Genomic DNA, 72,089 nt, shown 5'->3' with positions numbered 1-72,089 from the left:
CTCTAGGAATGCTCTAGGTCTGTGTCTTTTAAGCCCTTCGGTGTCTCGAGAACACGTCACGTTCGGCCAATGGGAGAGCTCGTTCAGGTGACGCCATTTTCGGCCAATCGGCGAGCCCGCTCAGGTGTCGTCATTTTCGGCCAATGGTAGACGTCCGTGTGATGATGTCACACCCGGCGGAGAGAGTCGCTGCTTGGTCCCCAATTGTCCGAGGGTTTACTTCTCCCAGCGGTCTTGCCTTGCTGACTTGCAATGCGCCGTCGCAATAGGCGGATGGGGGCGACGCTGCCAGGGTTTCACGGTGCATCACACCCGTCTTGCCTCTTGAACCCAAGTTACCTGGAACAGTGCCAGGCTCTCGCTTCACTTTCGGGAAGAGTCAAGCAGTGAATAACTCCACCTGCGGCACACGAGGTGGGGGTCGCCAACTTGTTTGCACGTGCCGTGCCTCGGGAATGTGGTATCCGTGCTTCTGCGCTCCTTAATTAGCTATGGTGCGATTCGATGTGGTCTGGTGAACTCAAGTAGGCTCAGGAAACGGTCCCGTATCTAACAGCGCTGAGTAGGCATTACAGCGACAACTGTGACCCGCCCACAAGCGACTTACGTTTCCACGGGCAAGAATACTGCTTGGTATTTCAAGGTGTAAAATGTATGTATGTATGTATGTATGTATGTATGTATGTATGTATGTATGTATGTATGTATGTATGTATGTATGTATGTATGTATGTATGTATGTATGTATGTATGTATGTATGTATGTATGTATGTAGTGAGACTAAGTTAATTAAAGTAGGTAAGGCCGTTTTACAGAAAGCGTTGCGCCTGAATAACTGATGATGAATACTGATGAAGAACTAGCCTTGCCGAAACGGTGCATGACGCAGAGGTAGGTGCTTTGCATAAGCATGGTAATTACTAATAATCGCGATTTTATCAAATCAGCCAGACACCTCAGCATATCTCTACGCGCCGCTTCGGACGCTTACTTCCGCCATCGAAAGCACTTCGCTAAACTGCATGGTACAATGAGCTACGAAACATTTCCGGTGATCGCTTTGGCAAACGTGGGCTTAAGGCGTGCACGTGCGTAAGTAGTGTACAAATCGGCAAGGGATTCTTAAATTAGCGACTTCCTTAAGTACACCGCACGGAAGCCTGAAAAATGAGCGCGTCTCTTGTCTGAAGCCAAACTCGCATCTGTTCTAACCGACATTCTCGATTCCTAAGTGCGTCCTCAAAGGCGGCCGCGTTCCTAACGGAGCGAGAGTGACTAATTACACGGGATTATGGATCAATGAAGACTTCCCGAGCTGGAAACCTCTTTCACAAAATACTTTGTTAATTTCTGAGGTGCGCCGAGACAAAGCGATGCCATTAATTTGTTCAGAGAAAACGGCCACGGAACAATACAGTGGCAGGAACAACGGGTGCCTGCGATTCGCCAGAGTTATAAACTTACTCTACTAAGGGTATCATTATTCTAAGTAACGTGAGCCTGAAACTTCGTGAAACATGTTGAATTAGAATCTTCAAATGTAAAAGTACTAACGAAGGAACATTCTCATTGTATGCAGGATAAAAATTCACCAACGATTACGACACTCCCTAATGCGAAATTTGAGCACAGCTCTATACGTGTTTTCATTTCGCGATATATTGGCTGGCGCGGACAATCTGTCTCGTGCGGCACGTTGCAAATGGAGCGAAGCGTGGCGCGACTGCCTCCCTAATCTGGAGATCGCTAGAGGCAGCGCGTGGGTGACGCGTGCGCGCGATTCACAGCAGCCGCCGCAGTCAGACCTCCCGCACGGCGCCTGCTACTCTGGCGCCATCTCGTAGCCATCGTCGCCGCACTACGCTTTCCTTCTCACGTTTTCGTCATGCCCTCCACCGCTTACCGCGTCATGATTTCGCAGCACCCTCCTTACTCCTCCGCTTTCCTCCTCGCGCCTTCCATCCTCCACTGCGCTCGCGTTCGCTCTTTCATCCTTCGCTGTGTTGGTTTGCTTGGTTAAGAACGAGCATTAAGAGCTGCGCTATAAAAAAATTGTTGCAGTGCAATAAAGAAATGCATCGAACATCGAATTCAAGTTATCATAAAGCAAGAGAGCCCAGGAAGAAAGCACACTATGAAACAAAAATAGCTCCCTTTTTTGTATTCCCAGGCGGAAAACGGGGACACATGAAAATATCAGAACGAATAAAACTCTATGGGCATTGTTAGGCATCGATTTATAATCAATCGACGCCATTCGCCTCGTCTTTCTTCAGTGCTTACCAACGCCAGTATTTTTCCCGAGGCCGAACAGCTGCTAGAAAGACAAAAAAAGAAGCCTTAGCGCACATCGCTGGCGCGTCCTGTGTTTGCGCGCTTGTTTTGTCTGTTTTTTCGCGATTGTTTAGGCTCGAGCTCTTTCGCACCAAACTGGCCCAAACAAAGTTAAGTTCTGGTGTTTTCGGTGCCAGAACCCCGATCTGACTATAAGGCACGCCGTAGTGGTGGACTCCGGAATAATTTTGGCCCCCTGGAGTTCTTTAATGTGCATCATAATGTAAATACAAGAGAGTTTCTTTTTTTTTTTTGCATTCCGCCCCCGTCTAAATGCGGCAGTCGTGGTTGGGGTCGAACCTGAAACCTCTTGCTCAGCAGGGCAATATCATAAAGAGGGTTAGTCATAACAACTATAGAAAGACTATTCGGCTGGCATCTCTTTCCAGACAGGGCCAAATGTCGTTACCAATTCCATCTGATTTTTGGCCAATCCTCCCCCCCCCCCCCCCCATAGCAGGCGTGCGCCATATTCAGAGGGAAACCAAACCAAGAGCAGTGCCCGCGCTATGCCGGAAACGTTAGCGCGGCCGGAAATCGATAGAGTCCTGTCGTGATTGATTTCATGGCACGTCGTGGCCAATCCTCCCTCAGGAGTACGGGCCGTTTCAATCATGCGCTAAGAACGGCGAAGACCGGCGTGACAGTAATATTTGTCTGTGTATCGCGTTGTTCAACTTGCAGATGTACTCTTGTTGCACATTCTCTTCATTATTTTCGCGTCCATGTCAATATTTTCATTATCAGTTACAGTATAGGGAAAACATCAACTACTATATAGCGTGTTTTAATACGGTCTTCCTATACCCCTTCCATTAACGCACCGACTCGATGAGCGTTTGAGAATGCGGGGGCCGCTTCAGTAGTGACTGCTAGATGCCAGAACTTCGAGTGCATTGAGTGTGCGATTGTAATCGAAACAGTGCGTCGCCTTTAGACTAAAAGTGGGGCTCACCTTCCATTACCATACGACAGCTAATTTTAGTACCCATGGATCGATCTGCGAAATTTCGACTCAGAAAAGACATGTAAAAAAAGACATGTTCAAAAAAAGACATGTTAAATAAAGAACATGTCTAAATCCTAAACATAACTACCTTGAAACCTGAATTCTTCGCTGAATGGTCACTTGACAGGTGTTTGCATCATACGTGTAACACTCACCTCCGAGTGCGACCCATTCGCAAAAATACCAAGTGCGGTACTGTGCTGGTCTTGGGGAACATTTAAGTAACCGAAATAAATGAGACGCTCTGCGTGATTTATTCTGCGCCTCTGTACGGGCGTTAGGTTACAACGCCTACTTGTCAGGCTTACCGAACTGCAGCCACCTCGTTTCCTGGAACCCTCCACGGTGTGTGGTGCCAGTAATAACGCTGAAACATTTCGGCGACACATACTCAGATATGCTATACCTCACATCTCATCCCCACGAAGTGCTCGGCCTTTGAAAGAGCGGAAGTACAAATCACTGACTTCGTGCCTCCTGCCTACGTACATTTTACGCTTCTCGCAATGCAGCAGAAACTTGCGCAAGGCAGTGGAGCCAACAATGTTTGCGTTAAAGCGGTTTCCCTCGGCTTTCATGCGTTGGGAGATTTCAAGATTGCATTTTTTTCATCCTCAATACATCTGCAATGTTATAAAAAAGAAAGAAAAAACGCTGCGCAATACTTTTGCACGCTGCTATAATGAGATTCCCATAAGAATATGTCCTACAATATGAAAGGGGAAGAAAGCTATTCGTCCTTCCAAGAGGATAAAGAGACTGTTTTTGATGCTCTTTTTCGCCTTCTTAGACAGCTAGTTTTATCTTGAAGTAACTTCTCGGAGACGTCCAACGCCAAAATGGATTATTCGTGTTCCTGCGTAACTTCGGCACATGCGCTTTACTATATTTCACGTATGATTCACTACACAGTCACAGAGATACCACTAACGTGCGTTCTTGCTCGTCTTAAAGGCCATATATTTCCGCACTGAGCCGAAATGGGAACGCACTAGGGCGGACACGACCTCTGCATTAAGCTGCTGCAACGTTTGCCACGCCTGCGAGCTTAATGTTTCGTAACCGGTGCGAAGGCGCGGATCTTCGGACACCGCGGAGCAGTGAGTGGCGCAATGAACGCCTGCTTGGTATGCAATGCTGCCTACGTAAGCCTCGGCACTCGAGACTTACCACCGACGCCGGCTTCTAAAATAGGTAAGGCAAAGCGCTAGGCTGGGAAGTAGGGGTCGGGGGCGAAATGCCATCGTGTACGCGTGAGGAGGTAGGATGACAAGGCGCCGAATATCCTTAATGATGTACTGCGCACCGACTGTCCGCTTCGTCTTAATTTATATCGAATAACGCGTGTGTCCTCTGAAATACGCGGAGAAACAACTTCGCTGCGCCGTGGATTTGGCACATGATACGCATTATACTAAGGATTTCTTCGGTACTGAAATACGTTTGAACAGCACCTTCTTGCTACATATTTCGAAACAGTTATAAACATTTTATTGATTATTCACAATCTCCTTGCCTTCAGCATATTGTTGTCGTTTTGCCTTAGCTGGAAGCAGATTTATCTGGAAGTACTGAAAGAGTGCACGTAGGAGTGCATCAACCTATACTTGAGCCGTTACTGGACACCGAACCGCAAGAGGCATGTTTGCAAATAAATAAATAGGGGTTGGAGAGCCCTTGAAAGACATTTCTAATTCATGACGGGAGCTTATTAGTACCCATGAAAGGAGAAGTGTATGACTACTGATTACGCCAATTCTAATATACGGGGATAAAATCTGAAAGCTGTCGCAGAAACTTCGAAAGAAGCCGAAGAGCGTGCAACAAAAGATGACAAGCTGTAACGCTTAGAGGTATACGGCGATAGAGACAGCTTTATCACCCGCCAAGTGCGTGTATGATTAGTAAAATATACTCTTACCAGACACTTATCAATGAGTGCTGTCTTCAGAAAGGCCGGTTCCATAAGTGAAATAAACGATTTCGAACGAATTATATACAAAGTTATTAAACCAATCTCATACTGACTCATCTTATTCACGGCAAGACTCACGCAAGTTTTTCCGCATAACTTTAGTACCGCCTTCGTCTCACGCGTAAAGGAGATATTCGGTATCCATTCTAGCGGCAGATTGCGCAATGTCACTAGCTTCCTAGTGAAAACCTCCGATATTCTTCAATGCGATACTGTGACGAAGGCTGCAGCTACAGCCCTAAATGTTGTGAACAATTTGTACATGACGTGCAGTATAGATATGTGGTTGTCTGTACACTTTCAGAGAACCCCCCCCCCCTCCCCCCCAAGGACGCCGCCCTCGATTATAACTGACATGAAAATCTGCTGAACGTACTTATATGTGTACACGTCTGTCTAACGCCTTCATCAACATTTTTTTCTTTCTGTTGAAGCTGAAGATGGGTTGAAGAAGGGCTAAATAAGGGTTAAAGAAGGGTTGAAGAAATGTGGTTTTTATTGCTTGTTAGTGGTTTCGTTTCTGAGTGTAGCATAATTCGTGGTATCACCAGAGGGCATTTTGCCGTCATGGCTGGCAGGCAGCTAATTGCTATGCTGCAAAACGCTGTGCAGAATATAATCAGTTGCTTGGCATTTCTTTAGGAACTTCACGAAAGTTTAGTTTCTTAGATACCAACGTTTTTTTTTTCAGAAAAATTTTTTTTAATTCAGAAGTTTACCTTGCGGCACAAAACGTGTGAAGCACCTTACATGTGCAATATCTTGTTACATGTGCAATAACTTGTTCTGTTTGATGAAGTCCAGCAGGGATCTGTGTTATGAAACTATAGAAACGCCATCCACAGATGGCATTTCCTCAACCTTGAATATAATAGTGGATGAGACCGCAACATGAGAGCCTAAATTTCTTACTGACGACACGGTATATAGGCTCAGTGATGTAGAACAAGTTTTATTCATTGATTGGTTGATATTGCGTGAAAATTCAAACGCTCGAGCACTGGACATATGAAACATGCTGAAAACGCTAATGCGCTATAGATGCTAAAGAACACGCCTATTTTGTCGGCCCAGCACTTGGCCCGAAAAGTTAAAAGTGCTTTTTTAAGCCGCCGATTTAGACTGAATCGCCTGAAAGTGTTTCTTGAGACAGCCCTACTTTTTCTTTAAATTCATTTACTCACTCAGGAAGTTCATCATTCTCTGTTTCATTTCAGCTACTGGCAATTTGTCGACACAACGAAAGATGATTTGCAAAATGCAAAAGAGTGGCAAGCGAAAACGCTAGTCGCACACGGCGACATCACGCATACGCCCTGGTGCGAAGGGAGCGCCGAAAAACCAAACAGAAATGCCATGCGGGAAATTAACATCCCACTAAAGAGTAGTATTATAGTAGTATAGTAGTAGTATAGTAGTAGTATAGTAGCAGTACTAGTAGTATAGTATAGTAGTAGTATAGTAATATAGTAGTAGTAGTATAAAAAATAAATGTTTACGAAGAGGCGCCCGTCGGAGAAATGCAAACTGGCAACCAACACTGAAAGGGCACAACGAAAGCGTTGCTGCGATGTCGTGATGTCGCGATGGACGCTCGCAGCCGAAATAAGGCTCTTCTTTCTTTTCGGAACGGCTAGCGTAATAAAATTGAACTATAGTCCGTCTAGCTACTCGTTCCCCGCAGGGCTGTGTAGGTTACTGACGCTCTTAGACACGTAAAACTATTCTCGCAGTTTTTTTTTTTTTCACTTTAGCACGCAAGAGAAATAACTCTTTAAAACGAATTGCGAGAAACATTGTCTATTTAGCCTGCAAAAGCGCATTACTTCATCACTGCATGTATCAACACGTTTAGTATAAGCGTTCCTGTGAAAAGTAAGCGTTTGTTGAGAGTTCTGTATGGCGCCAAGTGGCGACACAGCCCTAGAACGCCTCGTAGCCTCCGCTGTGGTGCGGGGAAGTACACATATAGGGTATATATATATATATATATATATATATATATATATATATATATATATATATATATATATATATATATATATATATTCTTTTTTTTGACGCAACCAAGTACAACAAAAGAACTAAACGCACAAAGGGCTTTCGAACGTCAGCACGTCTCGGGAACCAGTCAGGAAGTTGAAAGCGGGGTCTATTTCTTTTTCTTTTCTTTTTTTCGCGTCACCGAGTACTTTGTGTGCTCGGACTAGTGACGTAAAGAAATTGGACAGAAGGTCACACGAAATCGATGTGCGGCCATAAATAAAGCCAGCTGAACGTAAGTCTGAAGTACATAAAAGAAAGAAACAAACAAAAGCAATAAAGAGCACTCAACAGCACAAACATAGATCAGCTAGTAAATCTGTTGCGTACTGTTTTCTGAATTGCGCTTTTTAGCGACGAGAGTTCGTCGGCTTCTTTTACGTGTTCTTTTTTTTCTCTTTGTCGAAGGAAACCTGCGGAAAAGAGAAAGCTCACATTTTCAGTTTCTTGCACTTCTTTCTTCCTTTCTGTAAACAGTTCAATGCCACGATTCGATGCCACAGCTCCAATTGTGCCCGTCTGCAGCGCACAATGTGTGTGCGAGAGATTGCATTGTTGACGCTCACAAGTTACTGTGAGGCAAACGCGCACACACACATACACACACGCACTTTTCTAAGCTCTCCCATCCCCTCTCTACCTCTACCACGTGACCGGCTTCTTGCACAAAAAATTTTTTTCGTCTGTGAAAATTCTAATGCTAAGGCGTTAAAAACGTGTTTCACATTTACAGGCGTACTAGAACGTGACGTTCAAAAGAACGAGTAATGAAAGTCTTTATTTTTCTAATTCGTCTGCAATTCTATCGAAGCTCAAGCGTGCATTGGGGGAGGTTAAAGATCCCCTGGAGGTCAAAATTATTCCGGAGTCCCCCACTACGGTGTGCCTCTTTATCAGATCGTGTTTTTGGTACATGAAACACCAGAATTCATCCTGTTTGCGAATACTGGTACTGGCTGCTACGAACGCTTGGTATTGTTAGCGAACTCTTGCGGGTGTGTTCACATTGACTGCATTTTTATTTTTACTTTTTCCCGTCCATCTTTTCCCCTTTCCCCAGTGTAGAATAGCCAACAAGGTACGTCCTTAGTTAACCTCCTTCCCTTCTTCAGAGCTCTTTTCTCACGTGGGGCAGCTAACCACCATGCAAAGTGCAAAAAGTACAGTGCATCAAAGTCATCATTTCCTACCCGACGACGAAAAGATAGAGATGATGATTTATTGTTGCCATTCCCAAAGCGAGGGAACGCCAAGGCTCAATTTTTCTTTCGTGCAGTCCTCGAGGCCCAGCAGTCCATTCCCGCGACGCACACACGTGCGTGTATACATAACTTCGAGTGTCTGCTTCCTTGCACGCAACTTTCCCCAGGTGGAAGAAGCGTGTCTTCAAAAGTTTCTGGCTGGCCTGGCCCCGACAGCTGCTGTCACCTGGTTCTGGGAATCTACAACTGAAAAGTCTGGAACGCGTACTAAGTGCCCGGCTCCTGTGTCTACCGCGGACATTCATCACCTTTTGTGTGAAGTACGCTGGTAATCAGTATGTTAGGTACAAGGTGCCCAGGAAGGCAAAACCCAAGCCCGTAATGTTCCACAGGATTGTATATCAGACAACGAATGTGCCTGCTTAATGCTGCAGTACCAGTGTCACAGAGTGCTATTGATGCCCCTTTTTTTCCCAAGTAAACGAAATCGCCGACGATTACGACACACTCTAATGCGGAAATTGAGCGCAGCTCTATACGTGTTTTATTTCGTGATATATTGGCTGGCGCGAACAATCTGTCTCAAGCGGCACGTTGCAAACGGAGCGAAGTGTGGCGCGATTGCCTCGCCAATCGGGAGATCGCGAGTGCGTGGGCGACGCGTGGGCGCAATTCACAGCAGCCGCCGCAGACAAAAACCTACTCATGCAGCGCTTTGTTTCCATATATGGTATCGGTGGACGCGCTCGTCGCATGCCATCGGTGAACAGACGACGGCGCTAAAGCCCATTGATAATTTCCTCCTCGTGGCGCTTTCCTCCTCAATTCTCCTCGTGCGCCAGCTGCGCGCGCTGCGCACGGCACGCTCTTTCTCCTTGGCTCCCGCGGACGACCGCAGTATTCGATGGAGGCGCACGATTTTGGATCAGTTGCGCGTCCCATTGGTGTAGAAAATTTTAAAAAATGGTAAGAACAGCATGGATAATGCTGAAGTATAACGTCTATGAGGAGGTTGGTTTCTTCTTAAAGCTGTGATGATTGGGGCATATTGATGTAACAGGAGCTTTGAGGCGAGTTCCATACTCCAGACATTTTTTGTTTCTGTCGAATGAAAAGATGCTTTACTTTGTACATCTGATCTAGTATTGCTTGTTGCACATCCCTCTGTGTTTGGCTTTTTTTCTTGCTTGTGCGCGCATGTGCCCCACATGTATTATATTCAGCGTGCCTTCCTATCATGAATGAGTCGCGAGTGCATCGTCCGTCCATTTCTTTGCCTTATCAATGTGAAAGTAGTTTTTGCGCTGTGGTCTCTAAACTGAAAAGGACAGTTACGTGAGGATAGGCGGGATACGTGAGAAAGCCAAATAGTAATCGTTACCCACTCATGCAAGCGTGGCAGCCCAATTCAATGCAAATTCAAGAACTTAAAAATAATGCAGAAACTCCACTGGAGTTGTCTAGGTATGCGTAAGCATATCCCCAATTTTCAATTGGCCCACCCCAAATTTCAAGTTGTCCTACCTCCAAATTTAGGTTGGACAACTCCAAATTTCAAGTTGGCCCACCCCCAGATTTCAACTTCGCCTACGCCCAGATTTAAGTTGGCCCACCCCGAAATCTCATGGTGACCAACTCCCAAATATAGGTTGGCCCACCACGAAATTTAAGTTGCCCCAACCCCAAATTTCAAGTTGGCACACCCCCAGATTTCAAATTGGCTTATCCCCAGGTTTAAGTTAGCCCACCCCCAAATTTCAATTGGCCGGCGTCCAAATTTCAAGTTGACTCAACCCCAAATTTCAAGTTGGCCCACTCCTGCTATAAGCTTCCCCATGCATATCCTAAGGAGCCCTATGTATTTTTATGGGTATTCTCTTATGTTTTTCTTGGGGCGGGGGGAGTAAAATGGTTCCTTATCGCTTATAAAGCTAACAATAACCTACATTTACACTATTATAATGACTAAATATCTTAACTTTGCAAATTACGCATTTTTTTTGCAGATACAAGGCAATACACTTTTCGCGTGAAGGGGCTGGGGTACTCGCCAAAGAAAGCTTACGCTTTAAAAAAACGTAATTATTAAATTATGGGGTTTCACTAAAAGGCACCATCTCCTTATGAGGCACGCCGTAGTGGAGGAATCCGTAAATTTTGACCACATGAGGTTTTTTTTAAGGGGCATAAGTACACGTGTGGGTGTTATCGCATTTCTCCCCATGGAAATGCAGCCGCCATGGCCGGGATTCGATTCCGCGACCTCGTGCTTAGCAGCGCAACACCATAGCCACTAAGCAACCGCAGGCGTTTAAAAAGGCAATGTAGACTAGCTAGCGCTCATCACCCGGTATGCCACCGGTATACTTGCCCTTAATTTTTTTCGGGCTTTTTCTGGCTTGCTCGAGCGACTTTTACTCAAGTGCCCTCCGTACACGTATCTACACCTTCTCTCTCCCTTCTTTCTCTTCCCCTTCTCCCATCCCCCAGTGTAGGGTAGCCAACCAGACTATTGACTGGTTAAACATCCCTGCCTTCCTGTATTCTTCTCTCTCTCTCTTTCTCTCTCTCTCTCTATCTATCTATCTTTCTTTCTCTGTCTCTATATCTCTCTCCATCTATCTCTATCTCTCTTTCGGGCCTGAATTTATTGTATCTAAGTGGCTGACGCACACATCGAAGTAAGCTGGAAAGAAAGTTCCTCTACGAGCCGCTATTTAGATTTTCAGTAAAACAGGAAACGCATCTTAACAATCACGATGAGCGCAATCGAGAGGCTGTATCTCCGCACATAATTGTTTACAGCGGAAAGCAGAATATATAGTGTTGCACTTCCGACTGAACAACAGTTGACGTGCGAAATGACGAGTCCCAGCAGAATGTTCAACAAATTGAGGACACCCCCATTTTTATGCAATGTACAAATTGTCGCAGCACAAACGCTGATGAGCCGCAAGAATTTGATGAGTAGCAAGAATTTAAAAAAAAAATGAAGCGGATGCTTTGCGGATACCCTCCTCCTCCGCTTTCCGCATCGCGCTCTCTTCGCTATCGCCGTCTTTCATCCCCCGCTGCGCTTCGCGTTCGCCCTTTCATCCATCTATGTGCCCGTACGCTCAGTTACGCCGACACACAACGCAGCAACGGGCGCCTAAGAGGTGCGCTCTAAAAATAAGTGTTCTTATATATCGTCCTTTAGCACCCACTCCCTCAAAACAGGTAACGATTATTCACGCATTGTTTCAGTCTTCATATCAGCGTTAGATTCATGGGTGTCGTGTGGTGGACAGTATATGACATCGCTCTCTTTAGTCCACATGCCGCTAAGAAGCTTTTCTTTGTGTTCCCTTACTATTGTAGCTAATATTTATTTATTTATTTATTTATTTATTTATTTATTTATTTATTTATTTATTTATTTATTTATTTATTTATTTATCGTTCCTACAATGGGTGCCCGGAATATCACTCCAGATGGAGCTTTATATTTTTAACTGGAACTGCATTCTAAGCGCGCGCCCACGAACAACGACAAGATCAGAGGCAACAAGAGCATATAACGAACATTGGATTATAAACTTGAAGTCCTATTCATGTTTCGTGCAGTTCATTCCTCAATTGAGAAATGAAGAGGTATGAACATCAACAAACCGAAATTGTTCTAATACAGAAGAACGTACGGCATGTGAAGAAAGCAAAGGCAATGATGTTAACCGTGTAGAAGTGCTTCCGGTTTGCAGCGTTGAACTAAAGGGGAAACAGGGGGAGGGGAAACAAAGATATTAATGGAAAGAAGGGCCGAGAATGAGCACTAGGCGCGCGCACACGAGCATACATAGTCGCAGAGACCCGTAGAGTTGAGGAAAAGCGGTGACGCATTTGTTTCTTTCTGCTGCAGCGACGTGCACGGCCATGTTCCCTGTATCTGCGCTTCTCATCTGGTTTAATGTTGTCCTGAGAGTTCCACGCTAGACGTCGGTGAGTGCATTGCGAGTGCGCGCGCGCGTGTGTGTGTGTGTGTGTGTGTGTGTGTGTGTGTGTGTGTGTGTGTGTGTGTGTGTGTGTGTGTGTGTGTGTGTGTGTGCGCGTGCGTGTGTGTGCGTGTGCGTGTGCGTGCGTGCGTGTGCGTGTGTGTGTGTGTGTGTGTGTGTGTGTGTGTGTGTGTGTGTGTGTGTGTGTGTGTGTGTGTGTGTGTGTGTGTGTGTGTGTGTGTGTGTGTGTGTGTGTGTGTGTGTGTGTGTGTGTGTGTGTGTGTGTGTGGTTTGGAAGACAAATAAGCTAAGCGCGAGGCCACGGGATGAAACCACGACCGCGGCGGCTGCATGTTAATGGAGGTGAAACGCAAGAACGCCCTTGTACCGTGCACAGCGTGCGCGCTAAAAACCCCTTAGGTAGTCAAAACTAATCCGGAGTCCCCCCTTACGCGTTCCTCATAACCATTTCTTGTTTTTGGCACGCAAAACCAAAGAATTATAGTTAAATAACAGGGCCTACAACAGAGACCCATAAGTTGAGAAACTGAGGACAATCCACAACTGAGCGCGTGTTTTAGAAGATTATGGTGGCGTTGCCAGTGTCGCTGGAACCTGACCTGTGCCGTGTAGTCGCGACTAAACGCATTTGGAGCAACATCGATCGCTTCCGTGCAATGAGCAGCACCGCGCGTTCTTCAAAGTGCCGCAGCAGAAGAAAAAAAACAGCAAACCGAGACCACTACAGTATCCTGTACGTACGACTCCCCCTCTTTCTTTGGCCTATTATAAACTCAATTAGCCGTAGAAGGAGGCGTCTGGAAGCAGCTATCGATTTACCTTTTTCCCATTACAGACTTTGAATGCAATAGCGTTGTGGAGGCCATGCTGCTGGCACAATGCTGGCATGGACGATCATACGCTTCATGTGGCCTCGTGAATGTACAATCTCATGTCCCAGCCACTAATCTGAGGCTAATTAGCAGGCTATTCTTTTGTTACTTCTTTTTCGGTTCTCAACTAATTAGAAAAGGTTTTCATTAATTTGTTTTTTGTGCGCATGGGTTCTTACCGCGCCTGCATACGCAGTCCAAGGGCCGTATTTTATAACCATAGAGTTGATGTCCCGTTATCTTCATCCTTCGTCATTAGCTAGGTCGTGGGTCGGACGCTGCCGCGAGGCCACTACCGGTGAAACGAGCCGCTCGGTCAGACGTACTACGAGAAGGATTTAATATGGAATGGGGACGGTTGTCAAGCTTCCACAAGTGAACCGCTATGCATATGCAAGGGGGGTAACCAAGTGTCAAACTGCTGGCCTAAAGAGGTGATGTCGTTTGAAGAAGACTGGACCCGACCACGCGCTAACTTCAAAGAGGCACCTAACTCACTATCGAGTCTCACGTGCGAATTTTCCATAGTGAGTCACGCTTAGCTCCCTTCCCTATTTTTTTCGAACAGGCCTCAAGTCATCATCGAAATATATTACTCTCTCCCTCCCTCGACAATGTCCAATGTAGGTATACAGTCTTTACAAAGGCTCGCTTTGACCCAACGGCGCTTATACTTGCCTTCTTTCGCGAACCGGAAGCAGGTACAGGATAATGCACCAAATTTATGCCAATGATATTCCGTGTGGCGCTTCCTCAGGGGTCCGAGTGGCACACCGGCCGCATTATCATCCGGATGAGCCGGACGTGAACGATGGACGTTGAGAAAGTAACAGAATATAGGAAAAGGAATTCTCACACGATACCCGCCCAGATCGACGAAAGACGTGGGTTAGTTTTAGTGTTAGCAACGCGTCTCAAGAGGCGCAAGGGAATGTGCGCCGACAGTGTGCTTACGTGTCCTCCGTACGGGGAACCGCGCACAATACTGGAAAATAGGTGCTTTTCTACGCTTATGCGTTTTTTCTGCAGGCGCTCTGAAAGGCCCACGGTCCCTGCTTGCGGCTTCTCTACGTCTACATAGCCTCGCGCTTGGCTACGCATGCTGTGACCACCGATAAGAGACATAGCTATACATGGCTTGCAGAGAAAAGTGACGAAACCTACTTGCATTAGAGTAGCGCGTTCCCAAATTAACGTTAGCTTGCCTCGGACTCCTAGTCACAAACCAATCAATAAACACTGCTTTAACGTAAAACTGTGCCTCCCGGGAACAGGTGTAGTGAAAACCATATGAGGGGACGAAATGAACGAAGAGATCCGAGAATACGCACAGCGTGTGTATTTTGCCTTGCAAGAAGCAGACAGTGTCGTGGAAGCTGCGAGATACGTTGAGACTGTGATAATAGCGCCAACAAAAATTAGCGGCACATTGCGACAAGGCGCAATTCGTTGCTTTTCAATGGTCCGGCTGACCAAGGCACCAATCACTAATCTTATGCGTTTTACAACAACTTCACGTGTAGATGAATACCGTTAACAACAACGCCGTGAACGTGCAGGCCGCGAAGCAATACTGTGCACGTGAATAATCGAGCACTCCAAAATCGCTGGCGTGCACTCAGCTTCGGTAGCGCAGAACGCTTTTCTCCCTAGCGTAGAGAAGCATGGCGCGTGACCCCACGACTTCTACGACTTCCGGTTTCTTGCTTCCTTTTATATATATCTCCCATCGCTGAGACGGTCTCCGAGAGGAACTTCAGAAGACATGGGAATGCGATCTGCCTCACGCAAGTCAATTGAACCGAGCAGAGACAAGGAAATCGGCTTTCCGCTCATAAAACATGCACAAGCAATGCTTGCCACCACGTGCCTCTTCACCTTGATTTTCGGTGATCCGTAGCACGGTGTCGGACCTCAATGCACCGTGAGGTCATAAGAAATGGTCTCTGAAACGCGCAAAGCTACACTTTGGCCAGTGAAACATCGTATCAGGGTCCAGAACGGACAGCCAGAGTTTGCTTCAGCTATGCATTTTCAGAGCTCCCAAGAGCAACAGTTGTTTACGGCAGATAGCCAAGTGGAATATTCTACTGTGTGAATGTCCTTGTTACCATAGGCAAACAAGCTGCCGCGAATTTTGAGAGCCATTTTCAACAACGTATGCAAGAAATGGAGAAACAGTATGAACGAGAGTGCAATGGCTTCAGTCAAGCGGGCTGACCCGTCAAGGTCGAATGCAGTCGCGATGCCGAATGCAGCCACAAGGCACCACGAGCACCCTCGCTTTCATCGCATACTACAATGCAACAGCGCTGTGGTCCCAGCACCCACCATGCGTGCCGATTTTCACGTTTGAATCGCTGAGCACCGCACTCCGTTCGCGAAAGAGGGACATAAATGTAATACAAGACACCATATGCGGTGTGTCCCAGCTAACTTTAGCCAGAGCTTAAAGATATGCCGATGCACTCTAAGACGACGCGGGCAAATCCATGTTGCTCACTTTTTTTATGTAGTGTGTCAAGCTGTTTATTTATTCTCATTAATCTCATAGTTAGTCAAGATTAATTACCAACTTTTGAAGCAACGAAGTTAGGCGAAAAAATTGAAATTGAAAGTTGTAAAGCGCTTTGGAAAATGTCCGATTAAACCATTTCTAACTTTCTATCTATTAGGCATTAGTGTTTTCCCGCTTACTGCAGGTGCCCGCGAAATACCAAAAAACATACCACGTGACATGCCCGCTTGCGCGTCGTGATTGCAGCGCTCCTAAACATTTCTCGTACAAACGAACATAGCATCTAGCAGGGTGCGCTGCCGCAGCTTAAAAGGCGCCAGGTCAGTGACGCAGGCGTTGGCTGAGATATTTACGCCATGTCATGTTTGGGAGGTCAATCCCACCACTGCCAACCAGTTGTAATGTATGGAGTCGGGCATGAAATAGATGGTAGCTGGCCCATGCCGTCATCCAACTTATCCACGCTGAAGACGTTGTTGAAGGGAAGGACTGCTTCTCATGGAGAACGAAGAATATGGGTTTATTTACAGTATATACATAAGGACGTTGCAGTTCATCAGTCTAGCATAAGTGTGAGAGAAAGCACACTCAGCAGCCGCACAACAGCTGCTTACAAACACTCTGTCCTCCCTAGATCCCTAGGTGAGGGAAAAACGGCAGTTCACCGCCAATTTGTAGCGTCCAACGCCATCTTAGTCGACCCGCCATTTAGGGGGAGGGTTACACACACTTCCACACAGGTTATACTGACCACGCCGAGGTGAGTGGGTTCTTGGAGACACGGGGCTTGGCCCGGGCAGGCGCCTCTTCATCCCAGTGTTGACCCCGCAGACAATGGCCACTGCGTCCGTCCATGACTTCTAAGCCCCGTGAGACGGCCGCGCAAAATATCTTCCAGGGGCTCCTCTGCTTCAAACAGCGGACTCGGCCAATCCACGAACAATGCTTTGTCCGCCGACCGCGTTTAGTCATAGCGGCGCCGAGTGGGTGTTGACGCGGCACATCGTCGTCCCTACGAAACGAGTCAACGCGGCAGGTGGTGAAGGCTTCCATGGTCGCTTTGGGGAAGCTCGCCACGCTCGCGGCTGCAGCTGGCTGAGAAAACTTTGCATGTTGGCACCTCTGCAGGCCGTTTCTAACAGCCACCGATGTGCTTCCCTCGCGGCGGTTCATGACAGCGATAAGCAGGCGCAGCGGCAGCACACCGGGCTAAATGCTATGTTCGTTTGTAGGCGGAGCGTTTGGGAGCGCTGCAATCACGGCGTGCAAGCGGACATGTCACGTGATATTTTTATTGTATTTCGCGGGCATCTGCAATAAGCGTAAAAACACTAATATCTAATAGATAGAAAGTTAGAAACTGCTTAATCGGACGCTTTCCTAAGTGCTCTACTTTCAAATTAGAATTCTTTGCCTGATTTCGTTGCTTCCGCAGTTGGTTAATTAATCTTGCCTAATTATGCAATTAAGCAGAATACAAAAATAGCGGGGCTTACTCCCTACAATAGTCGGCAACATGCATCTGGTCGCGTCGTCGCAGAGTGCATCGGCACATTTTTAAACTCTGGCTAAAGTTAGCTGGGACACCCTGCATAAAGCAGTATACAAAGTGTCATACAAAGTATGCAAATGGGCGGATTGAGCTAACGAAATGTGTCGGAGCGCAGAATGTCAAGATGGATGCGAGCAGATTGTAAATCAGCAAATGCTCCTGTCTGTAACGCAGATCAACGCCGCTGTCATAATTATGATCCTCATCAATGATTGTAGGCAATCGGGTCTTTGAAAACTCCACAAAAATGTCGTCAATATTTTTTGTGAGCACTTCCCTTTGGCCGGAGTAACATGTCTGCATTAATATACTTCACTCCACTTTATCGAATAGCATGTAGAAACTCTGGCAAATCGTCACTGTTGAGCCAATTAATTGCACTCGTTAGTGAAAATGATTAGTACATTTAACACGTTCAGGCAAAACCTATGGCTGATAGTAAACTAGGCGCGCATTGTTTCATGCATACTAAAAATTAGTTCGACGAAATGCCAGTATTCTTGTTGTCTGTTTTCTGGATCGTTTCAAGATAGCAAGGAAACAACAAGAAAAACATACACTTAGTCGGCCTGATCAGAACGAAACCCAACATCTTTCTCGCCTGATATCACGAAAATGCCGTGACCTTGTACGAGAAGCTTTGCAACGCTCATTGAATTACCGCCGTCAGCCCCTTATCGCCTTGTCCGCCTTATTCACGAGCAACCTGCTCGTGAATGGGGAACACTGTCCCAGAACTTCGTGTCAGTTACTCGATTTTTTATCATTGTTTTGACACGGGCTCTGTTGCACTGTTCCCTCTGCTGTGTTCCTTGTACCCCGGGGAAACCCTCGTTCAAAGCGGCGGAACTTCTTTGCGACCTCCTGAAAAAAAAGCAGGAGGTTCCCAGGGGTAAAAAAAAAAAGAAGGGGGCACAGGCACGTTCTAAGGAACGTGGCGATGACGCTAATGGAGACGCGAGTTAATGCACCAAGCGGCTGCTTACGCGCCACCTCTCCGAAACGCAGAGGCTTTCGCGCGTTGCACCTCGAGGGATGTTTCCGCATAAGAAGGACAGTAAATGCGCCTCGTGTAGATTCACCCGTCGACATGACGCCACACTCCCGCTGTCACCACTCGAGGACGCGGCTTCTCCGGGCCGTCCTCCTAAGGGACGTCGTCGCCATAGCTCTTTTTCGCCCAGCGAGGAATAAATGCTTTCGTTAACGTTCGAGGAAAGACACACACAAAAATCGCAAAGAATCTTGTTTCTGTTGCGCTGTTCTGACCCCGTACTGCACTATAAGGAGCCTGTCATACTGTCGATGACAGTTCTTTGCAGACTGTGGCTTTTTTTTTTTTCGCATTAACAGTTGTTGTAAATACTTTCCTAATAAATTAGCAGAGTCATCGTTTGTCGTCGCCTCTGGCCCTCCTTACAGTAAAACTCTCACCCACACGTAGACCTACGACATTTGAGGAGTGACTGGCGGACTTCTCCTCCGACCACGCACGTGCCATGATCGAGCTCATCACGACGCTCGGCTTGGCAGACAACTTGAACAAAGCGGGAGAACCCGGACCGGGGTTCTTGAATAAAGTTTATCCTTTTTCTCTCTCTCTCTCTCTCTCTCTCTCTCTCCTTGCAGTAGCATCAGTAACAGCTGACCAATGATGACCATCATAATGCCGTCATTGCTGATGACAACATAAAACGTTCAGGAAGGATATTTAACGAAAGAATGCAAATAAGCTGCTATCAAACCTGAAGTACACTCAACACTCGCGAAACTTGGTGAATTCAATCCAATTACGCCACAAGCGCAACGTCTCACTGCACCGACCGACATCATGTCCGCTGGCTTAGCCAATCAGCCCTAACTGGAAGTTATATATTCCCGAAAGTGACCGACAGGTACCACGTCCCCGGGACAGCGACGAATCGCGAGCACTGAGAGAAATATTGGCGCTCGTTCTCATCGACCTCGACAACCTTAAATAAAATATTACAGCTGAGCTGTATATGGCTATATCCCGGAATTCTTTCGCGACCGTCGACAGAGAACTATCATCATCAATGGCTCAAACCCCCGTTAGGACTCGCACCTCGTAAGCAAGCAAAAAAATTTATGATTGATAGAGCCGTAAGGCAGAGGCTACAAGCACTCAGCAAAGTGAAGTGAACAGGGCTTACATTAATACAATAAATACCAAGCTCAAAACTAGCATCCGAATAACATAATTGATGATATGGCAATGCGTGATAGCAATGCGAAGCACGTAGCGCTCCCCGAATACGTTTGCCGGTAATGATTACTGTTGCGCAAGTAACCGCGGCGACGCCAGATTACGACGTGGGAATGTGACGTCCCTAGCCTTTCGTATATAAAATAACCAGCCTATAGCAACTGATTCCAATGTTGTTGCAGCACCGCTACGGGTGGCGGCGTGCTGTCAAAATTATCATTACTCCCGCTCCTACTAGTACTTTAAAGTAGCACTAGTACCATTACTCTAAAGCCATAAAGCATCGCATACCGCTCTTAGCAGTTGTAATGGTTGTTTTCGACAGCTTCGCTGAATATCCATTTTCGCAGGGCGGGTATGGCGACTCCTCTTTTTTCATGTTCTGTAAAGGCTGGAGAACTGGACACTGCCAAAAGTGCGAGTTTACGAGTCTAACTTTTTATTGGGTGAACGTGTGCCCAAAAAGACATGCAATAGTCAAATCTCAACGAAAGGGGCCATCCTCGGTCGTCGAATGTAATCTCATGGGCCGAGCTCCTCCCCTGTGTGTGTATAAACTCTATATGTCTCACCGTACATGCGATTATAATCGCTGCTGCTCGCGTTCATTCTAAAATATAGAACACTTCGCTACACGGTATATACCGGGGATTTCAGCGAACACTCTCAATTTGTTTTTTTTTTTCTTTAGGTTGCCTGTGGCAATTCTAGTTCACGGGCCACTCTACCCCAAGAGGCGGACATTACTTACACAAAAAATCGAAATCCATTATCGACTAATTAGCAAAAATCACTAATTAAGCGTTTAGCTAATTCCCTTAAGGTAATTAGCTAAATACTTGATTAGTGATTAGTGATTACTGACATAATTATGTCACATGTAAGAATTTACAAATTCTAGTCGTGGAGTTAGCAAGGCGGATCCACTTGTAACGAATTCTCCCGACGACACCGGTTTCGAGATATTAATTCCAGAACTTTGCACAGAAATGCATTAGCGTTCCAGTTACTTTTGTGCTTCAATGCATAAAACAACTTGTAATACGGGGGTTACTGCACTATAAACAGACGGACAACAGAAGTAGAAGTATATAGGACGCGCGAGTCCTGTCCACTTCGACTTCTGTTGTTCGTCTGTTTATAGCGCAGTAACCCCCGTATTACAAGATGAACTCCCACCGACTAGTCAACTTGCCGCTCTGTTGTATAAAACAATGTTTTGTTGGGAAAGTAAGTGCAACGACAGTGCATTTTTACCGCAGATCTGACGGCGCATATGTCGTAAATGGTGCCATCCACACAGTTCTTTTCAAGTGTATCGCCTTCCAGTCTCACCCGCTGGAATTTGTGAATTGCAATATGTGCCATAAGATAATTAGTTAAAAACATAATCAGTGTATTTACGTTCATTAGTCGCTCATGCATTACAACTTTTATGTGCAAGTAATGTCCGCCTCTTCGAGTAGACCAGCTCATGTACTATAATTGTGCTATCTACCGCAGACGATCTCAAAAAAAAAAACAATTTGTTCGCTGAAACACCCTGAATGCGAAAACGTTGATAACTCGGTTTGTCTACCGCGATTCCGCCGAGAAGCGGTGCATGCGCAGGCGGCCTAAAGTACCACATAGCACGCGAAGCTAAAGCTTCCTTATAGAAGAACACAAGAGAAGTGATACAACTGGAGCAAAAAAGAAGAAATTATGGGGTTTGACGTGCCAAAACCACTTTCTGATTATGAGGCACGCCGTAGTGGAGGACTCCGGAAATTTCGACCACCTGGGGTTCTTCAACGTGCACCTAAATCTAAGTACACGGGTGTTTTCGCATTTCGCCCCCATCGAAATGCGGCCGCCGTGGCCGGGATTCGATCCCGCGACCTCGTGCTCAGCAGCCCAACACCATAGCCACTGAGCAACCACGGCGGGTAACTGGAGCAAAGCCGGCTGACAGGGAACAAAACAAAAGTAGCAAATAGAAGAAGCAAAAGAAGCTGTTTTTCGTGGTCAATCAATCTCGTGCCGCTATGATTGATTTCTGCGGCTGTTACTGTGCAAAAAAAAAAGGGGGGGGGGGGGAATAACGTCCCGGTCCTAGTGCGTGCAGTAATGCGCCAGTTATCACTGCCAGTTGGTCGCGCTTAAAACAAAACTTCTGTTTTGTGTTCGCCTTTCCCGGGAAACTCCTCGGAGGCTCACAACGCTTGTGTTCCGTCTACTGAAACCAATACAGTGTTTGTTGGTAGCTGGCTATTCACTGCCGGAATGAACCCAATGAGGAGTCGCATTCACGAGCGTTCTCACAAATGTGAAAGGTTTGCGACTGGCATACACCCGGCGACACGTATTTCGCTTACGTGAATGGCCCCGGTTCCCGAGCTACGACCACTCAGTCGAATCACCTTGCCCGTTTGACTGGCAAACGGGCAATGTACATGAACGAAAACCACCGATACGACAACGCGGCCAGTTTTTGCCAGTCCTTACTTTTGGTCTGAGTAATACATAACTCTAAAGTTATCATAGTTCGCTCACATTTCTGCAACAGCACGCAGGAACGCTGGAAACCCCAACCAATCTGGCAATCCGGCAATTAACTGAAACGTTGAAATCGCCACCTCGCGGCTCCTTCTTCCACTTTAACTCCTCTTTCGATTCAATCGAGGAAAAATAGAGAGTTTTAGGTTAGAGGACGCAATCGGTTTGCGTCCCCGAACCTAAAACTCTCGAATGTCGTGCGTGCACAGACAGCGCTCCCTCGTTGATCCGCGTGCCGACAGCAGCATAGCAACGACGAGCAAACTAAAAACGCTATGGCGCTAACTTCCTTTCAAGTGCAGGGCAAAATGGACGCAAGTGTAAGGAAAAACGACAATGAACGGGCGCCGACGGACAATTTTATTGAAAAGAACGCAGAATAAGTACAAAACGGGAAAGTGTACTTCTCTCTCGTGCTTATACGTATCCTGTGCACCTTAGCCAGTCATCCACCTTGATACTGCGCTCGCTGATACCGTTCTGCATCCACACTTTCTTTTAGTTTCAGAAATAAACAGCTATACGCGGGAATACAGAGCGACAACGGCAGCAGGGAACCGTGGTTGAACAAAATAATGCAGACAAACACGTAGAAAACGAGAAAGCGCGGACCCTAGGAAGGCAATCTTACACCGTCGTAAACCGGAGCTGAAGCTTCACGGCAGCAAAAGAGAGTGATTTGTAGGCTAATTTCCTCTAGCATGTTTTCGAGGTTCTCATTTTCCAAAGGCCGTAACGCTGTACTTTCGCATACGCGTGTGAAGTACGCGACCGTGCCATATGTATAGTGTGTCCACGTTCCAACGGTTCCGGCTTTACATTATGGAGCCCGAGTTTGTAGTAACGACCGGCTCAATGTGCCCCGAGTTGATGCGCGAAGAGCTGGTTATAATACTCGGGAATAGAAACTCGGGAAATGGATTCAGCCTGTAATACCTTTTTCTACTGAAATGACTTTTCACATCCCTCCACATACTCGAAGCTATTACGCGTGGATACGGCTCGGTACTTTAATAACAGCAGAATAACCTGCACCATCCAAAACGTAAGATTGCACACCGCGAGAGAAAGAGCTCTCGTGCACATGAAGCACAAGGTGTTTCAGTACCTTGCGGGACACTAACTTTTTATCCTTAAATACACAAGTAATACAGTACTAGCATCATTTACCTATGCCGTTAGTAATGTGATCCTCTTTTTCCAGGGCTCGGATAACTGTCAGATCCACTGGTAGGCGCCCCGACACCTCGGGTCCGGCCATTCAGTAGTATCACTCCTTCCTGAAGGAGCGCTTTCGCTCGTTACTTCACCTTCGTTTATAGTATTGGCTGCTTCTGCCGGATAGGCACCCCTACTGGCAACAGAGCACATATGACAGTTCTTTCTCTACAGACTGATCCATTCCCTTCGGCGCTAATACAAAATTTGTTCACTGCCCGTATCTTAAGTACATGTTGCTTTCTTATCTGGCAATATACTTATATTTAAGGAGTTACAGAGCCAGCCACAGGAAAACTCTTTTCAGCCACTTGTTCCATATGTGCAATGTCTCAACGTTGCACTAATAGGTTGGCCGATTCAACAAATGTTCAAAACAATCTGTGCATGAAATATTGAATGCCCGCTACTTCTATGATGTTTGCGCCATGCGTGTTTTTGGGGCACGACAGGCACCTTCAAAATGCGCGAAGTATGACAGTCATTTTTCATACCACTTTACCAAAGCAAACAGGGCTTCAAGTATAGGAAGAGCAGGCTACTTGTGTTTAATTCCACTGCAGCGGCTCCAGCTCACCTTTGTCATTAAAGCTAGTGCGTTGAGCCTGCACGATTGCTGCAATTTAACAGTGTAATTGTGTTGCCCTGAGCACGATGGTGGGTCGTTTGCAGATGCGTCTCTTCTGTGCAGACATTGATGGTATTAAGTTTCACACAGTCGTTTCCACGCGATATCACTTTCAATTCCACGGACCTAAGCGAGCGTTCTCTTGATTGTGTAACTTTTACTCCTGGCTAGAAAAAAAAAGCTTTTGCAGATCCAACGCACATTTCTTAATTTATGTAAAACGAAGCTTTCGTTAAGCGGTTAATTAAATGAGACAAAACTGCGTTTCTTCAGAAACGAGTTTTGCAGCCTAGGAATTACGTGTCTGCCATGCAAATCAGAAAGACGCGACCGACGTCAATCGCAGTGCCTCTGGCATCGGCTCACGTTTCATCCCGCCATCTCCGGTATCAGACTAGTTTACTATTGCACTAACTCTAGGAACAGCCCACCTTGCTCGGCATGAAGCATACCTAGCAGACGAGCCAAACCCAGGGAAGGAAGGCATAAAAAAGCTTCTTTTAATAAAGGAATTACGCGATTGAACGCGTATATTTGTGGCGCTGAGGATATTTAGGTACCGTTTGCTATTTTACCGCGTAATTCCGTAAAGAACGGAGCCGGCTGCTGGTACACTGTAGGTGTAGCATATATGGGGCTGCATATAAACCGATTCGTCGTGTAGGCTGTCCCCCAGCTAATGCTAGCCAAGCGGTTCAAAAAAATATATTGAAATGCGCGGTGCGAGATACGATTTTACGAGATATGGCGTTGGGTATTCAGTTCTCTGACGACCGAACACCGTAGATCTTATAATTGTATCTTGCACGGTGTTTTCTGAATCTTTTGTTTTTCATCAAACAGCTTCGCTAACGTTAGCTGGGACACGCGCTACATGAGTGCTGTCCTTTGTGCGAGCTATTCACAACAAAGTCGTGAAGGGTTTGCCCAGAAAGCTTCGATTTAAAGCGTTACGCTCTCATTCAAGATTTAAAACCGAGTGCCGAGCCAGTGTGTCTATCAATTGTAGCCGTTAGGCTCTGGGATGCCGGATATGCCAGTCATACCTATCCCGCAACCGAGCGGACGTTGTACTGGGGACGCCAACGTGAATCACCCGGCTGATCGGCAACGAACGGCGGGCTATTCGAGCTCGCGACGCCAGCCGCCACCGTGGAAGCCTGCCCACGAGAACGACGCGGCGTCCATGGCCATCTGCGCAGCATGCAGCCAGTCGGCAAAACACGGCGATAAACGCAGCAGACAGAGATCACAACGCCGCTGGTACGGGGTCTCAGTTCGACACGGTTACAATGGTTACATCGTCTGCGTCCAAGCTAAAGGGCATCCATAAAGTGGTCGTTTTTATGTCGAGCCCCGTAACACGCCTTTACCGCAATGTCATACGGCAACCGTCGCACATGTCGACGTGGCATATGGAGTCATCCAGTTAGCGAATTCAGCGACGATTCCCTTCTGTTGCAAAGTCGCCGCTCGTTTTTCTATAACGCTCCGTGCTGCTGCGTCATGTTCGCCCTGAGAGGCTGCGTCATCAGGCCTACCTCAACCGGCTCGCCGACAGCAAAGTTTCGGCGAGGTGAATTTCGCCTGAGTGCTCAAGATCTTCCGCTACTTCTGCGTCGACTGGTTTTATTTCAAGCGTTTCATTTCAATTTCAGAGGTTTGTTTTTCCTCTGCTTACGTCGTTCGCTGTCCTCCTCCTTGTGAACTGGTTTCGTTCGGGTCCGAACAGCTCGTAGCTTTTCACTGCCTTCATAATGGATTTCACTAGCTCTATCGAACCACCTCCGTTTCTCTAGACGCCTGGACCTCCTCCTATACCATGGTCACTGCCGAAAAAAAATTTTGGCATCTACTAGAAGGCGGCCGGCGGGGACGACATGGCACCCTGGAGCCAAGTGATGTTGCTCGTCAACGCCTCGGAAATTGAAGTCCAATTATGTACTACGCTTCAAGAATAGAAGAAGGAGGGTCAATCGACAGCGGCAAAACAATGGATGCGGTATTGGCGTCGACAAAAGCAATCGATGCTTGCAAAGCGACGTTGGAGAACTTGATGCCCTATTCGCTATCTCAACAAATATTCTTCAGAGACGGGAGCGCTTCATGAGCAGAAAGCAAATGTAAGCTGAATTCTTCGCCCACTATGTCAGTGTCCTTAAGTGGTTAGCCCTTTCGTGCCAGTATGGGGACTATTGTGACGCTATAGCGTCTTAGATCAGTTGGTCTTCGGAATCTCCAGTTCTGCTATTTGCAAGCAGCTCTTGACCATCATCTATGGAGAACAACTAACGCTATCTGAAGACATCGGAAGGTCGATGGAGAGAATTTCAGCGGCCACTTTGAGCTTTCAACAACGGCGAACGAAGTCAAGGCGGCGCGGGGCACCGCACCCGTGCGGGAACCCGACATTCCCGGGGTGCAACTGAGGTAGGAGGCCGCAGACAGCATGGGGGCGGTCGCGCCGAAGTCTGGCGAGAAAGCCGCTAAGAGGAAGTCGAAGCTTCTTCAAGGACATCGCGACATACTGCTATCGCTGCCCATCTGCAGGCTACAACGCCAGCTTCGTTCAGTGCCCTGTATGTTATCAGCACTGCTATTCCTGCGGGAAAATAGGACGCTTCTCAAGAGTTTGCAGAAAGAAAAAGTGGTCGGTCCGAAAAAACAGCACATAGTGTTGCTGTAGCTGATATCCAAGGGAAAAAATTCGCTCTGGCGTTCTGTTTTGCCAAATGTGTGCTGCTGTGATGTTTGCCATATAGTTGTTGCTTTTTCATTGAGTATTTTTTATCTGTGTGGTATCAAGCTGTTGACCGCGCACGAGATCATGCTTGCCATAAGTTTCTTAGTCGCTACCAATTGAGCATAGTGCTTGTTCAATGAGTAAGTGTCAACGTTTATTCTATTGTTGAATAGTGGCACTAGTGTGTGTTAAAGTTGTAAGAGTGGTTTTATCTACTCGTTAGGGGCTGACCTGTAAAAGCATTATTGAAAAATTTACAAGAGAGGAATATATTGATGAAATGTGGCACTTACATGCTTCTTCATCAAATTTCTATCAAATTTTCCTGCTTAACATTGCACCAGTTATGACATTTCTCCGCATGATAGTAACGTGGTTTACTTCGTATTAACTAAATTAGAATTAGTGTCCATATACTGCCGGAATGATTCCTTTCAACCTGTGCATTGTTCGGGTGCAAAATGCCTGGTTGGCAGTGTAATCTAACAGGCTGAGCATGATATTTTACACAAGAGGAAATATCACCACTAACATTGTATAAAGCCGTTCGGCATGATGTATCCAACTCTCCTAGGACAACTAACATCTTATATGCACGGCTGCGTTGAATAAAGGATGGCCATTCTTCTAAAGTGTGTGTATCTTCTCTGCAGCTGCAGTATGCATGCATGCCGTCGCAATCCTTTGGCTACACAGGATCACAGAGCACGGCGAGAAACACGTCTGCCCGATGCTGAGGCGCGACCGCAACAATGCTGTTAGTTTGCTGGGCTGGAGACAACCTGTGGCTTGGATCTCAAGGCTGTAGCAGAGAGCTTCTTAAACATTGTCTTGCCCATCTCCGCTTCATGTTAACGAGATAGCGTTAAGGAGCCCATGTCGCATAAAATCCGGCGTCGGCGTCGCCGTCACGCGGCGGTGTCCCGCATCGGCGTCGGACGTCGCTTCAACAAAAAGCATTTCGAACCGAATTCCGATTCACGCATACCCAACCATTTCCCTACCACCAAAGTTGCTCATGCCTTGCCTTTCATTCTTTACAAAGTTATTCCTCGAAATTTTGAAAACGGCCGCCTACAAACAAATGTAACGACAAGAAAACGCACCGACAGCTATGTCCTTCACGTTAGCTCTTCTCAGATTGAAATATTAAAAGTGCGAAACAATAACGGGAGGTCAACCCACGCAAGAGACCGAGTTTCTACCAGAAAGCTCGCCTTCGCGAATAGCGTTCGCAGCCTGCGCTTCCCGGTGAACGTTACGGTTATGATGTTGTTCTACATGTCATAAGCCCATTAAACTCGTAGAGCATCCTTGTTCCAGAGGATGCCGCTGCGATAATTGCATTGCATAGCACATGCCTCCAGACCCTTGTGTTTCAAGGGCTCTAAGGAGGCAGTAGTGCTCTAGCCAATCTTATAACCTGATATATTTTTACACATCGTATCATTCTTTTTAAATGCATCTTAATGTTCATAGCGCACGTCATACGCCATCGCCATAATCTTATCATACAGATTTTACGTACTTTAGAGCGACTCTATTTAAGGCCCCTTTATAGCCACATCACTCCAACTTCATAGAACTCATTAAGTACACTACGAACTCATTACCATAGACATGGCGCTCTTTGGCCATACTTGGCCCTTGCGCCATTAAAAATCAGACATTCATTCAAACGTTACGGTTACATAAGCTGCAGTTGCCGGGAAGTATGAAAAGCAGCAAGGGGTCTTTGAACGCTATCGCGTTCCACTCTTAACGGCAATGCTTAAGCGTCCTCCAAATTTTTTATAGATGCATTGCGCCAAGAGGTGATTATCTTCACGGGAACAAAAAGCGCTTCGCAGAAATGTAAATTAGAACAAAATGTAAACAGCAAACAACGTTCCCTCTGCTAGTGAAACGCTTGAAGTCATCCGTTCCGGCAGTAAATCATACGTTATTGTCATGAATTGATAAATTTTCCGATTATCATCCCGTTTTCTTTAAGCTCCAAAGGCACGAACCGCGAAGTAAACCCAAGCAGACTCGCAAGCACGAACTTGTATCCATGATATATACGATGTGACTGAATCTTTCCAGCTCTTAAAAGCTCTTGTTTTAAATATTTTCGTGGTAACCGCGACCTAGGTGTGCGGCAGAAGACCCTCATCTCACCCTGGCGCTCCATTAGGGAGAAAGTGCAAAGGAATCCTAGAGAATTCACTGTCGCATTCCAAGGATTTCATGACGTTAGAAAGATTGAAGGGTTTTTTGCCTAAAGAAGGGAAGAGGTCTCTGTAAAAGGTGTCACATTTCGCCCGTCCCTTATATTTCTTGTTGTTAGTTTGGTTTTTCCCTGACACTGCGTCTCGACTCGGTACCTGCTCATTCCAAAGCTCAAAACATACCTTTGAAAGTACTCTGCCTGGGGAAAGGGTAGCCAAGCGACCGTACTTGACAAACAAGCATGGCAGCCTCAAGAAGAAGCGCGCTCTTGTTGAGGTGAACCCATTGTCAGAACAAGCAAAACAATATCCGCAGCTGCGTATAGGGGTTCAGCAAAGGGAACTCTAGAAAGACGCTGCGCAGACAGTATACGAAAAGTAGAAACAAACTCACGCCTTCTTGGCCCGAAAACACAGGCTCCTCGTTGATCGCAATCGATGGCCGCAGCACCCGCACTTTCCGACGGGACCGACAGCCCTGAGAGCCCTGGACGCCTTCACTGCGCGAGCTTATGTGTAGCACCCTAGTGTGGGCCGGTGCGTTGTGCGCATGCGCGCGCTGTGTGACCGGCGCTGCCCTTATCACCACAGGTGGGATAAGAGAGCGGTGCTCGTACCACGAGCGGGGCTCTACAATTTTCACGTCATTCGCTTGGCCAACAGAGACTCGGACTTTTTTTTTCCTCGCAGCTATTTTTGACACAGCGAGCACTAATGTCAAGACAGTCGCACTCGCATGACACGCAATCTTAGTTCAATCCTCGAGGGATTCGCTTCCAGCTGCGATCCTCTCGCGGGCGATGCTGTATCGGGTTCACCAGTCAGAGGCCCAGACCTCGAGCGCCTCGAGCGGCCAGCCGCGCGGCAATTTTGCGTGTATTCACAGGCTTCTTTCACGCTCGGAAAAACACCTTTATGTGGCGCGTAATGAGCAACAAAAGACTGTATCGGGAGTTTCTCGTGTTGCTCCACAATTTTTTCACTGACACTTTTAATCTAATTATAATACTTGAGAAGTTGATTAATTAATACTAATTATGTAACTAGGCGGAATGCAAAAAAGTAATCTGAGTATTTCCAAGCGACGGCAAACAACATTACCTTGGCTCTGTCTAGCTCCGTGGCATTTGCGTATTTTTAAATCTTGGTGCATCATAGTTGGGACACTCTTCATACGCAGCATTTAGCAGACGCCGCCCCCTTCTTCCTCCTCATAATTCCCTGGCAAATTCGCAGTGCTAGATAGACTCGGCATACTGATCAAGTCTGAGCAAGCCTTGGGAATGGGCTGCGGTATTTTATGATCAGTTGAGGGAAAAGGAAAGCCGGTACGTCCAAGACATTCAAGGAAAAGTGCTAACATTCAAATAAATGTTATTACTCGAAACAGCGTGAGCACACGGGAATCGCCAAGAAAAGGCTAAGAAACAAAATGAATCAGAAACTCCATTGGAGCTGTCTAATCTGAAGTTAAGGCGCTGAAACGACGGGGGACGAAAAAGAAACACACACACACACAGGTGCCCTGTGCGTGCGTGCGTGTGTGTGTGTGTGTGTGTGCGTTCTTTCTTCGTTCACCGTCGTTTTAGCGCCTTCACTTCAGATCGTGCTTAACCAACATGCCCAACTATCCATCCTAACAACAAATGGAGTTGTCTAAGTATGCGTAAACATACCCCCACATTTAAGTTGGCCACCCCCAAAATTCGAGTTGACCCACCCCCAAATTTATGTTGGCCCACCTCCAAATTTCCCAAGTTGGCCGGCTCCCAAATTTCAGTTGCCCACCCCTACGTAATATAAGCTTCAAGTTTTCTAAGGATCCCTATGTATCTCTATGGGAATGGTCTTTTTATTTTATTTTTTAATTTACATTGTTACCATCAATCAGCTACATTTATACTATTACAAGGATTAAAAGTCTTAACTTTGCAAATTATGCATTTTTGTGCAGATACAAGGTATCACACATTTCGCGTGACGGGGCTGAGGAACTCGCCAAAGAATGCTTAAGGATTAAAAAAAAAAGAGGGAACGAGAGCATTATCCCATCATGCATAACTCAACACTATGCTGCAGCACGGCGCGCGGAGGTTCGAGACCTAGGGACGCTAATTCCTTCTGACGCAGTTGATCTGGCGCCACGCTGTTTAGTTCAGTTATATTTAGTTCGAAGTTAGTGTCTGTCGTGGTCGTCCCCGCCTTTCGTGCTCTAACTCTGTAGAGCATTATCCAGTTTGCCTTGAAACAACCTGCCGAGACTAAGCGGCGAGTATCTCTCTCGCAGGGCAAGTATACGCATGTACTTCGTACGTGCACAGATTTATTTGAATCATATATATTATTTAGTTCTGTTCATATTAAACTAATCCGCACAAATTTAGCCTCACGATCATATTGCAGGTAACATTTTGCTTCTCGAATAGTCCAGAACTGCTAAGTTTAGCCGAGAATCAAGATGCGTTCTATAGGAGCGCTTCAAGCAACGCAGGGGCCGTATTATACGACGTACAATGAATATTCTTAATCAACTCTGTTCTTTCCTTATCACCCATCGCAATAAGTGGGCGATACCGGCAATAATTTAGGCGTGGCGTTACGCCAGACAATGACGCATGGTGAAAAGAATGGAAATTGAAATGGAACGTTACAAAATAGGGGCCCTGTTGTAACGTCCCCATTTCATTTTCTATTCTACTCTTCTTACGACTTGGCGCACCGAGTGACCATTCTCAGAGATAACGGCGGCGTGTTGGCGTACTAGTCATGTCCGAACCAATAACCAAGGACGCAAACAGAACGAAAAATGAATGAAACCTTGGAAAATATTGCCCTGTACGGCTTATGAACGTGCAATTGTTAGGTCACCAAACGCGCTTGGAAGTGAAACTGCTCAACTACATTCTTGTCATTGCTCTTTTTTTTTTTTTTAGCCAATCATAGGGTAAAGCTTAATGATCTGCGCGCCATATATTTAAATTCGTTTTTGAAGTGAGAAGTGGTAGTCAAGATACCGTACCGCGATGCGGTAAGGTTCTAAGGAGATTGCTTGAGCCGAAATGATTGCTTTTACAGAAATAAAGTCACGAAAAACACAGTAAAACTTCGTTCTGTAAGAGTAAAGTATGCACTTTCTTTATTTCCTCTCATTTATTTTAAGAGTCGGGGAGCGCTGTGAGCTCCTGAAGTTTGGCAGAGCGGACGACTAATTAGAAGACGTCTATCTCGGTGAGCGGTGTCTGACACCTCAAAAGAAAGGCGCTTTGCCTCTGCTCCTAAAATGAAAGGAGCTCTTACCCTTGCGACTGATATTGCCGCTAGACCTCTCAGACTCGTGCAGTGAAAGAGATGTGAGACGCTATAACAGAGTTCCCCCCGCAAAGACACACAAACCCAAACCTCAGGTAGTAGAATATTGGCTTCTCGTTCTCTATCGCTTATTTACTTAGTCAGCGGGAGAAACTTGGTGCTCACCCCCGGCGATGACTGTATAAGAAAGTCAGTTCCATATATATTTGCAAGGTCGAAGTTTTACGAAACAGAATATTGTCATCCGGGTAACCCGCAAATTCGTGAGTCAAATGCTGAAATCCAACTTAACTTTTGTTATGCCTACACAGGGCTCCCGTGCTCCGAGCTGTCGATCGATTCGGCGTTACGTTGCCGCCTGCTAGCCTCCTGGTTATCTCAGATGGTAAAGTGATCGCCTCCGAAAGGGTGCTGGTCTCGAAATGAATCTTGGACATTTTTTTTTTTAACTGCGAAGCTCTCAAGAGAAAACCGCATGTTTTTTTCTATATAGCTTCTCGGTACGCGCAGGTGGATGACAACTTTTCGCTTCCGCCTTTCGTGTACTCGAAACCCATTTCCTTCTCCAGCCTCCCAACAGTTCCCTCCTCACAAGGGTGATGTTTCTCCGAGGAATATTGTAGCTTGGATAGCTGCCCCTCTCCGTCACGACCTCTGATTAGGAGGTGTGTCATGGGTGACGATACCTGTCCCAACTGCAAAACCCGGGCACAAGATAACGCATGAGTACCAACCCTGCATAAGGACTTGCCCGTGTACAAGATACATCAAGGAACCCATGCTAAGAAGAGTAACTTGTTTCCGATGCTACCTGCTCAGAAAAAAAAAATCCCCTATAAATGTCATGTGCGTATACTGACCTTCTCGACGTAATATATGCTCCGTAGCCCAGAAATGCACAACGCGTTTTCGCAACTGCGTGAATTAGGGAATGTTGAGTTATAACTTGCATGAATTATATGTATGTATCAATATTCTGCCTTAGCTTAGACGCGGAGTGTGTACCAGGGGAAGCAGGGATGTGTACCAAGGACGCATTGTTGAGAGGGAAGGCACTGTTCCATAAAAAAATTTTTTGTGACGTATTTTCATTGAGAGAAAATGCCAAGTGTAACAAAAACAACTCGTCTTAATCCGTGAGGCGCCCAGCTGAGCTTACTGAGTGCCAGCAATAGATTACGTGTAGTACCGAAGAAATGGTCCCATGAAGTACTGCCTTCTAGAGTCTTTACACTGTGCATGTTTTGTTGTTGGTTCAAAACTGTAGTTTGGAAGTAGTTTCGCTGAGGGAGGCGAGTTACGTTCTACTTTTTTTCGTTAAATTATAAAATTTATAAGAGCGTAGGTTCATATGGGTTTTCGTTATGGAACCATACTGTGGTCCCTGCATGGTAGAAGGTCGATTTCATTAATCGAATGTGGCTTGCTCTCTCCTGCTTCGCTTTAAAGTAGCCCACCTCGAATCGCTAGGCAGGATTCAAATGAACAAAGAGGAGGATTCGGGCAGCTAACTTTTTCCAACTTGTAATATTTGTTGCAGGTATGGCAAAGAAGTCCGACACGGCTGTGGACGGCACGATGGACGCGGACAAGACGCAACAGCGTAGGCTTAGCCAGTCGCACCAGGAACAGCGTCTAGCCCGAGCCCCACTTCAGTAGCATTGGCGATCGGGCTGCGGAGCTCTGCAACGCGCACTTCTTCTTCCTTACAACTTCCCCCTCGCTGAAGACAGAGCCGCACAGGAGGCCTAAGGCGTCGTGAGGACGAAAGGCTCGTGATACGGCTTGAGTTTCGCGGCCTCGGCGACGCAGGTCCGTAGGGGGCGTCAGAAATTCGATGACGTAGTTCACCAGAAAAGTTTGCTGTAGAACCCGGTAGGGCTCATGGTATCGGGATACAAACTTGGAGGAGACACCTGGTGTCGAAGTAGGAGGCACCCACAGCCAAACGAGAGCGTCAGGCGAAAACTGGTGGTGGGGTCGCCCGTCGTCATGACGAAATTTCTGTAGGGCTTGTTCTTGCGTTGTAAGGGAGCGAGCTAGTTGCCGACAATCTTCTGCATACCGGGCGGCTTCGGAAACAGGTGTACCCTCTAATAAGTCGGGACGGTAAGGAAGAATAGTGTCAATGGGAAATGATGGCTCGCGGCCATATAGAAGAAATAAGGGAGAAAAGCCCGTCGTTGACTGGGGTGCCGTATTGTAGGCGTACGTGACATAGGGAAGGATGAGGTCCCAGTTGGTGTGGTTGGAGGCGACATACATCGAAAGCATGTCGCCAAGAGTTCGGTTAAAGCGCTCTGTCAATCCGTTTGTTTGCGGGTGATATGCGGTGGTACAGCGATGAATAATGCGGCATTCAGCGAGAAGTTCTTGAATGACATCGGCGAGAAAGACGCCGCCACGGTCGCTCAGGAGTTCGCGGGCAGCGCGGTGACGTAGAACGAAGCGTTGAAGGAGGAAGGAGGCAACGTCACGAGCAGTCGCGGCTGGCCGAGCGGCCGTTTCTGCATACCTCGTGAGATGGTCTACAGCTACAATGACCCAGCGATTGCCAGCAGCTGTGTATGGCAGAGGCCCGTAGAGGTCTATCCTAACCCTGTCAAAGGGTCGCGAAGGGCACGGCAAAGGTTGCATAGGTCCAGAAGGGCGGCAAGGATCAGGCTTCCGGCGTTGACATTCTGTCCAAGAGCGAATGTACTTTTGCACAAATGTGTACATACCACACCAATAAAACCTATGACGTAGTCTGGTGTAGGTCTTGAAGAGACTAGCGTGTGCGCACTGAGGGTCGGCGTGGAAAGCGGCGCATACATCAGTGCGGAGCTGCCGAGGTATTACAAGCAGCCATTTGCGGCCGTCGGAACTTTAGTTACGGCGATAGACAATTCTGTCGAGGATGGCGAAGTGCGAAGCTTGTCGGCGTAACGCTCGGCATGGTGGGCGTGTAGGTGAATTAGAAATTTAATCTATCAAAGATGAAATCCCAGGAGTCCTTGCGCTGCTCCAAAGTCATGTCGACAGAAGCGAATGGGAGAAGTGGGTCATCTAGGACGGATACATTGACAATGTCGGCGTGGACAGGCGAGCGCGAAAGAGCATCGGCATCGGCGTGCTTCTTGCCTGAGCGGTAGACAACCCGGATATCGTACTCTTGGAGCCTCAGTGCCCACCTGGCTAGGCGGCCGCAGGGATCCTTGAGAGACGACAACCAGCAAAGTGCGTGGTGATCGGTAACGACATCGAAGGACTGGCCGTACAGGTATGGGCGAAATTTTGTGATGGCCCAGATGATCGCGAGACATTCTTTTTCCGTGACGGAATAGTTCGCTTCAGCTTTCGTCAGAGTGCGGCTCGCGTAAGCAACAACATATTCTTGGCATCCGCGCTTTCGCTGGGCGAGCACAGCGCCAAGACGAACACCGCTAGCATCCGTATGGATTTCCGTGGGAGCAGTTGGATCGAAATGGCGCAGTATCGGTGGTGTTGTGAGCAGGCGGCGTAGCGTCGCGAAGACATCATCGCAAGTCGGGGACCACGCGGAAAGATTGGCGTCTCCCCGAAGAAGCTCTGTCAGAGGTGCCATAATCGAAGCGAAATTTCGATTAAAGCAGCGGAAGTACGAGCAGAGGCCAATGAAACTGCGCAAGTCTTTTAGAGACGTTGGCCTCGGGAATTCTTTAACAGCATGAAGCTTAGCGGCATCAGGGAGAACGCCGTCCTTCGACACGACATGTTCGAGAACTGTCAGCTTGCGTGCCCCAAAGTGATATTTTTTCAGATTTAGTTGGAGGCCAGCGTCACTGAGACAGCGTAAAACCTGCTCCAAGCGATGAAGGTGAGTAGGAAAATCTCGTGCGAACACTACTACATCATCCAAATGACACAAGCATGTGTTCCATTTGAGGCCTCGAAGAATAGTGTCCATCATCCGCTCAAAAGTCGCGGGCGCGATGCAAAGTCCGAATGGCATCACACGAAATTCGTATAAGCCATCTGATGTGATGTAAGCAGTTTTAGGTTTATCTTCTGCAGCCATAGGCAGCTGCCAATAACCAGAGCGTAGATCGTGGGAGGAAAAGAACACTGCACCTTGTAAGCTGTCCAGAGCGTCGTCGATCCGCGGCAATGGATAAACATCCTTTCTGGTTATTTTGTTTAGGCGACGGTAATCCACGAAAAAGCGGATCGAGCCATCCTTCTTTTTAACTAAAACAACTGGCGATGTCATGGGCTGCCGGACGGTTCAATGACACCACGCTTTAGCATGTCACCTACTTGCTCATCAATGACGCGTCGTTCTGTCGACGAGACGCGGTAGGGTCGCTGCCGTAGCGGTGAATGAGAACCGGTGTCAATACGGTGACATACAGTCGTCGCTCGGCCCAGAGAAGTGCTATGGCTGTCAAAAGCAGGGCGAAATTTCTCGAGGAGACGGAGAAGGTCATGGCGTTGCGTGGGGCTTAAGGCGTTGTCGATGACATGGCTGAAAACATCTTCAGGCGATGTGGCAGGTACGGGACTACAGTCGAGGGTGTTGACCTCTGACGATCCAACAGGAAGTTCCGATGTGGTAATGGTGTCGTAAGGCTCCACAGTGCCGAGATATTCACCGCGAAGCAACGCAATCGGAAATGGGAAGTGGTTGTGTATAGGAAGGTGAGTAGCACCAGCTTGAAGGCTAAGTAGCGCAGTTGGGAGTGGTGAGAGGTGGTGGTGAACGAAAGCAGTGGAAGGCGTGAAGAGTACGGTAGAGTCGGAGGCAACGGAACAGGATACAGGTGCCAGAACGGATGCGTGCGGAGGTATATAGATGTCGTCAGTGAGGGACAACTTGGTGCAGGAAAGCGAAACGTCGTCAGATATGGCATCGCCAAGCGAAGAGAAGGCGACTTCTGCACGGGAGCAATCAATAACAGCTTGGTGACGGGAGAGAAAGACACAACCTAAAATAATATTGTGGGAACAGTGGGGCAGAACGACGAACTCGACTGTGTAGAGCACTCCTTGAATTTCAAGTCTAGCTGTGCACGCAGCCACCGGCTGGACGTGCTGTGCTGTGGCCGTGCGGAGTAAAGGATCGAAGAAAGGCGTCGTGACTTTTCGTATTGAGCGGCATAGTTTTTCGGCAATTACAGATATGGCGGCACCTGTGTCAATGAGGGCAAGCACAGAGACACCTTCAACAGCGACATCAATAACGTTGGGCGGCGAAAGAAGAGGGCTTGAGCGTTGTGACAATGACGCAGTTCTTGCCTCGGGAACTGCGCCACTTATTTTTCCGTGTCAACGGTAGAGGGACGTCGACGCATCGGGGAGAGCGAGCGACGACGAGGAGAAGGAGAACGGCGGTCAGAAACTGGGCGAAGGCTTGGGCGGGGAAGGGGTAAATCGCGGTCTGGAGTTAGACAACGGATGGTCGTACGCGGCTGTGCGTGGGTCGTCACATGGATGAAGTGGACGGCGGCGGCACAGGCGTGCAACGTGTCCGGGAATACCGCACGAATAGCAGATGGGCCGATTGTCCCGTGTGCGCCAGGGATTAATTACTCGATGGACTGGAAGTCGTGGCGGCGCGGGGGTAAAAACAGGGCTAGGCATCGGAGGCGAAGCCCGGAAGGTCGGCGGTCGTGGTCGTGCGACGGCGTCGGTGTAAGTCAACGGGGCGGTGAGTTGAGGCACCCGTTCCAGAGGAAGGACCTCGGACACTTGCTCTTCTATAACATGTCGTAGGGTAGAACTAAGGGACGAACTTGACTCCGGTGGGTTGGAAATGAGGGAGAGCTGGAGAGCTACTTCTTCCCGGACGAAAACCTTGATCTGCGAGAGGAGGGTGGAATCTTGAATAGGGGAGGTCAAGCCGGACAACGATTCCTGATGGGGAACAGGACGGCGAGTGAGGATGCGTTGACGGCGGAGCTCGTCATAGCTTTGGCACAGTTCAATAACTTGTGCAACAGTAGAGGGGCTCTTTGAAATGAGCATCTGAAATGCGTCCTCGTCGATATTCTTCATTATATGCTTGATTTTATTGCCCTCAGTCATGGATGCATCGACGCGTTTACAGAGATCGATGACATCGATGTAGCTGGTAAAGGTCTCACCAGGCTGCTGAGAGCGCGACTGCAGACGCTATTCGGCACGAAGCTTTTGAACAGCAGGGCGGCCGAAGACTTCGCTGAACTTTGTCTTGAACACCGTCCAGCTTGGGACTTCGCTTTCGTGGTTCCGAAACCACAAGTGGGCAATTACGGTGGGGTAAAAAGGGACGGTGGTCAGTTTCGTGATGTCATCCCATTTGTTGTTCAGACTGACGCGTTCGTATGATGAGAGCCAGTCATCAACGTCGTGGTCATCAGTGCCGCTGAAGTTGGGAGGGTCCCGCTGACGGAGTGTGCCGGGGCATACGGAGGACTGGGGAGCAGGTGGTGGTAAGTTCGTGGCGCTTGCGGTGGTCATGATGGCAGGGAGAGTCCGGCTGCGCTATTCCAGGATGACAGGAGACCCAGCAAACCTTCACAAATTATGGCAAAGAAGTCCGACACGGCTGTGGACGGCACGATGGACGCGGACAAGAAGACGCAACAGCGTAGGCTTAGCCAGTCACACCAGGAAAGGCGTCTAGCCCGAGCCCCACTTCAGTAGCATCGGCGATCCGGCTGCCGGAGCTCTGCAAGGCGCACTTCTTCTTCCTTACACAGGTTATTTCGTTTCCTTATCTGCCGCCAATCTCTCTAGTGGGCATGTGCTATTTGTGAACGAATGACCATCAACATTCAGCTTCCAAAGGAAAGTGAACGACTCTTGGTTGCTCTACACATCAAGGGGAAACAAACAAATCATGAGAGTGAGGGAACGAAAACACTGCATGACCACGAAGGACAGCAGCAAACGGGACGTAACGACAGTAAGCATAGAGCGAGATATTCGCCGCATGCAAGGGATGACAAAGAAACACGCGTGGGGAACGCGCACACGAGCCTGGAGAAATCAAGAGGCCAGAGAAGAAGCACGAGACCGCCGAACCTGCCTGACGTTTTGTCGTTCTCTTGCGCCAAGCGGCAAGTCCACGCCATGCAATTCTTGATCTACGCTAGCGTTTTTGCAGGATTTTTCATCGGTGCCGCCTTCATGATAGCCTTGGAGACATTAGGCTTCTACACGTTGGTGAAGCTTCCACCTAGGCCACGTACCAAGCCGTTTGCCAAGTTCCTTCCGATTCACTTGCCTCAGGTGAGCTCGCCCATGAATTCCTATTAACAGATAGTTTAGCACATTATAGAACGCTATACTTTTGACAGAAACTGCTCAGCGGAGGTTATATTCTACTTAAATGTCTACGTTACGAGCTCATGCCACAATGTGCACCCAGCTGATGTTACTGAACTACGTTGCCCAAAGCTCATCTTTGTCCGTCATTATTTACTCGTTACCACTAGGCTGCCTTTTGCAACTTGAAATACGTGTACATGTTTGTTTCCCTTAGTATAAACATAGAATTGCGCAATACTGCCCATACTGGCTCCCGCGTCGCATTCTAGACACTCGGATGAACAGTGTGCCCCGTGTTCCGACACTTCATTTCGCAAAAAGAAAATAAAGGGCCTGGAACTGTCTAGCTCGACAAATTAGATTTCAAAATCACAACATCTTCGTGTTGCGTATATTCTTGCCAACGTGTCACTCTCCACGGCGCAGAAGCTGCTGAGGCTGGTGCAGCCCGGAAACTGGAGCAAGCAGCGGGGCTTTCTCATCGTCGCCAACCTCTTGGCGCAGTTCTTGTTCCGGGAGTGGAAGGACAGCATCTTCTTGCGCAGGTAAGGCGACCAGGGGGGTTCCCAGCGTCAGACATTTTCTTTGGTCTCATAAAAGAAAAAAAATGGTCTCCACAATAAAATAACCATCACTTCCGGCGCCACTGAAAGTCACCGATTTTAGCTTTATCGTTTTAGCTAGATTAGGCGAATAAGCAACGAGCAATAAGTAGAGTGCACACTTACATCGGTGACTTCCAGCGCCACTGAAAGTCACCGATTTTAGCTTTATCGTTTTAGCTAGATTAGGCGAATAAGCAACGAGCAATAAGTAGAGTGCGCACTTAAACCGCGTCCACCTGATTCTGTCTCGGCGTGAAAAAAAATTATTTAAATTGAGAGGCCTGTCGTGCAAAACCCACGATCTGGTTGCGAGGCACTCCGTAGTGGGGAAACACCGAATTATTTTTGAACACCTCGGCTTCCTTAACGTGCACTCGAAATGCAGGGTGCGTGAGCGTTCTTGCTTTTCGCTCCTCGATCGAAATGCGGTCGCCGCGTGCGGGGCTCGAACCCGCGACATCGTGTTAAGCAGCACAGCACCGTAGCCAATAAGCCGCCACAAAGCCAGCATCGCCAGCATGCAATTAAGATGTGCACGTAAAATCTTGAAACCTTCCATACTTGATACAGCAGCGAATTTCGTTGCATAATGGAAAGATAGCTTTCCTGGTGGCGGCAAACTATGTGTACTTTAGGTATATTACCTTGTACATGCTTCGATATTTATCTGAACAGGCAGGAAAGAAACTCAAAAAGGATATGCCAGACTCCGTGCTTTCACCAAACCTGCGTATTTGTGCTACCTAGAGCCCTACGGACGGGTTATGGTTACGGCAGTAATCTCGCTTTCCGTGCATTGGGCCCAAATTTGAGACGAGGCCAGGATGAAATGTACTTTCGAGCGTGCAGTTGACATCATGCAAGCACGTCACCACGTTAAAAAAAACTAACTCAGTAGAAGCAGTTGTTTGCTGCGTAACTTCTTAAGGCGAACAACCGACGCCGTAGATCTATCACTAAATATATACCACTACATCTAGCCAGAATAACGAGCCCAGTGTGCACGCAATTTCCCGTAGCGCAAATAATCCTCATTACGCGCTTCTAATTCTTATTACGCGCATGTGACTCTCTGGTTAACATGCATCGTGATTCTTTTTTTTCTTTGCCAGGTTGCTCCTGAGCGCCATCAGCAAAGGTCTCCAGGAAGCTCAGCGTGGCGCGGCCGGAAAGATATTCGAGAGAATCCAAGTGAGTTCGCCAATCAAACGAATGGTTATCGGTCGCTCACATGCTCTGAATGGAGCTCTATTTACTCAACCTCATCTAGCTGGAGTTACTTCTGGACAAAAAAAATCTTACTGTATATAAAGAAACATATTCAGAAGGGCTCTGCAAGTCATAGCAAATGAGTGCATTATTTGCAGCCTTGGCGTTTCCGTCGCCATCTATATCGCTTTATGTGTATCTCTATCATACATGCTGATTGTCGGGAACTGGAAAGAGGCGCGGCGAGTTCGACTGAAGGTGGCGTTATGCTTGAAAGCAGACAGTGGTATTAGTGTGCTGTGTACGACAACTTTTTCGTTTAACTTGCGTTACTCTTTTTAGGTGTAAAAAGCAAATTGTGTTTCGCATAACGGTGCCGTAGTGCGCTAGGAAACATTCACACTTTTTCTTGAACACTTCTTCGTTTATTGACGATTCAACGAAAAAATACGTCGAGTACAGATACGCATGTTGAAGTGTTCTATACAACGTACAACACTTAATTTCAGGCGCATTATACACGCGTATATACGCAAGCGTGCATACAAGAAAGTCAGGGTGGGATGCAACGCTTTCTCAGCTTGCGCTTTAAAAATACTACGCGCATATATCAACTGCTTAAGGCAAATTCAGAGTACTATGCAAATGTATGTGGTCCTCAAAAACAAATTCTGTGGAGACAACTGTGTGTAACTCATGAAAACAAGCGAACTGGTCACGGTACTGTCGTTGTTGTAGTCAAGGCTCTTTACTCAACTTTGAAATTACCACACTCCGTCACCCGACCTAACGAAGTGCTATGGCGTCAAGTGCTTTTCTCTTTCTCTCTTTTTTCGCTCTTTGAGAAACTGTAAAATTTGTTGCGGAACGAATGCATAAAAAGCACCAGGAGCCCTAATCGAAAAATTTTAATTTGCACGAGCTGAACACCTTTTTTTCCTTAGTAGTTCAGTCTCAGCTTTTCTCATTACCGTTCCTTCTTTTTTTTTTCACGTTTGTTATAAGACGGCATATCCTAAGCACATCGCTCTTTCCTTTTTGGTAACAGAAACAGAGCCATACCAATACTCCTTGGTACAGTTAACTTACAGTTGGAATTCCGGAACTTTTATTTCTGCAGCTACGCGAGTTTGACCTCAACAGTGATTTCATTACGTTCACGAAGATATCCGTCGACGACGTCATTCTCCACGACACTTGGAAAACGCTCGAGGTAAGAAGCTAAGTTAGCCAGCGGGTTTGTTACTGATAATTATCACATGCTGTAAGCTATCGTCATCTTTTTGTGTACAGTACTTGCGCGCCGGTCTAAACCGCACCTACCTTAAAAGCATTTATGTAAGGGCCTAATTGTGTTCCGACGTGAGAGCCACCACCGACGGTAATTCAATCATCGTCGATCAAATCCAGCTTTCAGAGTTAACGTGAGCAGCCTTATTTGGTCATTTCGCCCGTTTTCGGGGTGGTCGGTGGTCGCTGGTCGTCAGACTTTCCCGACCGATTAAGAGGAGACACTGTAAAAAAAGCGCGCGTGATCTCGCGCAACTGCGTTGCGAGGAGCGTTCGTCATCGAAAGTTCAAATATTTAAATAGAGAGAGGCACGGTGGCGGGAGATGAAAATGGCAGTCTCCTTCCATGCCGGCGCTAAAGCCACTAGAGACAACACATGACGGATCGACTTACGTGTATAGCCACCCATACTACTGCTTCATATTTGCTGGTTGACGCCTCTAACACGCATAGGAACAACAAACGCCCACTGAATGCATTCGCTGCAAATGTGCGCCTTGAAGCGCACCATTCTTTAATAAGGCGAACAGCCTTGCGGAAGCGTTCGGCTATCGCTTAAGGTGCGTCCACGCTAGCGGGGAAAAACGGGTGCGGCATCGGCAGAACGCGGCAGCACTGGCATGGTTGCGCTTGCGGGCATCTTTGCCGCCGCGGCAACTAATCGATTCGCTTTCATCTGTGATCCCGGCGGCTGTTCCATCTGTGATCCCGGCGGAGGCGGGTATTGTTCCTCGCGGTGTTTGGCTATGTGAATGAATCGGCCGGTAACCACTGCTCTCCCCGATTGACGGCGAGTGGCACACCGCAAAATATACTTCCGAGACCCATTTCCTCCGCAGCAGGAAAATCTTTCCGCTCAGCTGCTTTCGGGTCGCGCGTATTATTTCGCGGTACATGCTGCGCGCGGTTTTTTTTGTTTCGTTTTTTTTTTTCGCTAGTGCGGACGCATCTTTACCTTTACAATCATTGTCGTATGGTATTTTTTTTTTTTTTTGCCACAGCTTCTCCCGACAGCCAGCGTTACGTAACGCCAACGCGATAATAGTCGTCGTCTTCAGCGAAAAACCCCTTTCGTTTCGTTCGCAGGAAGTGGACATCTTCATCAGCCTGGACTACGCCGGCGGCGTGACCCTCGCCGTGGACGCCGAGCTCATCATCGGTGGCGTGGCTTCGCTGTCGGTCAAGGTGAACCACTTCTCGGCCAAGAGCCGCCTGCAGTTCTCCAGGAAGCCCTACACGCACTGGTCGTTCGCCTTTTACGAGGTGAATTGTTCCGCGCAACGCGAGGCGTTCTCAGTCGAAAGATCATCCAAAAATGTTCACTCGTCTGACCGCAACGTGAAAATATTTCCGATGTAACGTACACCTTAAGGACTTTTCATTTACTCTGTTCCCGCTGTCAGAGATAATGCGCAAACAGCTGCAGAAGTTTACGAATTTGGTTATATCGAATTTATGGTCAAATCAAATCAAGTTTATTCGTTACAAAAAAGGAAACGGTTAAATTTTTTGTTTTACAGACGAGGTAATGTTATAATGGTAATGGCTCGAAATGTAAAGAAAACGCGTCTAGAAATCAAAGTGTAGTGCTTTAATGTCAATCTAAACGCAACTCTTTTAAGGATAATGCGGGATACTCGAACAACATAATCGCCTTCAGGCGATGCATGCTTAAGAAGTGCACGGGAGATGTTAAGGAGGGGGGTACCAACTCGCATATTGTGGTTCGTCGCTGATTTCTTTACTGTAGGCTGCCATCACATCCCGCCTTCTATTATTCTGTGGTTCTATGCCGCATCATCATTACCGTGCTTCTGCGATGCTCTAGCATTAACATCGGGAAATGGCGTCGACCTACAACTCTAATTCTGACTCTCCGACAGGAACCAAAAATCGTGATCTCTGTGGAATCCTCACTCCAGGGCCAGAGCTTCCCACAAATCGCTAACATCATCACCTCAACGGTGCGTGTTCACAAACTCATTCGTAAGAAACGGGCCGAGTTCACGAAGTTTTCACTCGTAAATGCTGTGTTAGCCATTGGCCGACTGCCTTCGCTAATCGTTACGTCGCAAGATCGCCATTCGAGGGCGCCTGTCCTCGTTAACAGTACTAGCGCAAGTTTGCGTGTGTAGAGTAGTGTAGTGTTACATTGCGTTGCGTTGTGTAGTGTAGCGTATTGCACTTTAGTGTAGTATTGTGTAGTGTAGCACAGTGTAGTTTAGTGCAGTCTAGTTTAGCCTTCTGTTGTGTTGTGTTGTGTTGTGTTGTGCTGTGTCGTGTTGTGTTGTGCTGCGTTGAGTAGTGTAGTGTAGTGTTACATTGCGTTGCGTTGTGTAGTGTAACGTAGTGTAGTCTAGCCTAGTGTTGTGTAGTGTAGTTTAGTGTAGCCTAGAGTAGCGTTCTGTTGTGTTGTGTTGTGTTGTGTAGCTTCGCGTTGTGCACCCTAATAGATTGCGAATGACAGTCTTCTTCCTTTGCCACTGCGGATTCCACAGATCAAACGAACGCTGCGCAACAAGCACACGATCCCGAGCTACAAAATACGCATCAAGCCGTTCATCTTGCTGCCGGACTTGCGTATCGCGCCGCCGCTCCAGGAAAAGGTCAGTCACAGCGGCAAGCTCGAGGTCACCGTGGTCGAGTGCTCGAGGCTCGTACTCTGCGAGGGATCCTTCCAGCTGTACTGCATGGTCTCCATTGGTGAGGAGGACCTTTCTTAACGGAAAATTATTATGTGAAAAAATGAAAAAAGAAATAGTCAATTCACTCGCGTTTGTTTGAAAAAGAAACTAAGCGATCACAATCATTCGTACTTGTTTACACAAGCTGATTACACGCTTCTCGTTTATCATTTGGAAACACCCGTTTAAAAGACACTAAAAAGAAACACTAAATCAGTGTAAAAGATGTTGTTCCAAAACTTTCTTTTCGGTAATTTCGCAATAATATGTTGATTATTAAAACAGAAAATGAAGATCTTTTTTTTTTTAATTTCGCGCCAATCACGGCGTATCGCGCCGGTGCGTCGTTATTTTGTCGTGGATTTTAATTTCTTTATGATTTTTTTTTTCATTGTGGGCTTTGTAGCGCGTTAAATGTTCTTGCAACTTGCTCAGTACGCTCTTAGGTTGTTCTGATCAATTAAAAAATGAACTGCATAAATAACGCCGTCAACACCTCATGACATCGCGGCGAGCGTCAGAGCGGGAACATGAAAGGCGGCGTCTCCGTTCGCCTGTCCGGTTTATCTCGCGTGTCGCCCAGGAGCGGGCAACACGTGGCAACCCCCCTTGACCGGCTGCTTTCTGTAGCTGCCGGCAGGCGGCGACACAAGTTTACGCTTGCGCCGTACGCGGCAACAGCTCGCATCCCCGTAAGCGAAGGCAAATTTGCACTTTAAAAAAAAACCAGACAGTTCACTGGGGCAAGTGTTACACTGAACGACTTGGACTCCAAGATGCCATATGTCTGCAAAATTTTAGCAAGAATAGTGCAGCGGTAAGAGCGCAATCTTTTTTTTTTCAAACACTTTAAGCGAAATATGGCAGCACCTGGTACTTAGTGCGCGTTTTGAACATGTGTTATAGAAGGTAACGTAATTATTCGTTGTGTTTTCGAGTATTAGGGGCTCCATAGTGCAATTACTTGGTCCACCGCTATCCAATCAACACGCTATCCAAAAACAAGACTTTTTTTTCTGTCAGTACTCCTTTGCACTCCCTGCTGTTTGCGAAATTGTGCTCACACCAGCAGTATTATAGCTCTATGAAGGATAGGGAAAAAATGTTTTATTTCAGTGCTTTACATTTGGGCAATTTTTCTCTCTTTGTGGAATTATTATGGTTACGAGGCTAATCAAGCGGCGGTTAACAATGCTTTTTTTTTTCTCGCCACCCTCGGTTTCTTCACTGAAATAAAAGATGAACCACGTGCCTGCTCTTGAAAATCAGCTGATTTCGTACCCAGAGGACTCGCAATGGATCAACGTGGACAACATTGTCGGCACGTCTTGGATACCCATCGAACTCGAGATAAACAAGGAAAGAGGCCACGCCACTGGAGTCGAACTTAAGGAGGTAAGCTCAGGGGAACAGCGACCGCTGCGAGACTTAGTAGGAGTAATGTCTTCCTACTTCAGACTGTCATGATTGAAATGAAATAAGTAAACAACGCGAATAAAATTAATTGGAGTAAATCAAGCACACGTAACAAACACGTGTTTTGTTTCTTCCTTTGACAGAAATTAATAGAAGGAAGGTTTCGGGAGTGTGTCGTCGTGGACACCATAGCGCCGAACTCTCCCTTTGCAGCTGGTGGACTTGTCGAGGTAACAATGTAGCAGTATTTTAACGCGATAGCGTTAAGGAGCTCGTGTCGCAGAAAAGCCGGTGTCGTCGGCGTCGGTGTCGGCGTCCGCGGCGTTGGCCGTGAGCGATAAATCACGGCAGGCACTTCATAAATAAAAAGCAACTTCCAAGATGGGCTGGGTGGGAATCGAACCAGGGTCTCCGGAGTGTGAGACGGAGACGTTACCACTGAGCCACGAGTTCGATGCTTCAAAGCAGTACAAAAGCGCCTCTAGTGAACGCGGCGTTGCTTTAGAAACGAGCTGTTTCTAAGGCGTGCGTCGCTTGCTCAGGCGCACATTTCGTTGTCGCGCCGAACGCTGCGTTGCTCGGCGCTCACCGCGTCCGATGCGCGGCGCGTAGTCGCTGCGCCGTAGCCCATTGTCTTCCACCCCTTGGCGGGTCGACGGGAACGCTGTCGCGTTTTTAGATGTACTCGGTTGTTGTAGATTGCTTATGCGGCTCCTGTTGTTGTTGTTGTTGTTGTTGTTGTTGTTGTTGTTGTTGTTGTTGTTGTTGTTGTTGTTGTTGTTGTTGTTGTTGTTGTTGTTGTTGTTGTTGTTGTTGTTGTTGTTGTTGTTGTTGTTGTTGTTGTTGTTGTTAACTTAACTTTAACATGTGGCTCTGAGCAAAGCTTACTTATCGGCGCTCGTGCTTGATACGCCCTCGATTTTTATATGCCTATGATCCTGGCAACTCTCAAGTAATATCTGATAACCTTTATGAGAGATAGCTTTACAAGGGTGAAATAGTTTTCTGAAATGCCCCTTCCATCTTTCTTTTAGGGAGATCTCGTGGTGTCGATCAAAGGCACGGATGTCACTGACATTAAGCAAGCCTACAAACTCTTGGCCAAACACGGTGAAAAGTAAGAAATAAATAGAGGCATGCGCGTTTTCTCGCGATTTGGTATTTATTTATTTATTTATTTATTTATTTATTTATTTATTTATTTATTTATTATTTATTTATTTATTCAATACTGCTGCTCTCCTTCGATATCGTGGCAGTTGGGCAGTACAATGATTCATCTGTACAGTGCAAGGAAAACAAAGTATAGGTCATAGAAAAAAAAACGACATAAGCAGTGCAAGTTATACATACTATGCAAGTAATACCATGTTAAGATCAAGCTGAATAGTAAAAAAAGAAAGGTGAATAAAAAAATACAAGAAGCATTGTAAGAAATGGCCAAGGAGAATGACGACAGCACATGTATCACTAGGGGCAAGTAATAAAACAGAAGTAACTAAAATTAAACTTCGAGCGTTTGAGAACCATTATGGCAAACGAATAAGCTGTCGTAAATGAGAAGGTTTATTAAAATTTCCTAACGAATAAAGCAATCTATGCCGGTGTCCCTGCATGCATAGGTACTCTTATACACACACAGTTTATTTTTCTATTTGTAAGATAAATTCAGATAACGATTCAATGTTTGTGTTAGTAGCATCAAGTTGGTTCCATTCTGCTATTGCTAGCGGGAAGAAAGAATACTTCAGCGTGTCATTTTTACACACGTATTCTGTCAATGTGTGCGCATGCTTATTACGTGTAGGTCGAGCGTCGCAAAATGAAATGTATTCGGCGGTATCTATCCTATAGTAATTTTTTATTAGTTGAAACAAGAATTTTAAGCGAGCGTGTTTCGCTCTTGTCGATAGCGTTCGCAAACCGGACTGGGTTAAAAAGTTTGTTGGCGAGTCTGTGCGTTTATATTTGTTATGGATGAACCTCACAGCTTTCCTTTGATTGATTCTAGTTTGGTTATGTTAGTCAGTGTATGCAGAAACCAGTCTGTGCTAGCGTATTCGATAACAGGCCTTACAAATTATGTGTAGGCTAGCAGCTTCGTTGACTTGGTTGCTAGTGCCAGGCTTCTTTCTAAGAAATATAGTTTGCGCAACGCCTTTGAGATTATATCACTGATATCCTTGTCCCATTTGAGCTCAGAAGTTAATGTAACGCCTAGATATGTGTGTTCTTCAACTTCATTAAGGGGAGTGTCGTTAATTGCGTACGTAAAGATTGATGATACCGTTTTCCTGGTTACAGTCATTATCGCGAACTTTTGTTTGTTTATTTCCATTTGTCATTTAGAGCATCAATTAGCTATGTCAGCTGGAGAATCATTTAATTTAATATGATAGTTGTAATGATTAATTTCTCTGTATATGATGCAGTCGTCCGCGAATAGTTTTACATTGCAATTGATGTTAGCTGTGATATCGTTAATGTAGAGTAAGAAAAGCAATGCGAAAACACCCGTGTGCTTAGATTTAGGTGCACGTGAAAGAAACCCAGCTGTTCAAAATTTCCGGAGTCCTCCACTACGGCGTGCCTCATAATCAGAGAGTGGTTTTGGCACGTAAAGCCCCATAATTTAATTTTAATTTTTAAGAAAAGCAATAGTCCGAGAACATGACCCTTGAGGGACTCCGAATGTTACTGTGACTGTGTTAGAAAGCGTTTCTTTTTTTTGTAAACCACAAATTGCGAGCGGTTACACAAGAAATCTGTTATCCAAGCAGAAAGTTCTCCTATACCATGATCATCATTAGTATTGTAATAATAATAATAATAATAATAATAATAATAATAATAATAATAATAATAATAATAATAATAATAATAATAATAATAATAATAATAATAATAATAATAATAATAATGTAACATAACGTTCACTTTACGAACGCAGGGTCACGATGAAAGTGGAAAGAAAGTCGGAATTCAAATGGCACAAGCAAGCCGCACTGGAACAGCAGCCCCAAGCTCACAAGGTATGTTCGCAAATCAATTTCAAAAGGTGTTCATTTTATCTTTGTCCGATAACCGTAAGCCCCAACGAGCCAGTCAGCCAAGTACAAATAAGCGCCGCCAAAAGAGAGAGCAAAGTATAGACGACTGGCATGCTAACCAGGTGATGAAAAAAAAAAACACCATGCCTGACAGCCTACAAATTCTGCCCAAGAGTCTTCTTTTGTATCCCTGTTCAGTGTTGCTCAATGTCGTGCGCTACCGGGTACGACAGATTGCATTAACACTTTAGTATTAGTTCCCAGTGACCTATCAGAAAATCACCTACGAAGATCATTTTCTTTATCACCCGCCGTGGTTGTTTAGTGGTTATGGGTTTGGGCTGCTAAGAACGAGGTTGCGAGATCGAATCCTAGCCACAGCGGATGCATTTCGATGAGGACTAAATGCGGTAACACCCCTATGCTTAGATTTAAAGGCAAGTTAACGAAACCCAGGGGGTCCGAATTTCCGAAGTCCCTCGCTACGGCGTCCCTCATTATCAGATCGTGGTTTTGGCACGTAAAAACACCATAATTTTAACTTTCTTTACCAGCATATCAATGATCAATACTGAAGTACAAGTATTCGATGCAAGATCCGACTGCAGTCTAGCACGGGAGCAGTTTCCAAATTTCTCTGTGCTATCGGCTGCGCATGATGACGTAATAACCGAGTAGACGTAATGCAGCTTTCTACAGTGTTCTAAGCTTCAAGTCGCCGGTAATTGATGCTTCCGGGAGTGTTTACGCTTGCGTGGTAAGAGAAAAGCCAATTCGAACACTTCGTGAAGCCGTAACGTGGATGTGGTCAAGAACCAGATTCCCATGTCCCGAAAAGGAAGAAGGATGCGTGACTAAGGTGCGACGTTAAGTGATAGGTGCAAACTTCTTTTTTGTTTCTTTTGTTATTGGTTCTTTTTTTTGCGGGAAGCTACAAGCACACATAGGGGGGGGGGGGGGGGGGGGAATCTTGCCAATAGCTCGTAAATTAGGAGCCTCTAAGCACAGCTGATCTCCTGCAGTCAACACAAATGAAGATGGTCATGCCATGCCTTGAAACAACACCAAGAAAAGGGGGAATACCTGAACATAAGCGCACAGACACAGTTAGGCGAATTTTTTTTTTTTTTTGTCCTAGTGTCTTTAGCATACTTGTAACGGAAAGTAGCACGCGATCACAAGGAAGTGTGCGAAGAGCAAGACTGAACTCACACTGTTTATTCACTGGCATGGGCCACTAAATATGCCGGGTACACATGAAACAAAGAGCGCATGTGCAGAACACGGCTATCACTACGAAGGTGTCTGCACGCGCTTGTCTCTTGTGATTGTGCTTTCTTGGCGCCTCCTTCCGTTACTCAGTTAAAGTTTATTTTCTCTGTCGCAGTCTGACGCTGTACGGTTTCGACCCTAAACTGAAGCATAACATGTCTTTCCAGAACCTCTCTTCTGCGTATGCTTATACATCAGTGTTGACACCAGGTTGCCCTTTAACACAGAGGTCGTTCGAACGTGACGGCATAGGGTCAGCCTAATCAATATCCGCGTGCAAGACTAACAGAGCCCCCTACAATTTCTTGAATTGCGATTGCGCTTAACCTAATTGTGTAATTGCCATACCGCATCTTTTAGTGCATTCGGATACCCGAATAATAGTTGAGTATAGGAACAATTCAACGATGGCCAATGAAATTCCGAAGAAAAATTATATGCGGATCCACGGGTACTTATTGATAACTTTTGCAGACAGAGGGATAACAGGGCGCCGACGGGGTATATTGGTGGAACGCAGGGCCCTTAGATGCGCTGCTTCGTAACAAAAAATAGGCGGACATGTTAGAAACAAAGTAACAAGACAAGACAAGACACCCACTACTCATCTAACCTGCCTTCTTTTTGTCTCGCTGCGCAACGGCACCTCTCGCTATGATAAGGAAGCACAGTAAGGCGTTTCGAGTTTTAATTTAAAAACACTCCGCGCTTGTTTCAATGCTTAGTAATGAAATGGGTAACGTAGTCGCTGAAACCACGACTTGGGCACAGTTCACAGACATTCTTTCGTGTGTGAAAAGCGTCAAGGTCTTTTGCTAGCCTTAAAATAAACTACGAAACCACTTCTGCTTCACTTGGGTTTTTTGTTGTTGTTGTTGTTGTTGTTGTTTTTTTCTAGACTGGTGATCAAACAGGGCCAGCCCCGGGAGCAACCGCGACAGAGGAAACCAAAACCAAGAGCACCTTCGTCACCACGAAGACAACACTGGCTACTCTGCTCGGTCCGATCATTTTTTTTTCTCTCTTTTTTTTTCAAGGCAACCTAAGCCTTGTTTCAACTCTGATATTTCTCTTCAAGTTCACATTTGCAAAAGACACAAGAAATTCTTATTAGGGAGAGCGATTTGACTTTAAATTTTGCTGCTATTGAAATGAAATACCCAATTTTAGTGACTGTCAGGCGAATACTTTTTAGTCTAACGAAATTAAAAATAAGCTGTAAATTTTAATATATAAGCACCAAATGGTGCCTACTCATTGATGCTGCAATTAATACACACAGTTATATCGCAATATTGTAAACTACATGCAATGTTAGTGTGTCCATAGTCGGCAAAGTTAGTCCAGTGTTTCACGTGTATTTTATTAGCGATGGCGTAAGATAATCCCTTTTATTATGGTATTAGCTTAATGCTTCCTTGCACCATTCTTGGCTTTCGTCCCTGCCAACCATCCCGTGTCTTTCACGGGACTAAGTAGACATTTCGAAACGCATGCGACGGAGTAAAGCAGTATTAAACCCAAATTTGTCGAGCGTCGGTAACTTTTCACAGTAGATATGATGAATAGAGAACAGACGACTGAAAAAAAAATATTAGGTACGAAGACCATTTGTGTCTAATTTTTTGGTCTTTTTCGTTCCCGCTATCTACCTCAAGATTGTAGATGTTTATCAGAGTGAACCTGTGATCGCATATGATCACACGAGACTATCAAACATATGGATCGCGTTCCATACGAGATCCGTTACCCATTCCTGGTCCCAACGTTAAAACTGAAACGAAAATTTTGTTATTCGTGCAATTGAATGGCAAAAGACAGGCAAAAATGGAGCAATTATTCCGAGTGTAGTTTTTGGCGTACTAAAGGCTTATCTCACAGACTGCCAACAACTAAACGTATTGTAACTAGCGTATGACTCTTTGAACTTCTCAATCATAACAATGTGAGGTGTTGCCGTAAATTATTAAGGTACAAGTTTTACGAAATACCGAGAGGCTGCAACGGTATGGCATACATGCCCAACTATAGCAGAATCATGCGACACATGCGCATTCACGAATTATCAGGGAGAACGACGTTCGAAGTCGACAAAATGCGTAATTGCAAACTGTGACACTCTGATATTTCTGACATTTGTTTTTCAGTTTGGTTTACTCCGTGTCAAACATTTCTTGTAAAGCAGCGATTCCTGCTAGAATCGTTGGGCCACGGAGAGTTAAGGGGACGTTTTCTACGTTTCTGCCCATAACTCTCTCCGTGGGTCTCGGTCTAACATTCCCCTCCCCCCCCCCACCCCCCGCCGTTGCAGGTGGCCAAAAGACGAAGAAAATTGGCGACAGCGAGGACATTCAGACGCGAGCGAAATCTAGGAACCAGCCCATTGAGCGCACTCAGTTTGTTCTGTCGACAAGGGTGAGCGGTATACTGCAAGTGGCGAAAGCTACGAAGCTTCTGTTAGAACCCAGTGATGACGATGTCACAAAAAAGAAGAAAAAGAAAAAAAAATGTGGTACTCCTGACGTGCTGTCTCAGATGGAGAGCTTTCTGTCGCCATAAAATGGCTATTATCCCATTTATCCACTATGATCAAATTTTCCCACCCTCTATTCTTCGCGTAACGATAATAGTAATAATGTGGTTATCAACACACGTTACACAAAGGCCTTGCAAGTAATCATACATCTCACGGGCTTCGAAGGACTGGTATCGCCTTCCCGGAATAATCCCTTTCATGCAATATATTGCTTGTTTTCATGAATTATTAGGTAATATTATACAATAAATGTGCCCTTTGTTACTGTATTTGTTAATCATACCACCCCCATCTGGGATGCCTTCAGGCCTTTGAATTACACCAACAAATTAAAAATCATATGACAAAATGAAAGGGGGGGGGGGCAATAGCTGTATTTGGTAAGAATTTCTTTCGTCTGATTCCGTTAAGTTTTTATCATAGGTCCCAATGAGAGAGAAAGGGGCAAACGCTTTCTTTAAACATCAGTGATTGAGGCGGTGGAGCCCCTCGGTGGAAGCCTCGCTGGTACAATTCTTCAACGCGGCATTGACGAACTCTCCACCATGTACTCCTGTGCCAGTAAGGAGGTGGCGTCCCACCGAGAGGCATATCTCAGCGATAGTGTTGCCGCGGTTTCGTACAACCGGATGAAGTAGGACCAAAATATTTGCGAATTAGAAAGGACGTCACAAAATACGGCCCCAGGTTTCTTGTTACCTTTAACCAAAGTGAAAAAAACTTTATCCGCAACAATCTTCCTCGCGTTCAGAACTACAAAGGAAACTTGGAACACTTTTTAAAAAAACATTTTACAAAACGTTTGCACATCGTTCACCAGTCCATGGAGCACAGCCTCAACTACATACAGGAAAGATGAAGGCTCGTATTCATTAAAAAAGTTATTACTTAAGAACTATTCGTAATAGTTGATGTCAACCACTCATGATGTAGCACATTATAGCGTAAGACCTCCGGCTAATGGGAAAACAGCATTTATGAACTGAGGGCTTTGTGAATTCGTCTCCATATTCACTTCCTCTACAAGCAAAGCTTCTAACTTTAGCTTAGTGACACTTAGCCGCCAACATTGGCAAAATATAGTTTGTGGACACAGAAAAAGACTATCATAAGATGACTCTTTTAGAAGAAGAAAACAGCGTGTTGCCATGGCATATGCGCGAAATAGTTTACAGCTCTACGTAGGCAGTCCGTGTACAACTGCTGAATAATACTGCTACATGCATATCGCTTGTTTCCTTTGGACACGTGCTTTCAAAGGAATGCTCAAAATTGACAGTTTTGTTCTCCGCAAGGACCCCGTCTTCCTGGAAAAATTCACGATGGAAATAAAGAACAACTTGAAGTTCATCAATGTCGGCATATTCAGCAAAGGTCAGATCATCAGCCTGCATGGTATGAAGAAGAGACCTTCTGACACCATGTTGGCTTATGTAAGTACATTGCGGCTATATTCATCGATATTGAAAATACTTCTTTCACTGTTGCCGAGTGGACCTCGACAGCCAGCATGATTCTTTAACTTGCGAATGCAGTACGTGTCTCGCCACACTCCGGCATACGGCTTTATGCATAGAATATGCTTTGCGTAACGTTAGGAGACAGGAAAAGAGTGGTGTGGATCAGAGAGCAAACGGCAATGGCCGATATCCTAGTTGAAATTAAAAGAAAAAAATATGGAGGTGGGGAGGCCATGTAATGCGTAGTGCAAACGACCGGTGGGCCATTAGGCTTACAGAATGGGCGCCAACGGGAGGGAAGCGCAGTCGAGGACGGCAGAAAATTAGGTGGGGTGATGAAATTGGGAAACATGCAGGTGCAAGTTAAAATCGGTTGCCACAGGACTGGGGTAACTGGAGATCGCAAGGAGAGGCCTTCGTCCTGCAGTGGACAAAAAATATTGGCTGGTGACCGAGACGTTGGTTGTGATGGTGGTGATAGTGATGATGAGGATGACTGTGATGATTACGACGACGACGACGACGACGACGACGACGACGACGACGATGATGATGATGATGATGATGATGATGATGATGATGATGATGATGATGATGATGATGATGATGATGATGATGATGATGATGATGATGATGATGAAGTGCCTGATATATGCGTGCGCCAACTTTTTTCAGAACAGTATCCCGCTCACGTATGTCCTGGACGAATGTCAGAAGACCACGCAGGGATTCTTTGGTCCTGTGATCAAGCTGCTCTGCCCCGAATTCCAACAACTGCCGAAGTGAGCGAACACACACGTCGCCAGTCCCATTGCTCTTGCCATCATTGCTCTGAAGGCAGCGCGTTTGACAGGGACGAACACTAAAGTATAAACCCCATGCAAGCGATCTTGCACGCGACAGCGACAGGCGACGCGATGGAGATGGCTGTCGCGTTCGCTCGTCGCCTACAAGTTGCACCCCATGCGAGCGATGACTTCGAGCGACGTCTCCCCAGTGTTGCCGATATGAGGGCAGCAATATAGGCGCCGAAACTTAAGTTGATGTATTGTACTGTAAAAAGCAGCATAAAATATTTCTGAAAGTCTTGCAGTAGGTTCTTATCCTTGCACCTATAAAAATTCAATCGTTTGCTCGTTCCGTGCGACAATCGGAAGTACTGGAGTTATGTACATCCAGTTCCGGCTTTGCGCTATTGGCTAGTCGCTCATAGCACTTCCGGGCGACGAGCGACGAATTCTAGATTTGCAAAACCGAGCGATCGCGCGACAAGACCGAGCGATCTGTTCAAGCGACGGCCTGATCCGTCGCGCGAACCCGTCGCTCGTCGCTGTCGCGCACAAAATCGCGCTAATGGGGTTTAGCCTTAAGTCACGCAAACACGTGCACTGAACCGCAACTCGAGTTCAGGGTTGCAGCTGTTCGTGTTGTGCTTGTGTTTGAGTTGCCCCCGTGTTCGCGTCATTTAGTGTTCGTCCATGTCTCAACAAGCGCGTTGCCTTTAGGAGGGCGATGGCCGACCGTCATTTTTGCTTCTCTTCACTGTCTCATACTCAGATGACGTCTTGCGAATAAAAAGGGACGGGCAATACTCACAACTATAATTATATTGTCGGCAGCAGTTCGGCAAAATCATGCGTAAGCGTACATGCGCACAAAAGTCGATTACCTCACACCTATAATTGCCAAAAAGCTACAAAAACTGATTGTATGTCATTAAAGAACAACTGCAATGAACTGAAGAATACATTGTTGCGCCAAAAAAGGAAAATAAAGACTTGAGCGCTTATCAGCGCTCAATCTGTCTTTTCGTACTCTTCCTTCTCAAGTCTTTATTTTCCTTTTTTGGCGCAACAATGTATTCTTCAGATCCCAACCAACTCGCCCAGCAACAAGTTCTACTCAACTGCAATGAAGTTTCATTTTGGCTAAAGTGCTTATAGATGACTCATTATGCCTATTTTTAAGGTGCCAAGAAACTATACACAGTACGCAAAAGAGAACAACGGAACAGAGCGCCAGATGAGTATATGCCAGGGGAGGGCGAATATTCAAAGTTTTCAATACGAATATAATATTACACACCGATCATTCGTATTTTCATTCGAAAAGGAACTATTCGGTATTTGCGAATACTCGAAACTAACCAAACATTTCACAACAACCAAATGTCAATCTTCCTACTGCTATCTGTCTGCTAAGCAAAATATCACGAATGATCAGAAGTAAAAGAAAACGAGACAAGTTTTCGAAGAAGTGCAGATACAGAACGGGAAATGAACGCTTTTATTTTGGCTTCGCGGCGGAAGCCTACTTGACAACCGTGAACCTTGTTTATAGTCTCTCGTTCGCGTTTCTGTGTGTCTAGTTATGTCGCACTTTTATCCTTTGCGCTACAACCAGTGATGTTTTCCTTTCAACTGGCCCATTTACATGTGTTTGCGCACAGAAGTCTTTCGGCAGCATTTTTTTTTTCTTTTTTATAACTTCTAATCTTTTTTCCGGGAACCATTTATTTGATGTTTTTGGAAAGCTAGTCGTACACCTGGCATTAAATCATAGAAAGCTTCATTGCTACCAAACTGTATACGTGTTGACAAGACATTCGTGCATATTTTTTTTTTTCATTTCATTTCATTTATTTGTTGTTTGAGACATACAGCTGTCTCAGGTGCTGCAGCAAAAGGCAATATTCTTGCCTGACAAAGGCTCCAGCACTAGAGGTGACAGCTAGAGGTGCTGAGTGTAAAACTGACCTTTTGTCTCATGTAGTTCGCCGTATTTTCTGCACTAGTTAGTACAAACGTGTGAGACGTGTAACCTAATTAAACCGAAACAAATATTCCTACTTTAACTGTATGTGACTGCATTTTACTATTCTATATTCGATTCTACATTCGATAATGACAATTCGCATTTTATTCGAACTTAGAAAATTTTGGTGATCGCCCACCTATAGTGTATTATTGAAGCTGTCTTGGCAGAGCTGCAGCAGGACTGGTGGTAGTCAAATTTTGTTATTTACAGTCTTCAAGCAGTGTCTAAACAGAGGACGCGTGCACTTAGTGGCGAGCAGATATGACGTAAGTCCCAGCACGCGTTTCCTTCTGGACTTTTTAGCCCGCCGCTGGCAGCAGCAGGCCCCAGTCAATCGTAGCGCTCATGCCTAGCAGCCGCGCTAGCTATGATAAGGCACTTCGAGGTCCTACTGAGGAGTTTACATCGATGCATTTTAGTTCCGAAAAGTCAGGATCACGTGTCCCTTCCAGCGAGCGTCAACGACGGAGCTTTTACTTTCAGTTTCGGTATAAAAAATATCTGTTCTTGCGAGCTTCTCGTGACGCATCCACACGTATTTAATATTTCCTGCGGAGGCTGCTCCATCTGAAATGCGCTAATTATTATAATGTAATCTTATTTCTGTTCCTGGCTAGTACATCTTATGCTCACGATACCGTGTGTCAGTTGCAGACAATGCGATGCGCAGTGTCTTTTTGTACTGTTCGTTGGGGAAACTTTTTCTTTTTTTTTCTTTCTAGGATTAATTTGCAGTCGTGTTGCTTGATGAGCGAGTTAGGAGTGAGCGGATATGACGTAAATATAGATGTGTTTTTATGTGTATGCTTGTTTGGTTGTGCTTTACAATAAGGCTAGTTGTGAATAGTGTCTGCTCAGCATTTCTTCCTCAGCGCTGTCTCATTTCATGCTACTGTGCTTGGATTGTCTAAGCTTTTATCAACTAGCTTTGCGATGACTACTTTTAAATCTTGTCAGATTATTTGCTTGGCTATGAAGCATGTTGCTGAAGCAAGCACTCCGCCACGTCTTACGGTAATACGATGATGATACTTAAAATTATCTCCGAGGCATTCTAACAGATAAGGAGAGCTCTTGATCGCACGCATGCGTTTACACATAGCTGAAAAACCAAAGTGCTTGCTGAAGAAAATTGATCACATTTAAGAAACAACATAACTTTGTCCTCGTGTTTTGCTATTTCATTGCGATGAAACGTGTACGGTGGACTACTATGACAAGGTTTCGTGGAAAGTTGTTGTGGAAAGATGTGCCTAAGATGCTCGAATATTTTAACGTTAAAATAAAAAAAAAAGAAATCGGTGCACATACCCCTTAACAGCACTTATGAACTACATAAAAGTTCCTTTTATAGCGAGTTCAGCGGAGGTGTAATATACATTTCTCATCGGAAACATTTCTCATCGGTAACATTTCACAGTGGAGACCTTCACAACCGAGATGCCTTTGCATGGTGCATCTTACAACGTGTTGTACATACATTATGCGCGCTTTTTTCGCCTTCATAGCGTATATATATATGTAGAAGAGTTAGTCATCCCGCAGGGGCTCCAGTAGTTACTGCGTCGTCGACTTGGTTGTTGCTACTGGCGTTGGTGTTGTTTTTGTCATTGTCGTAACGAAGCCTACCTTCCCGTGCTTTCTACATCCAAAATTTAAAAAAAAACACTATTCTCAACAGGGACCTTATCAAGTACTCCACGCTCAACGGATTTGACCCGCGGCTGTGTTACGGCGACATTACTCTTCACTTCGTCTTCAAAGGAGAGTACAAATTCAAGGGCGGTCCCCAGCAGGAGGTGGAGGAAGAGCACGACCTGATGGGACTCGAATCCAGCTGGTAAGCGTGTGTGTATACTCCCCTGTATCGCGCTATCCCGGCGTCATTGCGTTCCTACTTCCCCATGTTGAAGGTTAAATCACTGTCTTCAACATCTTCGAAAAAATTCTGAGGTATGCAGAAGTAAGCGGACCAAGCAGGGCTCAAAGAGCCAGAACGCAAACTCTAACAATAGTAATTACGTAAAACCTTTAACTCAGCACTGAAAATTGATCCATGGGTCTCTTTGGACTGAGGGCCTTTTAAAAACCGAACCACTAATAAATTTTTATTTATATATCTTTCTCGCACTGCACGATGTTAGTTTTAAGAGGAAGTTGTTGTTTAGTTCCAAAATAGAAGCCTGCCCGTTGAATTATTTGTAAGCAGCAGGAACTTTCGTATTTGTCAACCTCTGGAGCAATTTAGATGAAATTTGTTGCATTTAAAAAGAAAAGAAATCCGATGACTTCCTGCCCTCGACTGCGACAAAAGTTGCCGCAAACTTGAAAATTTTGAGAGTTGCCAATTGCGATACTCAGTTTACAATCGCGTAACTGCCCCTTTGATAAAGACACAGTCGTGTGTTGGTAAGCGTACTCGGAAAGCATTTTAGCCCAGGCACACAGGGACAAGGAAAATATTGACAGCATGGTTTATTGCCTGGAAGTGCGTATACACGTACACCTCTAGCTTCTGCTAGGGACGTCACGCAGGTCCCTTTGATAAGGTCTTCTCTTTATCTAATCAAATCAACAGACCCCGCGCTTACACACGTTTCGCCATTCCTTCTGATGGTATCTGCTCCTATTATTCCTCTTAAAAACTTCGCCATTATGCTCGCCGAAATCACGTATTCCTTGAGCAAAAGCGCGAAGCCGAACTCCTGACAATCAACAGCAAGATGACGGTCCCGATAATTCTTATTAACCTTCCGAACGTGCTCTCAAAGGCGATAATTTCAACCTTTCTTCGGCCTGTCTTACATCTCATATAGCGAAATCGTATATTGAATGCATTCGCTTTAGGTGCTCTAACACACGCCATTTACACAACTGCAATACCTATTTTCAGAGCAGAGTTACGAATTTGTATATTTTGTAACTTCTCTAAAGCTTACCAATCTTCGGCAATTCTTTTTAACTTGAGGCACGAAATCACAGTTGTGCTTCCTACGCTCATTGGAATTTAACTTGCTCTCTCAAATGCTGCAAATTTCTTTCAAATCGAATGAGCGATTTTTCATTAGTTTCACACGGGTTTCATATTAATTTGAATAAAAAATGACCGTTAATATGCTGCACTGCGAGCTTCACTAAAGCAATCTTGTTTGCTCTGCGCAGGTCATCCACCATGAAGACTCAAGCCTCGAAAAACTTGACCCATGTGTTCGAGGACGTCGCCCTCAAGAAGATCGTTGTCTGCAAGTACTGTGACAACCGGGTAAGAACTGCACGCTGAGAAAAGGCCCCTGATGCAAGTAAAGCAGTTCTCTTTCCTACCACTACCTACTGCAAGAGTCACATGTGTTTGAACGTTATGGTTATTTTTTCGTTAGGTCTGAAGCCAGCAATGTATTCGGGTGACAGGGCATAAGCGTCAGGCAGATTGTGTCCTGAGCCTTGTCATCCAAAGCATTCACTGTGTCTAGATGAAACGCGTGCTATACTGATAAATAAAATAAAATTTTGAAAACTGTCGATTACCTGCCAAAATATGAAAATGTGATCTTTAAAAACGTCACCTTGTTGAGCATGTACATGTATTTCTTTTTTCAGTATACAAAAATGCGCTGTTAATCGCGAGAGCTGCCGTTGAGAACTTGAATGTGACGCAGTGCCTCCAGTCTCGGTTACTGTTGCTCTGTTCCAGATCTGGCTGGGTTACGGATGCCGCTGCAAGGAATGCAACATGATCGTGCACAACAAGTGCCACCCACTGGCGCAGCAGAAAACTTTATGCAAGCAGTACGTGCATATCATGCGATGGCACCACGTGACACCTTAGCGCCTAAATTCCCGAGTAGCAAAGCTATTGCGTTGTTTTAACGCTTTTTTATTATATGCACAGCTTGTTGTTTTTCCAGTTTTCTTTTTTTTTTTGCTGCATGAACGAACATGTGTGTGTGGCGGTGGTCACGTGACTGAGGTCACGTGATCAAGTACTTAGGATTTGAGGACGCCAGCTCATATGGCCCATTTTTTTTTTCATTTAAACTTCTTTCTGGGCGCGATGGTGCTTTTTTGACTTAAAGATTGTAACAGTACAAAAACATGCATCCACAAAGTAACAAGGACGAGACATATCGCCCACGGTGCCAGAAGTGTTTTGTTAACTATGTGCAAATATTCGAGATATTGAATACGAATCAGTTGGTATATGCTATTCTACGCGTACGTGACACGAGAAATTACTGTTCGAAACTGACGAAAACATGTGTTCGAATCTCCACGGATAAAGATCGATATAGGCTGCCACTGACCCAAAATGTACTGCTGCTAGAGAGTCGTGGTTCTTGCGTAGAGGCAACAGTTTGTGAGCGAACGTTTGGAGTAGATAACTTCTGTTCATCAGTTTCCAGCCATTCAATAAGGACGCCTAGCCTTTAGACGGCGTGTGGATCTGTTGTCTCGATTCAGGCAAAGCAATTTATTTAGCCAGTGTCACTGTGCTTGTAGCCATTTCAAACGAGGTGCGGTACCGTGGCACCACACTTAGCTTATTCAACCAACGCAACACTCTTCGCACATCAAATAACATGTTCTCTTTTTCTCTTCCTTTATTATAAGATCCGCTTTCATTGTGCAACAAATACGATCACCTTTCGACCTTTTGATTGCTTCTCATTTACAAACTTCACACATTGCGGGACGTCCTGCAGTGAACGGCGTTACCGTACGTATTAAATTATGCAAATAAGGCTTCTTTTTGTTTTGACTAAATACGAAAATTGACTCCACAGAGCCTTTAGAAGTCCTTTTGCTAAGAAGTAGGAAAATATTTGATGTCGGATCCGATAATCAAAGGTCGTTTTTCTCGAATGATTGCGTTCGCTTTGACTATGCAATGTAGATATTCGAACATCCCTAGTATAACATTAGCAGTGTATCACGTGATCATCACCATCACGTAAGCTACTGGACTGTTGCAAGAAGTCCACCAGCGCCTTCTAGGAGAATACAAAAACTAAATCAGAACGCAGCGTTGTTCCTTCTCCGTTTCACATTTCTTTCTTTTTTTTTGCGCATTTTTGGCAAAGTTCTCAATAATTCCCAGTAACTTTCCCGCGTTACAGGCTGATGGACAATAATCGACTTACATTAAGAAGTATGCTTTAACGTGATGCTGGCCCTACATAGCGTGGCAGATGTTTTGGTGTTCTGCTTTTGTTTTTGTATGTACACTGTTTTTCTTTTTGCATATGCACACGCTTTTTCTAACTTTAGGCAAAGTCATCTACACATTTCTTTTAGACTTCGGTCTTAAGAGGAAGCTTTAGCTCGGGAACCAACTTCAATTTCCCTCTTCAAATACTTGCAAAATAGTGGTTAAACAACCACTGAACCGATTTGAATCAAATTTGTTTCATTTAAGAGATAAGGCTGAAATATACAGACGACGGGAAGTAAAATTTTTAATGATCCCTCAAATCCTTTTGAAAAAAATTCCAAAGATAGGAAGGTTTAAAAACATGAAGCACAAATTTTACTAATCTGTAATTGTGAACTAAAATCATGCTGTAAACTGCATCTGCTAGATAATCTCTAGTAACCAAATTTGACATATTAGTTTAAAGCTTACGAGGGAATGGTAAAGCTTACAACGTTTTATTGAAAATTTTCTACTGACAAATCGTTGGTATATTACACAAATGTGTAGATCATGTCAACTTTGTCCCCTTTAAATGCCTCACCTGGTGCAGTTTACAGAATAGTCATACCATTTTCATGGCCTAAATTGACATCTACTTCCAACATTCAGTCGAGTTAGACGTTTATCCTTACAGAGCCAGCAAACTTCATCAAACTTCATGTTGCGGATGACGAGCAATACGACGTCTCCGTTTCCCATGCATTTGGACAGGATGATATGCTTAACGTGAAAGTAATCGTTTCGCCTGCTGTTCGTACTGTAGATCACCGTTTGACAGTCCACCTGCCCGCCTAACGCCGTTTATGAAACTGCGCTGTAGGTAACTCCGAATAAACGCGTTGCTTAAGGGGACATTACTTTTTTTCTGTGCTGCTGTATAGGATTGCTAGCTTATTGCCCATCTCAAGGGCAATCGAAATCGCCACTCAGAGCGGCAGCGCTCTAGCAGCAAAGCATGCTTAATTATGTACACGCGCATGTGCATGAATCTCTTGAAACGAAGCTTCCATAGCGGACCGTCGAATATTTAACACACAGGACATTACTCGTATAACAACGAGGCTTATATGCAGTCCCATCTGTATACTACCTCTACAGATGTGCCGGTGGCCAGCTCTTTTCTCTACGGAATTACGCAGTGAAACATCGAACGGTATCTATAAGCATCCTCACTGCAACAAGCATAATTCTTCAAATGCACAATTGCTTTATTCGAAGCTAAGCTTTCTGTGCCTTTTTTTTCCGGTGTCCGGCGCGTCTGTACGGTTGGTGTGTCGCCCAACAATGCGGGCAGGTCCCGAAAACAGTGCCGTGGTAAAGTATGCCCACCCCCGGCGACAGTGTAATAGGTGATATGTTCTATGGTGAAAAAGCGCTTTGCAGATAATGAGCAGTTCTGTGAAGTTTAATTCACCGCTTCGAGACAACTATGCCTCGCATATATTCCAACGTTGTTGTTGGGACTGCGTACATTTACTTTCTTTATTCTTCAGAAAAATTTGGCCGGACGAGGATGCCGTTGAGAGCGGTAAGGACGACTTTTTGTGTCTGTCTTGGCGTCGGTTAATGTTCTTTCCTTTGGTGCAGCTCCGCTCTGCAAGCACCTTTTTCCATAAGTTATTCAAAGGAAACGATATAACGTCCAACTAATTACTGTCTCCGTTCTTTAAATTGAATATAAATAGTTACATCGCTCCGTTTCTATCTAGACAAAGAAGAAAAGGAGGTAAGTCTACCAAATATTCGTTATCGTTTCTCGACTGTTCTTGTCCACTAATTAAACTGTGGTAGGTGGGCTCCGCAAGACAGATAGTACTCATCACAGTTTCATGGGCTACAGTCACTTTCTGGTGACTGTAAACAGCAGCGTTCATTTACTGAGTCTTCACGACGTTTATAATTTGAAATTACTTTTATAATTCGGTGCAATGCGCTTAGCAACAGAACAAAAGTTGAGAAACATATATTAGGTGTGCGACTTTTTTAAGATGCAGAGCATAGCTTTATGAGGATTATGCGTCCGCTTCACCCCTTAAGACGGAACGTGGAAAACAGTTGCACGTGACAATGAAAGCTCTGCGCATTTTTGGTTGAACCGAGCTGTGCGTGTGCATGTGTGTACATGTGTGTGTTCCGCCATGAGCGCTGCGTTTCCTGTCTTCATCCGGGTACTCAGATGTGTACTTCACTGTAAAACATCTATTTCTGTGTAGTGTTACGTTAGGTTACGTTAGGTTACGTTAGGTTACGTTAGGTTGTAGGGCCACCTAAGAATGCTCTTGCGCCTCCCTCTTATACGTCAAGCTAAACTCCTTTATTTCTGTTTACATCGCATGTTTAGTTGTGTTAGGTTAGAACAGGTTCTCTACTACATATGAATACTGTGTAAGCCATGTGTAGCTAAGGCTGGATTACTTCTTTTCTTTATACAGTGCTAGGTTACATTAAGGCTAGTTAGATCTGTGGTTCCACACCCTTTATTGACTTCATTTAGCAGTCCCTCCATCGTGCCCTTCCTTGCTCCAAACATTTTCTTTCTTTCTTTTTTTATGAAGGCGTCAATAAATTTGAAGGTACGACGATGAGCTGCTGCTTGAGCGCCTTTCTGTTCTGCTGCGCCACGTCTCAGTGCTGGCAAGCTACGCATTTTGCTGTGTTGTTTCCTTTTGTTCATGGTTTTTTTTCTTTAGCACAATATGTTTTTCATTTCCTTAAAGCTGGGACGAAGAGGCGGCAAATCTGAAAGTACCGTGAGCCCGAAGACAAAGGCGTCTATGGCGTCAAGACTCTTTCATGTGGCAGCGAATGAGGTGCGTTTTCCTCTTCGTGTTTAAGCACAGAAAGTGAAGAAACAAAAGAGAATCAGGGGACTTGATTTCTAAACCAAGCCAGGTTACCGCAGAAGGCGCGGCCATTGAGGGCCATAGGAACAGAGAAAGCCGTCACAAGTAGGTTTGCAAGTGTACTACATAATTGAAATGCGTACTACCCGTGGAAGAAGAGTACATTTCGAGCGCATGGACCAGAGGGCAAGAGAGCGATAATCATCTTTAATTATCATAAGAACGACGGAGTAGCCTTAGCAGGGGTGCTCTAGCTTCAAACACAATTCACTCTCGTTACTTGCTCTTCGTCGCGACAGCAAATCGTAAATAGCAAAATCAGATTTCGTTTTTCTTTTTCTTGAGAACAAAGTACTGCATACGGTTTGTCGTCATCCGTCTATTTTGATGTTACCAGGCCTAAGAAAAAATACCACCGTTGCCGCGAAAGTAATTTCAGCTTCGCCTTTAAGAGCGGAACGCGATAGCATTCAAAGATCCCTGACTGCTTCTCACGCTCCCCGGCAACTGCAGCTTATGTGACCGCAATGTTTACCGTGAAGCGCTCGCGGTGAACGCTATGCGCGAAGGCGCGCTTTCTGGTTCTCTTCTCGCCACCCCCCCCCCCCCTGGCCCAGATGAAGGCGCCGCCCGCGCCTCTCGTCGAGACGGACCGCGAGTTCTTCCGGAAGATCGAGATGTCGGACACGACGAACGCCCTCAACGGCGCGCTCAACTACCTCAACGGCAAGCAGTACGGGCTGCGCATGTACGCCGTTGCTGTCGAGGAGGCGAAGCACATACACAAGGACCTGCCGCCCGAGCAGCGCATCGAGCGAGTGCGCAAGGTGGTGCGTTGTCAGCCGTTCACTATTTTCGCCCATTTGCGAATCGCGTCGGCGGTTTGGATTCACTCGGACGGGCGAGTTCCTTTTCTTTAAGGCGAAAGCATTAAATGGCTCATGACGCGGGCGAATACGGCGTTGGCGGCGTTGACCACAGGATGATACAAAAAGGCTATATAGGAACCCTCGACCTTTGGTGAGAGTCGACTCCACGACCTTTTGTGTTAAATAAGGCACATTTAATTAAGATATAGTTAATTAGGGTACCCGAACCCACGACCTCTTGTGGCAGTCCAAGCCACGACCATTGGTCTTTAAGGCGAAGTTAATTAAGACACAGTTAATTAAGACACAGTTAATTAAGAAAATGATAGCATTCGAACCCACGACCTTTGGTGAGAATCGAACCCACGACCTTGCGTTGTGGCACAATGTATAATAATTGCGCGGTGGTCGCATTGCTTTCGCATTCATCCACGTAAGGATAACTAAGTGCCCGTTGAACTTTTTTAACCATTCTTACTTGTATTTCTTTATCACAAATTTGAAATATAACGACACATTGGTTGTTTGCATTATACGCAACTCTGAGGATATAGCCGTAACTGGCATTTTGTAACACGTGCCTGAACAGCGTGACGACTTTACGTATGCTGTTAATCGGTCATATTTTGTCGCTCAGGACATTTCCATATCTCTGAGACATGCACGTTATGGCGCGCACTCGGGGAAATATTAAGTTGATAACCTCTTTACCAAAGTTCGGCGATACTGTTGAAAAAAACTGATAGCCGAGTTCTAAATTGTCCTTCCGGCAGTCGGTACAGTTCGACGTTCTTCAATTGGTTGTGTCTCCTTCAGTCTCCTTCCAATTGGTTGTGGTCGTCAAATAAGAAGCATTTCTGTTTTTCCCATGTCTTGGCAAAAGAAGTGCTGGACTAGAGCTAAATCCGATCTAAGTGTTCACGTTGTTTACCTAGAATTGGTGAGTCCTACAAAATCCCCAACTTCGTGGCTACACGCCAAAATAACGCAACTCTGTAATCATCTCTTAATGAACGAGTGTGGCATATCAGTTTGTAGTGCGTGGAATTCTTATAGTGTCACCGTGAGTTTTGTTACATGACTATTCGGCAAATTAGTGTTACAACAATACCGTATGTTTATGACAGGTTTACCGTGATTTGCGTTTTTTGTTCTACACATTAAAATAAGAAATGTTGGCTTACTGCTTTGTTCTCAGTCAAATTTCGTTGCAATAATGCACTTATATTTGTGTCTATCATTGTATAAAATATTCGGCCCGCTTGTTAGCCTTATTTTGCCGCTTTTGCTTATTTAACTTGCCGACAGTCGTCGACATTAGACCACGTCTATTCAGTACTCAGCTTCGTCGATGGTGAAACGCGTTCGCAGCGGCAGCTTGGCAGCGAACAAGGCCAGCGAGCGCAAAGGAACCACAACCGCAAAATCCTCTATGAATGATGCTAAAAAAAAGCGCAGATATAGCGCATCAACTTTGTCTGCTTTGGACGTCCTTAATTAATGCAGTTCACCGTATACTATGATGTTTAATATGTTGGAAAGTGCCAACCTGGCGCTTGAATTTTTTTTTCGAACTTTTGGGAATTCTTTTTACCAAGTTTAATGGCTCAGTGAAGAACTTTACTAAAAGTATACTAAAAGATGCGCGTGCGCATTTTTTTTTTCTCAGTATATTAACCCACGCTTCCGAAATCAGCGCTTGTGCTTTGCTGATAGCCGAATTCTAAATTGTCCTTCCGGCAGTCGGTACAGTTTGACGTTCTTCTTCAATTGGTTGTGCCTCCTTGATTCACCTCCCAGTAGGTTGTGGTCGTCCAATATGAAGATCTTTCTTGTGTATTTTTCTGTTATGCGCAAAATTTCCGACGTGAATCATTATTGCTACACGCGTGTGGTATTTGATTGTTTGAACGAGAAGTGTGGGCGCCATCACTCGAGAAAAGAGTGATGGCGCCCACGCGCCTCGTTCGAACAATCAAATACCACACGCGTGTAGCAATGTCAACTTCCTCAGACGACTCTTCTTTTTATCTCCAACAGTCATAAACTAACCTAACCTAACGTTTTCCTCTCGGCGCAGCAAACGTCATTGGAATCAATTCAGTCGAACCGGAGCAAAACAATTTCTCCTGTCCCGTATACATTAGCGCCTTCAGACGCCTTGCGCAAAATTGTACTCGCCACAATATGGAATAAAAAGCAGTAGCACTGAAAGCCTGTTTCGTACATCTTGAAACATCCTTGAATGTCTAAATTGTTTTAGGAAACCATTTCGAAGGTAAGCGGCTGCGTGTTTGCTGCCGGTGTCAGTACTCGCATGGCGTCCTGTGGAGGGTTCGCTTCTTTCATTGTGTTTCACTATACTTCAAGCATACAATTCAAGCGGCTGGATAGGTGCGTGCTTTTCACGTTAGAGTATGCTACGCGTGAAATGGATCATTTTCTAATATCCAACGTTTCCTCAGGGAGTTCTCAGACGGAGTCCACATTCTGGAAACATCATGAAACTCTCTGAAGAATAAAAAAAAGTACATCTTTACAGCAGCTGTACGCTCTTTCTTTCGTGATTCAGAAGATGGCGAGAAATGCGGTGGACTTAAAGCTTCTGAACCCGCCGTGGTTGCTCAGTGGCTATGGTGTTGGGCTGCTGAGCACGAGGTCGCGGGATCAAATCCCGGCCACGGCGGCCGCATTTCGAAGCGGGCGAAATGCGAAAACACCCGTGTACTTAGATTTAGGTGCACGTTAAAGAACCTCAGGTGGTCGAAATTCCTGGAACACTCCACTACGGCGTGCCTCATAATCAGAAAGTGGTTTGGGCACGTAAAACCCCATAATTTAATTTTTAATCTAAATCTTCTGAATCCACGGAATTGGTGCCTGAAAGGGCTAGTCGGGAGGTTCCGTGGGGCCTAATTTCTCCCGATAAACTCGCTTCCCCGCAGTACCAACGCGTGAAAGCCGTGTACGAGAGGGAAAAACTGGAGCGCGAGAGGCTGCAGGCTCGGACCAAGACGCACCACGATGCCGCGAGTGCGAAGGCGCTGGCCGCCGCCGAAGAACGGGTCAAGAACCTCAACCTGCTGCTGCTTTACTACGCTTCAGGCCTGAAGTGCATCTACGAGGACCAAGAATCGAAGAAGCCCTGACCGCTCTCCCTTGATGTAGGCCTTCGTGCTTGCACGTCACAGTGATGGATTCGTTTTGGAGATGCGAACGCAATTTCGAGATGAGCGTGCTCTGACGAAATAAAACAGTAATACAATGTAGGCGATGTTCAGGAAAACTTTGTTGTTCTTCAAAACCTCCGTATGTTTGTTTTCTTTTTTTAATCGCGCAACCTTATGGACGGTGCGACCGTCAGAGCATAGTAACGCTACTCAACTGGGCTGCCGAGTCAGTTTTAGTTAAAACTCAATAATTAGAACGCGATGTAATGAACTTCACTGTAATGTGGGCGGCAGTGGCCAAGTAGTACAGTTAGATTGTGTCGGTCTTATTAAACCCCGGATGAGCACACTTTGTTATGTTAGCGCTAAAATTACATGGCGTTTTATTACCGTCAAGTTATAAAAAGCAAAAAGAAGCCTTATATCGATCACTTTGTCACATTGAACTTCGTTAGATTAAGGTTTAACAATAATTGTAATTCTTTACTTATGGAGGACATGCGCTTGATTTCCAGTGACCTCCTTTGGGGGGATCGCGATTTTCCCGCCTTGAACTGGTCACAACATGGCGCTTTTAATGTGAGTCAGAAATTTTGAACCCATCTATCGATCCATCCGTCCGTCAATCCATCCATCCATCCATCCATCCTCTTACGCAATAACCCAAGTTGTCTACCAGCTTGGGCCACAAGGTATGTGCTCATGGTGGGCGCGATGCCGTCGTGTGGTAATTCTGTCGCCATCATTCCAGCTTCGTCATGTGACACTCGTCGCACCGCCGTGGTCACGCTTTTCGCGCCGACCCAGAGAACCAAGTTGTCTAATAGCTTGGGCCACCGAGTGCCTACTTATATTTGTAATGCCGTCGTGGTCGTTGCATTGTCGTCATTTACCTTGCGTCGCCCGACTCTTGTCATGCCGTCGTCATCCCAGCATTGTCTTAAAGTCGTCATGCCATCGTCGTCACTCCGTCATTGTCATACAGTCGTCATGCATTCGTCGTCATAACATCGCCGTCATTGCGTCGGGGTCGTTCCATTCTCGTCGCTTCAACTTCGAGATCCGATTCTCGTCATGCCGACATTGTCACGCCACCGTCGTCTTACCTTCGTCGTCGTCCCATTGTCTTCATACCGCTGCCATGCCGTTGCCGTAACTGCGTCGTCATCATGCATTCGTTATCATACTGTCGTTCCATCACCGTCATTCTAACCTCGTCATCTGGCTCTCGTCACGCCGTCGTCTTAACGTTATCGTGATCGCACGGTCGTCGTCATACCATTGTCGTAATGTCGTCGTTGTGATGTCTTCATTGACACTTCGTGATAAAGTCGTCGTCACGCCGCCGTCTTCGTACCACTTTCGTCGTTCCTGTATCATTACTATTCTATCGTCGTCACTGCGTATTCGTTATACAGTCCTCGTCATGCTGCCATGCTCATGGCCGACATTTGGCAAGCAAGTGCCAGAGCAACGTGGGACGCAACCTGAGAATAGTATGTGTGCATATACCCTAAGCGACGCAAGTCTCAGAAGGGCCACTACAGGTTCTAAATAAACATGTCTAACAATCTTCGCTACTAATCGCATTGCGATCGGTAGTCGTAGGTCGTCACATGGGGTTTCACGGAATTTTGGAGCGGTGTCAGCCGCACCGAAATTCCGAAGTGGTAACCCCTTCAGCCTTCAAGCATGCAGGACGAACACAATATATCAGGGAAGCTTAAGAATTAAAACCATAATATGGCAGATCAACATGCGAAAGATACAGATATCATGGCAGACTGCAGAGCTGGCGGAAAATAAAATTAAATTATGGGTTTTTACATGCCTAAACCACGATCTGATCATGAGGCACGCCATAGTGGGGGACTCCGGAAATTTGCACCCTTTGGGTTTCCTTAACGTGCGCCTAAATCTAAGTATACGGGTGTTTTCGCATTTTGCCCCCATCGTAATGCGGCTGCCGTGGCCGGGATTCGATCCCGCGACCTCGTGCTTAGCAGCCCAACACCATAGCCACTAAGCCACCA

General features: G+C 45.9%; 2 protein-coding genes across 2 annotated transcripts; both read left to right on the top strand.

The window, feature by feature from the left end:
* The first annotated feature begins 39,018 nt into the window (after positions 1–39,018).
* On the top strand, positions 39,019–61,856 carry LOC142578974 (uncharacterized). Its single transcript, XM_075688728.1, has 18 exons — positions 39,019–39,604; positions 40,070–40,188; positions 41,361–41,439; positions 42,578–42,670; positions 43,835–44,011; positions 44,632–44,712; positions 45,247–45,451; positions 46,718–46,827; positions 46,992–47,078; positions 47,883–47,965; positions 49,799–49,880; positions 52,069–52,171; positions 53,482–53,585; positions 55,002–55,139; positions 55,842–55,948; positions 59,665–59,823; positions 61,146–61,245; positions 61,675–61,856. Exons 1-18 carry the CDS (start codon positions 39,134–39,136, stop codon positions 61,807–61,809), a joined length of 2,433 nt encoding a protein of 810 aa, XP_075544843.1. The 5' UTR covers positions 39,019–39,133; the 3' UTR covers positions 61,810–61,856.
* A 2,820-nt stretch (positions 61,857–64,676) lies between these two features.
* On the top strand, positions 64,677–70,145 carry LOC142578973 (uncharacterized). Its single transcript, XM_075688727.1, has 4 exons — positions 64,677–64,702; positions 65,892–65,984; positions 66,635–66,847; positions 69,832–70,145. Exons 1-4 carry the CDS (start codon positions 64,688–64,690, stop codon positions 70,033–70,035), a joined length of 525 nt encoding a protein of 174 aa, XP_075544842.1. The 5' UTR covers positions 64,677–64,687; the 3' UTR covers positions 70,036–70,145.
* The last annotated feature ends 1,944 nt before the right edge of the window (positions 70,146–72,089 follow it).

This window comes from Dermacentor variabilis, chromosome 4 (genome assembly GCF_050947875.1).
Source record: "Dermacentor variabilis isolate Ectoservices chromosome 4, ASM5094787v1, whole genome shotgun sequence".
NCBI lineage: Eukaryota > Metazoa > Arthropoda > Arachnida > Ixodida > Ixodidae > Dermacentor > Dermacentor variabilis.
The sequence above is the reverse complement of the archived record's forward strand: the minus strand, read 5'-3'. Positions and strand labels throughout refer to the sequence as shown.

Excerpts from the sequence above, each read along its gene's own strand:
- LOC142578974 (XM_075688728.1), top strand. The coding sequence starts at position 39,134 with ATGACCATCAACATTCAGCTTCCAAAGGAAAGTGAACGACTCTTGGTT. Across the intron at positions 41,440-42,577 it reads AGATATTCGAGAGAATCCAA|CTACGCGAGTTTGACCTCAA; the intron begins GTGAGTTCGCCA and ends TTATTTCTGCAG. Across the intron at positions 45,452-46,717 it reads GTACTGCATGGTCTCCATTG|AGGACTCGCAATGGATCAAC; the intron begins GTGAGGAGGACC and ends TTTCGTACCCAG.
- LOC142578973 (XM_075688727.1), top strand. Across the intron at positions 65,985-66,634 it reads TTCATGTGGCAGCGAATGAG|ATGAAGGCGCCGCCCGCGCC; the intron begins GTGCGTTTTCCT and ends CCCCTGGCCCAG. Across the intron at positions 66,848-69,831 it reads TCGAGCGAGTGCGCAAGGTG|TACCAACGCGTGAAAGCCGT; the intron begins GTGCGTTGTCAG and ends GCTTCCCCGCAG.